Source organism: Spinacia oleracea, chromosome 6, assembly GCF_020520425.1.
Source record: "Spinacia oleracea cultivar Varoflay chromosome 6, BTI_SOV_V1, whole genome shotgun sequence".
NCBI lineage: Eukaryota > Viridiplantae > Streptophyta > Magnoliopsida > Caryophyllales > Amaranthaceae > Spinacia > Spinacia oleracea.
Window position 1 is genome coordinate 18,442,905 of NC_079492.1, and position 60,948 is coordinate 18,503,852.

General features: G+C 39.9%; 3 protein-coding genes and 2 non-coding genes across 5 annotated transcripts; 2 read left to right on the forward strand and 3 right to left on the reverse strand.

Annotated features, from left to right (window-relative positions):
- Nucleotides 1-14,301: 14,301 nt before the first annotated feature.
- Nucleotides 14,302-24,561, reverse strand: LOC130462977 (uncharacterized). The gene is made up of 7 exons (XM_056831982.1): nucleotides 24,529-24,561; nucleotides 22,697-22,711; nucleotides 22,368-22,382; nucleotides 22,261-22,275; nucleotides 21,886-21,938; nucleotides 15,330-15,720; nucleotides 14,302-14,382 (listed from the first exon to the last, which is right to left on the reverse strand). The coding sequence occupies exons 1-7, from the start codon at nucleotides 24,559-24,561 to the stop codon at nucleotides 14,302-14,304; spliced, it is 603 nt and encodes a 200-aa protein (XP_056687960.1).
- A 5,267-nt stretch (nucleotides 24,562-29,828) lies between these two features.
- Nucleotides 29,829-31,238, reverse strand: LOC130462978 (uncharacterized). Its single transcript, XM_056831983.1, has one exon. The coding sequence runs from the start codon at nucleotides 31,236-31,238 to the stop codon at nucleotides 29,829-29,831; it is 1,410 nt and encodes a 469-aa protein (XP_056687961.1).
- On the forward strand, nucleotides 30,600-30,708 carry LOC130464665 (small nucleolar RNA R71). Its single transcript, XR_008925029.1, has one exon. It is a non-coding gene; the product is annotated as a small nucleolar RNA R71 (small nucleolar RNA).
- A 13,682-nt stretch (nucleotides 31,239-44,920) lies between the features above and the next one.
- On the reverse strand, nucleotides 44,921-45,027 carry LOC130464455 (small nucleolar RNA R71). The gene has a single exon (XR_008924868.1). It is a non-coding gene; the product is annotated as a small nucleolar RNA R71 (small nucleolar RNA).
- Nucleotides 45,028-45,671: 644 nt separating this feature from the next.
- On the forward strand, nucleotides 45,672-50,967 carry LOC130462979 (uncharacterized). Its single transcript, XM_056831984.1, has 3 exons — nucleotides 45,672-46,071; nucleotides 46,179-46,462; nucleotides 50,827-50,967. Exons 1-3 carry the CDS (start codon nucleotides 45,672-45,674, stop codon nucleotides 50,965-50,967), a joined length of 825 nt encoding a protein of 274 aa, XP_056687962.1.
- Nucleotides 50,968-60,948: the final 9,981 nt, after the last annotated feature.

Consider the following 60,948-nt stretch of genomic DNA (forward strand, 5'->3'; position numbering starts at 1 on the left):
AACCAACAGCTACAAGAGCTTTGAACGGCTAATTAAGAGCCATTTAAGAGCCTTTAAAACTGGCAGTTACAAGCTCTAAAGCCTCCTAATTCAGTCGCTAAATTGGAGGTTACAAAGGCTTAAAACTCTCCTTACAATCAGCAATAATCAAAGCTAAGTAATGACTGAATTTAAATTGGGAATTTAAACAAATATCCCTTTATTAAACCGACTTTAACCAAAGAAATTAAAATAATAAGTGCGTACAATCTGTTTAAACAAGCGGACCAATGTGATTAAACGGACCAGTTTGATTAACGTACCACCTTGATAATAAGGACCATATAACGAGCTCACTCAATCCAAGTCACCATGCACACAAAATGAGCCATTGAACCCAAATCAGTTTTGGTTCCAATTGCTAGCATAAGACTATCACTTTCATCCATAACCGTATCATCCCCTCCCCCTTTAAAAGGAATTGACCTCAATTCAGCAAGGCCATCATCATCAAGATAAGGTGAAAGATCACCTACATTGAAAGTAGCATGGACACCATAGTCTCCCGGAAGCTCAATCTTGTAAGCATTATCATTCACACGTGCAACCACCTTGTAAGGACCTTCAACCCTAGGCATAAGCTTGTTCTTGCGTTTGCTTGGAAAACGGTCTTTCCTTAAATGAACCCAAACCAAATCACCTTCTTCAAACAACCTCGGTTTGCGATTCTTATTTGATTTCTGTTTATAAGAGGCATTAATAGCTTCAATTCGCTCACGAACTTGTTGGTGCAGTTTCATCATAGACTTTAACTTAGCATCGGCATCCTTGTGAACCAACTCATCTTTTGGTAATGGAATTAAATCCAAGGGCAAGTATGGATTAATCCCATATACTACCTCAAATGGAGAATGACCAGTAGCATAAGTAGGAAACCGATTATAAGCAAATTCAGCGTGAGCAAGCTTGACATCCCAATCCTTTTGCATTTTACTTACCAACCCTCTCAATAGCGTTCCCAAGGTTCGATTTGTCACCTCTGTTTGCCCATCAGTTTGAGGGTGATGTGAAGTGCTAAACAACAACTTGGTTCCCACCTTTCTCCACAATGTATTCCAAAAGTAACTCAAGAACTTGGAATCTCGATCAGAAACAATAGTCTTTGGAATTCCATGCAAACGAACAATCTCCTTATAATACAAACAGCCACATTACAAGCATCATCCGTTTTGTGACAAGCAACGAAGTGAGCCATTTTTGAAAATCTATCCACCACGACCATAATAGCATCCTTACCTCTTTGAGTACGAGGCAAAGCCACTATAAAATCCATGGATACATCTTCCCAAGGGCGAACTGGAACCGGCAAGGGTGAGTATAAACCGGATTTGAAAGAACTCTTGGCCATATGACAAGTCACACATTTATTCACAATGTTCGTTACATCACCTAACATTTTAGGCCAAAAGAAATGTTCTCTCAAGATTTCCAAGGTCTTGGCTATACCAAAGTGACCAGCCAATCCTCCACCATGAGCCTCACGCACTAGTAACTCACGAATTGAATGCTTAGGAATACAAAGGCGATTACCTTTGAAAAGAAACCCATCTTGCAACATGTACTCCCCATAAGCACCAACTGCACATTTCTCGAATGCAACTCCAAAATCACCATCATCATGATAATAATCTTTTAAGGTCTCAAACCCCAACAAACGAACATCAAGTGTAGCAAGCAAAGTGTACCTTCGTGATAATGCATCAGCCACCACATTGCTTTTACCATCTTTGTATTTCGAAGAAAAATGAAAGGATTGCAAGAACTCAACCCATTTAGCATGCCTTGGGCTCAATTTTTGTTGCCCATTAATATACTTCAAAGATTCATGATCAGAATGCAAAACAAAGTGGCTAGAACGCAAATAATGACTCCAATGATCCAAAGCTCTAACAATGGCATAGAACTCTTTATCATAAGTGCAATAATTCAAACGAGCACCCCCTAACTTTTCCGAAAAATAAGCTATGGGACGCTTACCTTGGATCAAAACAGCACCAATCCCCACTCCACTAGCATCACACTCGACCTCAAAAGGTTGAGAGAAATCTGGCAGCGCCAAAATAGGAGCAGCACACAAACGCTCTTTAATCACATCAAACGCCTTTTGAGCGTCCTCTCCCCATACAAAAGCACCTTTCTTCAAGCAACTAGTGATAGGACTAGTAATAGTACTGAAATGACGAATGAAACGTCTATAAAATGAAGCAAGACCATGAAATGAACGCACCTCACTTATAGTTTTAGGATTAGGCCACGATTTGATAGCCTCGATCTTGGACTGATCCACGGACACTCCATCTTTCGAAACCACATAGCCCAAGAATACAACATTGTCAACAAGGAATGAACACTTCTCTAGCTTCCCATAGAGTCTTTGAGCTCTAAGTGTTTCAAAAACATCCCTCAAATGAATCAGATGCTCCTCTTCGTTCCTACTATACACCAAGATGTCATCAAGATATACCATAACGAATCTGCCCAAAAATGATTTAAGCACTTCGTTCATTAGCCTCATAAACGTACTAGGAGCATTAGTGAGACCAAATGGCATGACGGTCCACTCATACAAACCATGTTTTGTCTTGAAAGCCGTTTTCCACTCATCTCCTTCACGCATCCGAATCTGATGATAACCACTTCGTAAATCAATTTTTGAGAACAACTTCGAACCATGGAGCTCATCTAACATATCATCAAGTCTCGGAATTGGAAAACGATACTTGATGGTAATGTTATTCACAGACCTACTATCAACACACATTCGCCATGTTCCATCTTTCTTAGGCACCAGCAACACCGGAACAACACATGGACTCAAGCTTTCTCTAACATAGCCTCGATTCACAAGTTCATCAATTTGCTTTTGTAATTCCTTTGTTTCCTCCGGATTGCAACGATAGGCAGCCTTATTAGGCAAAGAAGTTCCTGGAATAAGATCAATTTGATGTTCAATACCACGAATAGGGGGCAAACCTGGTGGTAATTCATCCGAAAATACATCCTTGAACTCAAACAGCAATTCGGCAATGGGACTGCCTTCTTTCCAATTTTGGCCTTCAATTGGACTCTCCTTAGCCACGAGCAAATACACCGACTCTCCGTGATCAAGAGCTTGCTCAATTTCTCGTTCACTAGCCAACATGGTGAGATTCGGCTTTTTCTTTTGTTTCACACTCATGGATCGAACTGCTTGAGATGACATAGGCTTTAGCACAATTTTCTTGCCTTTGTCTCTCAATTCATACTCATTGCTTCTCCCTTTATGAATCACGTCCCTATCAAACTGCCAAGGACGACCCAACAAAATATGACAAGCATCCATAGGAATAACATCACAAAGAACTTCATCCACATACGAACCCATAGTCAAACCAACCCTTACTTGCTTCGACACTTTTACACTATTACCATCATCAAGCCAATTGAGTGCGTATGGCCTAGGATGGGCAGTAGTGATTAAGCCTAATTTTGACACCATTTCACTAGAAGCAGCATTGGTACAACTCCCCCCCATCAACAATTACACTACACCACTTATCTTTCACTAGACATTTAGTATGAAACAACTGATCTCGTTGGTCTAGATCAGTAGGTGAAATTTGAGTTTGTAGCGCTCTAAGAACCAGATTTGTGTCATAAATTGGAGCCTCATACCCTTCCTCTTCCTCCTCATCACCACTCTCATCAAACACAAATAGGTCCCCCAACCTCTTTTCCTCTTCAAACAACTCCTCACGACATTCAACAGCTTCTCTCAAGGTCACTACTCGTTTATTTGGACACGCATTTTGATAATGCCCAAACCCTTGACACTTAAAACAACGCACCTTGGACAGACTTGTTTCTTTGGTTGGGTTAGATAGTTTAGGGGCAGCCGTAGAATTACTTGAACCTACGGTACTAGGTGATGTGTTTGGTTTCAAGCTAGATTCGGATTTAGCCCAAGACTTGGCTTTACCATCCATACTAGACCCTCCCCCGTATTTTGCCTTCCCTTGATTTTCCAATTTTAAACAAAGTCCACAAAGAGTGTCAAAATCAGAATATGGATAAAGGTCTACGGTATTGGCAATATTATAATTTAGACCCCTTAAAAATCTGGACAGTTTTTGTTCCTCAATTTCCTCAATTTCTCCCATTAAGGACAACTTTTCAAACTCATCAATATATTCAGCCACACTCATTTTTCCTTGCCTCAATTCGGCAATTTTACGATAAGTTGTTATTCTATGAGTTGTTGGCACATACCTTTTACGTAGCTTACGTTTCAAAGACTCCCAAGAGGTAATTTTCTCCTTCCCTTCAAGTTTCTCTTGGATTTCAGTCCCTCGAACCACAATGAAGCCCCTCGTCCTGGCTTCAATATGGCATATTTGCAACGCTTCTCATCATCAATGTCCTTGAAATCGAACATTCTCTCTATTTTGCGCTCCCACTCCAAATAGGCTTACGGATCTGTTCCACCAACAAATTCAGGAAGTTCGGTGACTTTGAATTCATCCATAGCCCGTAGATCACGCCTAGGAGGCCTACGATACCCCCATCTCTAACGTTCTTCAAGGCTTCTTGGAGATGTTGTAGAAAGTCAGGATCATCAAAATCCATATTTCAGTTTGTAAGAATTACGAACAGCAGCTCTTTTTTTTTTTTTTTTTTGTGGGCGGATCACACGAACAGCAGCTCTGATACCACTAATGATACGAGTTTAAAAACTCGTTGTATAAACAAGGATAGTTGATTAACAAGCTAGACCTTTAACTCGTTGATCGTGAATGCAAGACAAGACCTATTGACTCACAATCAGTTCTTTGAATAGGAAACGCGTCGAAAACAAAGAAAAAGGCTGAATTATAAACTATAATTCGAAATGTAACAAACAAGTGTTTTAATCATCCAGTTGGTTGTTTATTCCAATCAAGAAGCTGACTATAAATAGCCAAAAACCAACAGCTACAAGAGCTTTAAACGGCTAATTAAGAGCCATTTAAGAGCCTTTAAAACTGGCAGTTACAAGCTCTAAAGCCTCCTAATTCAGTCACTAAATTGGAGGTTACAAAGGCTTAAAACTCTCCTTACAAACAGCAATAATCAAAGCTAAGTAATGACTGAATTTAAATTGGGGGTTTAAACAAATATCACTTTATTAAACCGACTTTAACCAAAGCAATTAAAATAATAAGTGCGTACAATCTGTTTAAACAAGCGGACCAATGTGATTAAACGGACCAGTTTGATTAACGTACCACCTTGATAATAAGGACCATATAACGAGCTCACTCAATCCAAGTCACCATGCACACAAAATGAGCCATTGAACCCAAATCAGTTTTGGTTCCAATTGCTAGCATAAGACTATCACTTTCATCCATAACCGTATCAGGTTCCTCTTATTCTAGGAAGGCCTTTCCTTTCTACGGCGGGAGTTGTTATTGATGTGAAAGATGGGCGGTTGACTTTGAATGTTGGAGATGAGAAAATCACTTTTACTCTTCAACAAGCAATGAACTCACCTGATGAATGAAGTCCACCGCATTGACACCTTGAAAGAGGACTTGAAGGAATTTAGAGAAATGATTGAAGTGAAAAGACCCATTGCAAGCTATCATAATGGGAAGAGATTTTGAGGAAAGTGAGGAAGTAAAGGGGTACAAGATGCTCCTTGATGAAGCACCGGTCCACCGTGGAAAGTTCGAAATGCTACAAGTGGATGAAAAAGTGGAGAGGACTACGCCTCCTCATAAGGTCGAACTCAAACCCCTTCCCCCTTCCCTTAAATATGTTTTTCTTGATGACAATGAGAACTATCCCGTTATTGTTAATGCTAAGCTTGATAACACTTCTCTTGAAAAACTTTTGACTATCTTGAGAAAATTCCGAAGTGTTATTGGTTATACAATTGATGACATTAAGGGGATAAGTCCCTCATTGTGCATGCATAAGATTTTGCTTGATGATGATCATGCCTCCTCTATTGAACCACAACGAAGATTAAATCCAAACATGAAAGAAGTGGTGAAAAATGAGGTTGTCAAACTACTTAAAGCGGGTATTATCTATCCTATCTCCGATAGTAAATGGGTAAGCCCGGTTCAAGTAGTTCCCAAAAAGGGAGTAATGACTATAGAAAATTGAATAAATCCACCCGGAAAGGTGAGGCCATTTCTACAAGGTCGGTCACCGGGTGGAGAATGTGCATTGATTATAGAAAATTGAATAAATCCACCCGGAAAGATCACTTTCCCCTCCCTTTTATTGATCAATTATTGGAAAGATTGGCAAGCCATAGTCACTATTGTTTCTTGGATGGATTTTCGGGATTTTTCCAAATTCCTATCCAACCCGAGGATCAAGAGAAGACTACTTTTACATGTCCATTTGGCACCTATGCTTATCGAAGGATGCCTTTTGGATTATGTAATGCACCTTCGACTTTTCAAAGGTGTATGATGTCAATCTTTTCCGATATGCTTCAGTCTTCTATTGAGGTTTTCATGGATGATTTCTCAGTTTGTGGTTCATCTTTTGATATTTGTCTTGCTAACCTTGTTAAAGTTTTAAAAAGATGTCAAGAGGTGAACCTTGTCTTGAATTGGGAAAAATGTCATTTTATGGTAGAAGAAGGTATTGTGCTTGGTCATGTGATTTCTAATAGGGGCATTGAGGTTGATCGTGCCAAAGTTGAGGTAATTGAGAGCCTCCCACCCCCAACAAATGTGAAAGGGGTGAGGAGCTTTCTTGGACACGCGGGATTTTACCGCCGGTTCATAAAGGATTTCTCCAAAATCTCTAAGCCGCTCGCTCAACTTTTGGTAAAAGATGCCTCCTTTGTGTTTACTAATGATTGTTTGCTAGCATTTGAAAGGTTGAAAGAAGCGTTGATTTCGGCACCAATTATCCAACCCCCAAATTGGGAGCTCCCTTTTGAGCTCATGTGTGATGCATCGGATTTTTCCGTTGGTTCGGTTCTTGGTCAAAGGAAGGATGGCAAGCTCCATGCCATATATTATACTAGCAAGACATTAGATGAAGCCCAAAGGAACTATGCCACTACGGAGAAAGAGCTACTTGCCGTTGTTCATGCTATGGAGAAGTTTAGATCTTACTTGGTAGGCTCAAAGGTGATCATCTTCACCGATCACTCGGCCTTGAAATATTTGCTTGCCAAGAAAGATGCTAAACCAAGGTTGATAAGGTATCCTTCTATTGCAAGAGTTTGATATTGAAATCCGTGACAAGAAGGGTGCGGAAAATGTTGTAGCCGATCATCTCTCACGGTTGACCTTGAATGAAGATGTGATTGATTCAATCCCAATTGATGATTCATTCCCCGATGATCAAATTTTTGCTATTCTTGATACTCTGGCCCCTTGGTTTACGGATATTGCAAACTACTTGTCTTGCAACATTCTCCCTCCGGATCTCACTTATCAACAAAAGAGAAGTTTTCTTCATGATGTTCGTCAATACTTTTGGGATGATCCTTTGTTATTCAAGCAAGGAGTTGATGGGCTATTTCGAAGATGTGTTCCCGGCAATGAGATTGAAAGTGTTATCAACATGTGCCATTCCTCACCTTCTGGAGGGCATATGAGTGCTAACAAGACAATGGCAAAAGTGTTGCAATGTGGATTCTTTTGGCCCACAATGTTCAAGGATGTGTGGGGTGTAGTCAAGGCTTGTGACCGGTGTCAAAGAACCGGCAATATCTCAAGGAGGAATGAAATGCCTCTAAACAACATTCTTGAATTGGAAATTTTTGATGTGTGGGGAGTAGATTTCATGGGGCCGTTTCCTTCATCTTTTGGAAACAAGTATATATTTTTTGCCGTTGATTATGTGTCTAAGTGGGTAGAAGCAATTGCATCTCCTACAAATGATGCAAAGGTGGTGGTGAAATTGTTCATGAAAGTCATATTTCCGAGATTTGGAGTGCCACGTGCCATTATAAGTGATGGAGGATCCCATTTTGCAAAGCGATCTTTCCAAGCTTTACTTGAGAAATATGGTGTGAAGCACAAGGTATCATTGGCATACCACCCCCAAACAAGTGGGCAAGCTGAAATCTCCAATAGACAAGTGAAGTTGATCTTGGAGAAAACGGTTGATAGGTCACGAAAGGATTGGTCTAGTCGGCTAGATGATGCATTGTGGGCCTATAGAACCGCTTTCAAGACCCCAATTGGTACCACTCCTTACAAGCTTGTGTATGGTAAGGCATGTCATTTACCGGTGGAACTTGAGCACCGAGCACATTGGGCAATCAAGCTCTTGAATTTTGATTTGCAAGCCGCGGGAGAGAAGAGGATGCTTGATCTCCATGCCTTGGAGGAGTTGAGAAGAGATGCATATGAGAATGCAAGGACCTACAAGGAGAAAACAAAGGCTTGGCATGGCAAGCATATCATCAAGAAAGAATTCAAGGTAGGAGATAAGGTATTACTCTACAATTCTCGTTTGAGACTTTTTCCGGGTAAGTTAAAGTCTAGATGGAGTGGTCCTTTTGTTGTGAGAAGAGTTTTTCCATATGGTGCGGTTGAGATTGGAAATGAAGGAACCGTATCATTCAAAGTGAATGGGCAAAGATTGAAAACATATTTTGATGGTTTGGTAATTGAACAAGCAAGTGTTGTACATTTAGTTTGATGTTCTTCCGAACATGAGTTAGTCTTGGTGCTTGTTTTTGGGTCGAGCTTACCGACGTTAAACAAAAGCACTTCTCGGGAGATAACCCGAGTATTTTGTAGTTGGGGAAAAGAACTCGGCCAAAAGAGAACAATCCTCGGGCAAGAAAGTTTATCCCGGGCGAGGAAAATGTGCCCCGGGCGAGGCAAATTGAGTAGTTGAAAGTCAGAATGTTCCAGAATGTTTTCCCCGGCCCGCGGAAAATTGCGTCCCGCCCGCGGAGGCTCGTCCCGCCCGGGAAAATGTGTCCCGCCCGCGACGATCCCCGAAAGCCAAAGTTCAGAAAAGTTCCAGGAACTTTTCCTCGCCCGCGGAAAAATTTATCCCGCCCGCAGAGGCCTGTCCCGCGACGGATCCGTCCCGCCCGCGACGAAATCAGGTACGAAAAAAAAAAAATTTAAAAAAAAAAATCTGAAAAAAAAACAGGAAGCAGCCCCCCTCCCCCCCTTCTTTTCCTTTTCTCTTTCCTCATCCCACCTAACCCTCAAACCCTCTTCTCTCTCATATTCAACCTCCTTCCATCCCCATTAACACACTCATCTTCAAACTTCATTACACCATACTAAAAAACACACATTCTTTTCCCAATTCTTTTATCTACATCTCTCAATTTCTCATTTTCTTTCTTCATTTTACAAAAAAAAGAAATAAAAAAAAGAGAAAAATCAGAAATTCGAAATCAAATTAAAAAAATGGATGGGTTAAAAAAATAACTAGAAGAAAGGAGGAGCAAGAAGGTGCTCTACTTGGAATTTTGGAGTAACACTCACCAAGGAGGAGGTATAATTCTTACTCCCTTTTCTTTTTAATGTTTCCTCAACCTTTTTACTTGTTAATTTTTCTTGAGTTAATAGAATTGTTGATATTTTGTATGTTAATTTTTATTTATTAATTCTCTTATTTTCGTAGCTTTTAATTAAAAAAAATTAATATTTTTTTATCCGAAAATACAAAAAAATCAGAAATTTTAATAAAAATATTTAATTGTTACATTGTGGTTTTGTGTTGAAATTTTGTGATTATTGTAGTTAGTGTAAATATAAGTGTGTTGTGTGAAATTGTGTTTGATTTTTGTATAGTGTTGTTAGTTGTTAGTTGTTGGCAACCCTCCCCCCATTGTGCTTGAATATTATTGTTGAATTATTTGTAACAGGTACATTGGATTGAATTGGGGGTTTGAAGGAAAGGGAGTGTGTTGTGGTGTTTAGTGAAGTTGGAGTTTGTGCTTGTTTTCATTGTTTAACCTTGTGTCACCCTTGTTTTGTGTCAAACCTTTCCCCAATTTAAAATGGATGCATTAAAAAAGGGAATGATGAGACTTAGAGGGGGGGCAAGTAAAAAACGAAAAACCAATCCTTCTTCTTCCACACAACAAACACCCGACCGCGAAAATGAGCAAACAATTGAACCACAACTAAACCTCCCAAGTGCTGACAAGAAAGCCTACTTTGAATTAAGCACTCGAAAAATGTTCCCCACTCTATTCTATGATCAAAACGCTTGTCAAGATCTTGGGATTGATGTAGGAGTTAGGAAAATCCTAGAGACCTTAGGTTGGTTGGAGTTCCTCAAAATCGCACAACCAACCTATGAGAGAACCACATTAGAATTCCTATCCACCCTACAATGGACCAAGATCTCCAATGATGAAGAGTACCCCGAGTATGAGATTAAGTTTAGACTTTTCAATAAGCAAACATGCTTAACTTTGACTAGACTAAACGAAATCCTCAAATGATCCAAACTCAACACTGTTTTTGATATTCATAACGATATCTACCCTGGGCATAATCAGTTGAGTTGGTGGAAAGACATTACGGGGCTACCATCTTTAGATTGGAAGAGTGCAAGTGCTAATAAAGTGAAGAGTCCACCTCTTAGAACGGCCTCTAGATTGATAAATATGGCCATTTTTCCTAAAGAAGACATGAGCAAACTCACTCAACACGAGTTAAAAGTCCTTTTCTCCGCCACTTGTTTTGAAAATCCACCTGAGGACGGATTAGTAAACCCGGGTTACCATTTCATTAAAAGATGTCTGTATATTAGGAATAATGAGAGGTTCAAGGGTGAGATCAAATGTGGGGGGCTTATCACACACATAGCTAGAGAGTTGGGTCACGGGAGATACCTAGATGTGATTGAACCAATTCCGGGGGAGTGGACTTTCACTATTAAGGAGATGAAGAAGGCAGGCTTCATTTCCGAGTTAGCTAAGCAGAGAGGACGTAAACAGTATAGTTGGTTAGTATCCAAGCAACACCTTTGTGTCCTCCCCCACCCGGACATCACCCAGACTGTAGGGGCCGCCACCACTTGGGAGGTACCCTTTATACCCTTGAACCCCGGTGACCAACCCATTAGCTTTGAGCAACCAACCAGAAGGCGTGCTAGTGTCTCCTCCATTCCTACATCTGAGAGACCCTCTTCTTCTTCTACCTCTACTGATGATTACTTGTCCAGAACTTTAGAGAGGTTAGAGATTTTACAGATGAGGAACCTAGAGGAGAATGAGTACCAAAGTTATGTAGCCCAACGGTTGTTCACTCAGCAGGTCGAGAGTGGAAATATAGCCCCATACCTTAACTACCCAAACCGACCAGTTCAAGAAGGTCCAGTGCCCGGATGGCATCATGGTCAGCCCACCTACCCTTATTGGCAAGGCCCCGAGAGTCTGATTCCTAGGTCGGAGCAAGTCTCCTACCCACCATATGACTATAGACAACCGAGGGGGGGGGGGAGTAATCCATTGGGTGATCCGGCGTTTAGAGCAGCGAATCCCCTTTCCCTCACTTACTGAGGAGCAACAGATGATGCATTGGGGCCACTACAGGTGGCCCGAAAAGTACGAGGATGGAGGATAAGGTTCACTACCTATCCCTTGGAGTACTTATGAGGGTTGGCAACCTCCTGCTTCATCTTCCCAGGACCATACACAGCAGTGACTCCGAGGACGGAGTCCATCTTAGCTTGGGGGGAGTTTGTGTGTCTTAGGCCATCATTGGACTTCTTGTTTGGTGTAGGGTAGTTAATGATCCTTTCTTCTTGTTGAGTGACTTTGTGCGATGATTGCTTTTTGTGTTGCATGGTTGTTGTTTGAGTGTTTGCTTGTTTGATGGTGGTTGATGGAGTTTGTGTTTGTGCTTGTGATGCGTTTGTTGGTCGGTTGGTTCATTTTTGTTGTGCTAGGATGTTCATGTTCTGTGTTTTTTTATCTTGATCGTTGTTTTGTTCCACTAACATTACTAACGATTTTGTGAGTGTCCCTTTTTCCTTCTTTCTTTTTATTTTTCTTCCCCCACTTTTCCCTTAAATCCAAATCCCTTAAATCCAAACACATTTATTTTACTTTTGTGCAATTGCACATTTTCCTCAAATTTTCTTGATTATTTTATTTTATTTTATTTTATTTTATTTTATGCAATTGCATGTTTCTCTTAGTTCCCCCCCCCCTAAAAAAATATTTTAAAAAATTAGGTGTACATATTCCATTTTTTTTCTTTTTTTTTTCTTTCCACTAGTTCAGCTTCTAGGGTCCGCCTCCGATGATGAAATTTAATCACATGTGTGCTTTTAAAGAAAATTCTTTTGAAAATTCGTGTATGAAAACCCACATCGTGTTAACTTGGAATTAATGGTTTGTGGTTTGTTTGGTCTCCCTCGACTCACCTTGTACTAGTAGCTTGTGTGCCCGTGAGATTTTCTTGAGCCTATTGTGACCGTTACGTAAAATACGGTTTTGTTTTTCATGAGTGCTTAGGATTTTCTCCTCATTGTGATTGAATTCTTGAGTTTGCTTTGGTTCCTATTTGAGACTTGTGATCCTTGATACGGGGAAACGATTGATTCCTTTAGTTCTAGAGCCCAATTTTTAGGAAAATTATTTTTCACTTTACTTTCTCCCCTAGGATTACCAATGTTGAGCCTTGTTCGTTTTTTGTTAGCTATTATGACATCTTAAGCTCGGTTTGAGTTGACATTCTAGGTATGATTTGATTTGAAGCATATATAGAGAATGTAGTGAAATAAGAAAATTTCGGGTTCTACACATGTATAAGTGTACGGAGTATCTTAGCTTTCTAGTTCCTTCTCTTTATTTATTCACAAAAAAAAAAAATACAAAAAAAAAAGAAGAATAAAAAAAAAGAAGAATCAAAAAAAAAAAAGAGAAAAAGGAATAGAAAATCGAAAAAAATTACGAATTTTGTTATTTAGTTTCGAATAAAAAGGTGTTGCTTATGTTGTTGGCTTGGGTTGTAATCTCATTGATAGTGGATGTTGTTGGTATATATGCATTTTTTATTTTTGAGCTCCAATTCCCCAAATGACATCTTCCTTGCCCTTAGAACCTTAGCCTTCCCTATTTCAAGGATTTCATGATCCCCGTATCGTTTCACTTATGAGAGGAGAAAGGCAATAAGCAAATTCGTGGAAGGAAAATCACTTGAGTCGACATGCTTTTTCTAGATTGAGTGTTGTTAATTGATTTCGCAACCCTTAAACACTTGAGCGACTTTCTTGTTTTTACTTTGCACAACTAAAGTGAGAAGCTACTTGTACATAATCGAGTCAAGCTTGGGGGAGAATTGTGGTAAGATTGGTTGTTTAGTTCCATGTGTTGCATTTGTGGTGGTTTTGTAAAACTTATGATTTAATGATTTTCGAAATGATCTCAATGTTTGTTTTTGTAAAGTTATGGCACTTGTGATTCATGAGGAGGAGACTTTCCAACTCCTTTGAGGTTCGTGTGTATTGCTTGGGGACAAGCAATTGGCAAGCTTGGGGGAGTTTGATAAGTGGGTTTTTAACCCACTAAGGATGGTGTTTTTAGGTGGACTTTAGTGTTAGTTTAGTGGATTTTTATCTCTTTTTCCTTACTTTTTCCAATTTTCTTACTTTTCTTAGTTTCACTAGTTTTTATAGTTTTTAGGCATTTTTCTTCTTTGTTTTTCTTTGTGTCCCTTGTTTCCTTTCCCTTTGTGTAGGTATTTGGTAATCCACGAGCATTTTGATGAGCCAAAGAGCCAAGAAAAGAGCCGGAGAAACCGGAAAAGCCAAGGAGTCGAACTTGTGCACAACTGCCATACTAAAACGAGAATAACTTTTTGTCTACTTAATATTTTCTTGTGATTCCAGTTGGATATGAAAGATTATTCCAAGAGCTTTCCAACGAGTGGTCACACGACTTATTTGGACGAGTAACCAAGAAGTTATGGCCATTTGAAGCAGGCTATGTTCGATTTTCCGCGAGAAGACTCATCCCGCCCGCGACGAGGACCATCCCGCCCGGGACAAGCCATCCCGCCCGAGACGAATTTTACCCCGGGCGGGATTTTGCTACTGGAACTCTTTGTTATTTTTGCTCAGCTCTCTCGTCCCGTCCGGGACAAGCCATCCCGCCCGGGACGACGTGGTCTGCGATTTTTTTATTTTGACGGATTCCCCAATCTTAAGGGGATTATTATCGTTTTTGGCTTAGAACTTGATATACACTCTCTCATATTTTCAGATTCTCTCTCTAGAAAAACACTTAGTTGGCTTAATTTTCTTGCTTAGTTAGATTAATCTTCCAATTCAAGATCAAGAATCAAGATTGTAATTCACATTTTCAGCAATTTCCTCCATTGAAGCTTCATTGTAAACTCTAAACTTCTCTACTTTCTATTTCAATTAATCAAGTAGTGGTATTATTCAATTCTTGTTCTTACTTATTGATTTCCATTAATCATTATCAACTTATTATCATGTATTACTCGATTATTGTTGTTGTTGGTTTGATTTCCATGGATTGTGAGTAGTAAATTTCTAGGGTTCGGGTGAACCCCTCTTTTGAGTCATGAGCAAGTGATTTATGCATGTGGGATTTTAGTGATTGTGGGATGTTTATTAGTTGATTGAAAGGGTTTTATTGCTAGTCTTCATGTTTGATCATCATTTAGACTTATTTCTAGTCTCCTCAACCAAGGATCGAAAGATGAAATTGAGTGGTAGGCTCCCTTTTGATTGCTAGACTAAAAGACCATGAAAATAGGGCTTCCAAGTCTATGGGATTATATTGTCATCATAACTTACGTTTTATTGCTTGAATTCATGTTTTGCACCATGAAAATAGGTTGTAGCTCATGATCAAGTTATCCTTTCTAGCTCGATAGAGTAGTTAGGTGCCTTAGATGACTATCCACTAATTTATTCCCTAACATTGCTTCTAATCCTCATGCTTTTGAACCGTTCATGATTAAATTGAGTGGTGTTGCCCGTACCTTAGTCTCTCTTAATTGAATTTTCATCCTTTAATTATCTTAGTTTGTCCTAATTAGTATAGAACTCTTAAAAAATCAAAGCACCCCCGACCTGACTTAGCTTTTATATTCGATAGCATTTGGTGGTTGATTCATAGCCTCTCTTGGGTTCGACCCTTTCTTACCCTTTCTACTTAGTTAGGAAGACCGAGTTAGGTTATTATTTGATATGCTGGCGACGCTCTATCATCTTACGATCTGGTAAGGACCTTCCCATGTCGGAGCCAACTTGCCGTGTCGGGGATCCTTTTTATTTGGAAAGACTTTGCGCAGAACCCAATCTCCTTGCTGAAATACTCGAACTCTCACATTCTTGTTGTAGCTACTCGGGATTGCTTGTTGGTATGATGCCATTCTGACCAATGCCGCTTCTCTGAGTTCATCAACGGTAACGATATCGTGGGCCAAGACTGAATCGTTCATTCCTGGTGCCATGAAACTGCTTCTTGCCGTGGGGAGCTCGACTTCGGGAGGGATGACTGCCTCACAACCAAAGACTAGGGAGAAAGGTGTATGATTAGTCGCCGTCTTGGGTGTCGTCCTGTCAGGCCAAAGGATCATAGGTAATTCGTCTGCCCATCTTCCCTTGGCGTCGTCAAGGCGCTTGTTGAGGTTGTTGATGATGATTTTGTTGCTTGACTCGGCTTGGCCATTTGCTTGAGGGTATCTCGGTGTTGAGGTGTGCAGGGTGATATCGTACCTGCTGCAGAATTCTTTGTCTTGTTGCTGATAAACTGAGAACCATTGTCGCAGACGATCTCGGAAGGGATACCGAACCGACTAAGGACATTTCGCTTTATGAATGAGATGACCTCAGTATCTCAAACTCGTTTGAATGCTTCCGCTTCGATCCACTTGGAGAAGTAATCAGTCATTGCCAACATGAAGACGCGCTGCCCTGATGCTTGTGGTAAGGGTCCCACTATGTCCATCCCCCACTTCATGAAGGGCCAAGGGGATAAGATGCGGTGGAGTACTTCACAAGGTTGGTGAGAGATGGATGCGAACCGTTGGCAAGAGTCGCATTTCCTGGCGAAGGCAATTGCGTCTTTCTTCATGGTGGGCCAATAATATCCCATGGTGAGAGTCTTGCGGGCTAAGCTTCTTCCTCCGGCGTGGTTTCCACATTTGCCATCATGTATGTTGCATGGTGTCGACTCGACCTCGTCGTGATCTAAGCATCTTAGGTATGGTCCTGCAACTGATTTTCTGAACAGTATCCCATGGATCAAGATGAATCTGGAAGCTTTCATGCGGAAGGATTTTTCTTGGGTGACTCCAGGTGGGATGGTATGGTGTTTGAGCCAGTGTATGTAGGGGTCGCGCCATGAAGGCACTTGAGTTGGTGAAGTTTGTTCGGTGATGGGTAGGTTATCTTTGGTGATGGCTGGGTACATTAAGTGGACTACGGGGATGGAAGTGAGCTTGGGTTTGATATTTGAACCAAGGTTGGCTAAGGCGTCAGCCTGGGTGTACTGATCTCTTGGTATCTGTTGTAGGGTGCATGAGTCGAACTTGTTGACGAGCCTTCTTGCTATTTCCAAGTAAGCCTGCATCTCCGAGTCCTTTGCTGCATACGAGTCGTTAATCTGACTGATAATCAATAATAAATCACAACGTACCTCGAGTCGACGGATACTCATGTCGAGTGCTAGGGATAATCCCAGGATCAAGGCTTCGTATTCTGCCTCGTTGTTGGTAGCCTTGAACTCGCAACAGACAGACTGTACTATGGTGTCCCCTTGTGGCGATTTTAGCAAAATGCCTAGACCTGTCCCCCGTATGTTGGAGGATCCGTCAGTATGCAGAGTCCATGTCGATGAGAGTCCACCATCGGTTAGTATGTTGATTTCTTGGTCGACTTCGTATTGGAGGCTTGGGCTGAAATCAGCCACAAAATCTGCTAGAGCTTGCGACTTGATGGTTGTGCGAGGTTCGTACCTGATATCGTGACAACCTAATTGTATTGCCCATTTGGACACCCTGCCAGATAACTCGGGTTTCCTCATGATTGACTTCATGGCATAGTTAGTTCTAACAGTTATAGGGTGACATTCGAAGTAATGGCGTAATTTAATGGAAGCAACAACTAATACAAGGAAAAGTTTTTCAAGATGGGAGTACCTCATTTCGGCGCTAAGGAGAGACTTACTGATGTAGTAAACAGGTAACTGTCTGCCGTCTTCTTCTCGTACTAGTACTGCACTGATGGTCGACTCCGTGACTACAAGGTTGATACGTGTTGTTTACCGCATTAAATTAAAAACCTATCTTAGACCTTCAAAAATATTCACATGTAGTAAAAGGGTAAGAACGGGTCGATCCCACAGAGAGAATATTAGAGTTCCTAAACTCATTGTTTAACTAAAACCATTTTCAGTCACATAATTAAGTTGGACTACACATTTATTTACACGTACTATTTACATAGATTTGGGGGCTTGAAGATAATACTAACCAATAGAACTAAGTGACTGAGTAACTAATCTACTATTTACAAGTGATGACACAACTAACTGTTTCAATCCCATGACCCTTGCTCGATTTAGTTTATTAATCGTAACCATGATTGATCTTGACGATTGAACCAATTTTAACTATTAGACTAACTGTAGAACCTTATATAACAAAGGCTCCATGTACTCCCTTATTCATAATCGATATGAACTAAGCCAAATTGATTCTAAACCAGCCAAACTCACACAAATCTGATCGCAACGTGTATAAATTAGACTTGGTAGTATTAAGAACTAGGAGACATCATTAGTCCTAATTATTCTAACAAATTAAATGGTTAGACTAATTACTAAACTTACTCTCTAATTTAAATTAAACCATGATTGCAGATTTAATGTAAATTAGGGGTCACTTTACTATATAATCTAAACTAAGCTACAAAATATAGCTAACAATAATTAGCACCATACATACACTAGTAATACGTATAGTAGTAGTTTAGGCAATGATTCAAAAGCAACTTCAAATAATAATTAACTGGCAAAATCACTCAAGGAGATAATAGTATCCAAAATCAATTCATAATATTGAAAATAAAAATCTAATAATTAACAAAGTGAATGAGCAGGTCATGAAGATATTAAAAACGTATGAATTTGACAAACTGAGAGGAAGAACTCATTAATTTTGTGCGCAAGAACACCAAACGAACCCGGCTTCGACCCCGTACTCCTCCGTTATTCTTGTTCGGCCTTGGATTGAGGCAAAGCTCCACTCCAATGGTTGTCTTCTCTTCCCAATTGCCCAACTCAAACGTAATTAACAATCTTCAACTGGTGATTTTCTAACTATTGTGTGTGTCCTCCCTCCTTTTTGGGGTTGAGATGCAAATTTATATATGACAAACCCTAATTTTTTGACCGGAGAGATCGGAACTAGAAGATTGGTACCTTGAGTTTGTTGTTGTTGAGCCAAGAACTACGGAGGGATTCCTGCTAGGTATGAAGAATGAGTCTTCCATCATCACATGTATTAACTGATATTACTTTAGTGGGCTTTCTTCTCTTTGTTGCAATAGTGGGCTTCTTTGGGTGGAGATTTAGTGGATTAGAAGTCTTTCATTATTCTACTACTAGTATTTTATGCACGCGATGCGTGCTGAAGTTTACAAATATTAGGCACTAAAAATCATTCGCAAAGTCCATATTTTGCGATATTGAGGTCATACAATATTCGTAGCCTTGCATGACGAAAAATCGAATCTTATGACCAATTGAATCCCTTCGGAACATGGTGTTTGAGTTTGACTTTCAGGAGTAGCTATAACATCTGATTGGTATTCACATGCATAACTGAGATTCTTTTGGCATTTTGACGATCTTTTTGATCTGGAGTGAGCGATTTTCTCTGTTGTCTCTTTTTATCCCTCCATATCGACCTTTGATCTTGCATACATTGATCTCCGTCTCGTCCATTATAAAACCATAAAACTACCTATTAATTTGGTTATCATAAGTTGTTTATATTGTATTTTTGTTGCAATAAATATAGAGATAAATTAAATATTTTATTTTGATGCATTTTTTTTTGCTAAACGATTGTTTAAATTTAAATTTAAAATAAAATAAATATTATATTTTGTTTCCTTTTGCTTTTCTTTTCTATTTAAACGAAAGTTTAAATTTAAATTAAAATAAATATTTTATTTTGATGATTTTCATTTTTCTTTTCTACTAAAACGAAAGCCTATTTCACGTAAACATAACTTGTCAATTTTTATTTGTTTTCGTATTAATATTATAAAAACTTTAGATGATAAAATTTTCTTGCTTTTGTTAATAAACTCTCATTTTCGTTTTAGTAAAGTTAAGAAAAGAAGCCCATTTAATTCTCAAAGCCCACTCCTTTATATACTTAACAGTTAACCGACTTAACCCTTTCCAATTCGGTTCATTCCGCCGCTCCTTTCATTCATTATTCCTATTTCATTTTGTTTCTCCTCCTCTCTCTCTCCTCATATTTCTGTTTTCCTTCCTCTCTCTCCTAAAAAATGGCGATCCACCTCAAAAATCCCGAGAATATTGCGATCAAAATGGCGATCCTTTCAAGATCCGATCAACATATTGCGAAAATACTCAGAAAATGAAATATAAGGTTAAAATCTCGCCTTTCCCTCTCCCCTCTTCTCTAACTCAGAATAAGATTTGTTCCAAAAATGCTAACTTAACTAATTTCAACTCAGAATAAGGGTTTTGTGTAATATAAGCCCAAATTTTCTCGTATAGTTTAGCGATTAATTGTTGCTTGAATTCTGATTTTAGGTTGTGTTCGTTTGCTTAATTGTTTGCTTGACTAATTTTTTTTGCATTTTTGGTTTGCATGTCGTATCATTGTGGAGAGGAAGGTGGTAAGTCGCTAGTGAGGCGCGCAAGGCGCTGGGCGAATTGGTGGTGAGGCGCGCAAGGCGCTGAGCGAGGTGGTGGTGAGGTTCTGTTTAATGTAAGTTTGTTTTAATTTGGTGAGATTAAGTGTTGGGGTCCCACCTCAGTTTTAATTTGTATTATGTGTTTTTCAATTATTAGTATGTTTCTTGAATTTAACGTGGTTTTAATTTGGTGAGATTTGTATGTTTGTCAATTATTTGTATGGCCTAATATTTGTATGTTTTGATTGGAACCAACATTGTCCGTTTGTCTAATTTTGGAAAACTTAAGTACATAATATTGTCTAACTTTGGAAAACTTAGGCCAATGTTTGTCAATTATTTGTATGGTCAGCCATGCATCTATTCATGGTTTATTATTTGTTATTTGAGTTGTTGTGATGAAATCTAAGCGTTTGGATAGGAACTGTAATCTTTATTGAAGTTGCGTGACAATTATGATCAATTTTGACTAAATATTTGTGATCAAATTTGACTAAATAATTATTGAAATTGTTTGACAATTATGATCAAATTGCTAGATTTGGACTGAATTTCATTTACGAATTAAAAAATTGCACTATTTGATGAATTGCGAGTTTTCTGAGTATTGATTGTGGAACAGTGGTGATTTTGTTCTAATTTAATGTTAGAGAGATGCATAAAGTCTCAAGAGATCTTTGACATGTTTTAATTTGGTGAGGTTAAGTGTTGGGGTCTTTGACATGCTTTAAACTTATCAATGCGAAATTATGATTTATTTGAATTTTATTTTGAAGGGAATTGATTTAAATCTCTATTAATGTGAGGAATTTGTGGGTTTTGTTCGTTCGTTTGTTAGGTTTCTTACAAAACACATTTTAAGTACTTAGGATGGTCCTTTATGTTAACTCTATGGTGATTATGTATTTTCTGTGTTAGTGATTTCATAAGTTAACCAAATGTTTGGATTTAATTGACTGCAATTACGGTTAGATTTGAATAAAGAAGATTTTGGGTTTTTTGGGATTTATGTGGGTCTTAATGTGAATTTTTTTTTTCAGTTGATTTGTTTCCTTTGACTCTGATTAGTGCCAGATAATTCTTTTTTCATTTTTTGATATCTCACAACGCCAAATCAGTTTTGAAAATGATATTTCCTTATTTTTTGATAGCTCACAATGCCGAGTCAATGGATTCTGTGACGCTGCAGCAAGGGATGCTCGCTACGCAGCGGAATGAACTCGATAAAACTCAGGCGCTGCAGAAGGGTTTGGTTATTCGGATGATGCAAGCTGTTTGTAATGTCATTCAGAATTGGACGTTAGTATTTCATCTTTATCTTTTTTGTTCTTGATTTACAATTGATGTCGATTACTGCCTGAATTCTGATGTTTTTTGTTTAATTTAGTTTTGGAAGATATTATGGTTGGTTAGGGTTTAAGACATGTTTTAATGGACTTAATATTATAGTTTGAGTGCATGGGGTTATATTCTAATTTTAATTTCAATTTTATTGATGTTCAACAGGTTTATATGTGATATTATGGGGTTTTGTTTATGAACTAAAGTGATGTCTGGATTGGGGTTTTGTTTATGCAGGGGATTAATGTTTATTGATTAAATATCTGATTTTGCTGTTTTCATGAGACTATTGGGTTTTATTGGATCAAATGTGATTGTATTGTTGTTATGGGTTGATTTATTGATTTAGTTCGAATGAAATTTAATGATTTTCTTTTTGTTCTATGTAATTAAAAGCATGATCTAAATTATGTAATTGTTAATTAAAATCAGTAAACGCATGTATACCTTAAATATTTTTTTTAAATTTTATAGAACACATGTTTAACCAAGTTACTTGATAATTAAAACTGAGAAGGGTATTTTAAAATCAAATAAAAACTTAATCAATTAAAAGCATGAAAAGTAATCTGTAATAATTAAATATATTAAAAAAAAGCATGCATATTACTATTTTGTTGAAGAGATTGATTGGCCACATACCTTATGCTGTTGTTTTTAGTATGCCTTGATGAACTTAAAACCGAAATTATAACCTGCAAAACCATAATTTATTTTAGATGTTTGATTTACATAATTTAACATAAAAAATGCAAACCCATCTGGCAAGAGTACTATAAATTATTTAACCAAAAAAATGCAAAACAATCCAGATTTAACTTTGGAAAGCAAAGATCAGAAAGATGAGGGGTTTAGTTTTCCTTCCAGATTTTAAAGATTGCGAATTTACCGTATGTCGTTGGTCGTTGTACCTCGTTATGAACTTCAAACCCCAATTAAAATCTGTATTAAAACAAATGTAAGCCAATTATATTTAAAATCATAATTCTAATAACAGAAATTAATGTTATCACATACCTTTGTTGTTGAAATCTGCAATTAAAAATTTAAAAAATTATGTGATTATTTAACCAAATGCATAAATTGAAATAATAAAATAATTTAAAAGCAAGAATATTACCTACCTTATATGTTGAAATCTGCAAAATAAATAAACGCAACAATATTAGAAAAGAACATTTGTTTTATGCATGAATTCACAAATTTAATTTTGTTTTTAATTTTTATATAGTCTTGTATACATAAAAAATATATTATTATCCGTACAATATTCCTTGTATTTTTTATGCATACACATATTTGAATATGTCCATACAATTAAATTAGAAGTTCACGAATTTGTTAAAAAAGTGATTGTTTAATTTCTGTTTCTTTATGGTTATGTATTAAAATTTATGCATACCAAATGCATAATTGAAATATAAAATGATTTAAAAGCAAGAATATTACCTACCTTATATGTAGGAATCTGCAAAATAAATAAACGCAACAATATTAGAAAAGAACATTTGTTTTATGCATAAATTCACAAATTTAATTTTGTTTTTATTTTTTATATAGTCTTGTATACATAAAAAATATATTGTTATGCGTACATATTCCTTGTATTTTTATGCATACACAGATTTGAACATGTCCATACAATTAAATTTGAAATTCACGAATTTGTTAAAAAAGTGATTGTTTAATTTCTGTTTCTTTATGGTTATGTATTAAAATCTATGAATTATTATTATAAAAAATTGTTTAATTTCTGTTTATATTTTTTTTTGCAAGGTTTCATACGAATAGTGTGCTTACGTGTGGGAGCGACTTCAAGAAGGAAGAACGGTGATGTGGTTCTTTTGAGAACGGCAGTAGATTTGCAATGGAGAGGTTTTTTGAATGTTTTTGGTTTCTGCAGTTACATTGAAAATTTTTATTCGTTTAGCTGTATTGTTCATTTTTTGATTTGTAATAATTTTCGTTTTCGTTTCATTTGGCAACTGTAGTAATTGTAATATTTTCTTTTCCTTATTTTCATTTATTTCCTGATTTAATCCATCAATCAACACCAAATTTGGTAATTGACATAATGAGGATTGTATTATGTGGTAATGGGCCCGTAATCTTGATTCTGGGCGTTACATTCTTTCATTCAAAGTAGGTCTGTAGTGAAATTAAACTATAGAACTAATGGGGGTATTTTTGTCTTTTAACTTGGGGACACGAAAAGCATAGTTATCAAAAAGACCTCAGCTGTTCCTTTATAGAATAGAGATGTACGTGACTTTCATTTAATGATGGACTATTTCAATGCTTCCCAATTCTTGTACTGTTAATATCTCGTGTGCAACCAAACTCCGGCTTCTCAAGAATTTAGTACCTGTAACATAACCGGTTGCTATTTAGGTTAATTTAACAATAAAATATAAAATTGAGAGAAATATGTTTATAATTATTAAAAGTAACTAAAGACCAAAAATAATAGATTAAGGACGGCTATATAACTAAAATAAGGAAATAAATATATGTTAAATAATGCACTTATCAAATTCCCACACACTTAGCTTTTGGTCGTCCTCGATCAAAATAAATAAAACTAAGATGTACTATGTGAATAAATAAATAAATAAAATCAAGTTATTTTGGACAATCCAAACCAATGAGAGAAGTGAATATTTTCATAAAATTCAAAATAAATTTTATATCACTACCAACAAGCATGGATCATTGAACAATACGAAACAAGAATTTAGCACCCTAGTTGACCAACCAATCTTACCGCTTCCTTTCCCCTAAGTTTGAATCTTCCCTCATAGATGCACAACCATATTAGCTCATGCCTCACTTAATTTGACGACCCTCGTCAGGACTTAGACAAAATCTTACCCTCCACCGTTAAAGGAACAAAGTGTACTTAGGAGATCAAACAAGACTTATATACAGTTTTAACGGGGCTAGGGTTAAGGGTAGGGAAATACTTTGGAATGTGGTGTTAAATAGAGCCAAGCTAATGGAGCAAATAAAAAATAAAGCATGACCTTTAATGCTGTAAGGTCTCAACAATATGCTATAATAATCTGCCCACCATCATTTCTAACAACAGATAACATCATACTACAATTCTGAACTTTACCGTTACTTGACAACCTCTTTATTTTTTCATCTTTGATCATTTCATTTCTTTTGTCACCCTATTCCTCAGAGTACAAATGACTACTATTTTCTGTTGTTCTTATCTTTCTTTTTTCTTCCTTTTTTTTTTTTTTTTTAATAATATCCAAATCACCTTCAAACAAGCACCTTTGAAATACAATCTGAATAACAATGCTCCATTTAACTAAGCTCGGGTATAGGCCATAGGTTTGTAATGTAAGGTTGTAACCAAAAATAGGATATTAAGGCTCAACATGGCTAAGCAAATGGAATTTTTGTGAATATTTTTGTGAATATATATAAATGACAAAAGGCCTAAATACTCTGGAAGCTCTAATTATGAAAGAAATAAAATGCCTTAATCATTTCTCTCCTGTACACTTTGGTCATCGATCTCGTGAAGCTAAAATGCAAGTCCCAATTTGGACGATCAATAAGGAGGGAAGTAAAAGTGAGTCTTACGAGGTTCGTGGCCCTCCATTTCGGGCCTCATCGCAAAAAGGGAAAGCGAAACTATGCAGCACAAACCATGTCAAAGAGGGATTTATGCTATCTTTAGATATCATTCACATTGATCCAATGCAAGCTAGTTTGTGACAAAACCACCTTTTTTTTTCACTTGTCAGTCATTTGGTTTGGATGTCAAAAGAACTAACTTTTATTTCCCTATCTCGCAAGCACAACTGAGTTTGGTTAATTATGAAAGAGACTTCTGGAAAAAATTTGGCAGCATTTCCTTTAAAAATGACCATTTCTAACTCCCCCAGACTTAAACCTTTGCCCCCAATGAAGAGAAAAAACGAAAATTGTAGAGAGGAACGAAGGGACTTAGCTGGTTAAGTCACTGATGTTGAGGATTAGTTGATCAATATGCCGTGGTTCAGAATCTGCTGCTGCTGATGATGTCAGTTCACTGATGTAGTGAGATATAAGCTTATTTTCTGACTTCATCAGCTTATGTATCTTCTCTCATTGGAATAGCATGGGTGGTGGGCACTCTAGTATCCATTAATGTGATTGTGAAGGTTGCTGATGACTCAATTAAGTGGTTCAGAAATGGTGCAGTTGAATGTATTTCTGCCTAGCTCGTTTCTGGCCGAGTCATGATAATGCATTTGGTAAGCTATTTGATAGCTAGCTCTGCCACAAAACTGAGTTTCCACTACTGCACATAAACTAAATAAATCAATGAAGAATGACTAACCCTGTGACAACAAAAAAATAAAATAAAGAATTGAACTACAATTCTAAGATTTGTAAGTTATCCATGCTTCCTTGAGAGATACTTTATCCTAGGTTAGTTATGTGAAGGGAAGGGGAACAGAAAATGCAGGGGATGGAAAATAACCCGTGGAGTGAACTAAAATAAAATGAATTTGCAGAAAATGAAAGCAGTAAAGAGAAATAAATTTCAAAAAGAAAACAAAATAAGAAAACAATCGTGGGTTGCCTCCTAGTAGCGCTTTTAGTTTAAGTCGTTGGCTCGACGTTCTCATTTCTTTGTCAGATTTCCTCAAACGTGACATCTTCGATCATCTGCACATAAGCTGGATCATAGAATGGTTCAATCTGTGACCATTAACTTTGAAAGTTTTATCAGTACCAAAGTCCTTTATTTCCACTGCACCATGAGGAAACACATTAGTAACAACAAAGGGACCAAGCCATCTAGTTTGCAACTTTCCAGGAAATAATTTAAGTCGAGCATTGAATAAAAGAACTTTCTGACCAACTTGAAAAGACTTCCTAGCTATCATTTTATCATGGAATGCTTTAGTTTTCTCTTTGTAGTTTTTAGCATTTTCATAAGATTCAAGCCTTAATTCCTCTAACTCAAGGAGTTGTAACTTCCTTGCTTTTCCAGCAGAATCATAGTCTAAGTTACATTGCTTCGCCCAGAAGGATTTATGCTCAATTTCCACAGGTAGGTGACAAGATTTCCCAAAAACAAGTCTGAAAGGTGACATTCCCAGAGGTGTTTTATAAGCAGTCCTATATGCCCATAGAGCATCACCTAAACAGATACTCCAGTCTTTCCTATTCGGATTGATCATTTTTTCTAGAATAGACTTTATTTCTCTATTAGACACTTCAACATGACCACTAATTTGAGGGTGGTATGCAGTAGCTACTCGATGAGTCACATGGTACTTTTCAAGAAGGGAACCAAAGGTTTTATTGCAAAAATGTGTTCCTCTATCACTAATAATAGCCTTAGGCATGCCAAATCTATTAAAAATATGACTTTTAACGAATTTAACCACTGTTTTGGCATCATCAGTTATCACCGCTTTTGCCTCTACCCATTTAGAAACATAGTCAACAGCAAGGATAATGTAGACATTACCAAAAGAAGACGGGAAAGGACCCATAAAATCTATACCCCATACATCAAATATCTCACAAATCAGAATACCAGATTGAGGCATCTGATTTCTTTTAGACAGATTACCTGTCTTTTGGCAACGTTCACATGACTTGCAAAACAAATAAGCATCTTTACAAATTGTAGGCCAATATAAACCACATTCAAGAACCTTATGAGCATTCCTTTGAGGACCAAAATGCCCTCCACTTTCAAGATTATGACAAAAATGAAGAATAGAAGCATATTCAGGTTTATCTATACATCTCCTAATTATTAAGTCAGAACAAGATTTCCATAAATATGGTTCATCCCAGAAGTAGTATTTAGAATCATATTTGATCTTTTCCTTTTGAGCTCTAGACAATGTAGGAGGAAATGTTCTAGTAACTAAGTAATTCACCATATCAGCATACCAAGGAGTATCAATATGACATAAAGAAAGCAATTGTTCATCAGGAAAGAACTCGGTCATTAAGGGCCAATCATCTCTAGGAACAATCCTACTTAAGTGGTCAGCAACCAGATTCTCTACACCCTTTTTATCCCTAATTTCAAGGTCAAATTCTTGCAACAAAAGCATCCACCTAAGCAATCTAGGTTTTGACTCTTTCTTTTTCAACAAATATTTAAGAGCTGCGTGATCAGAATATATAATCACATGGGTGCCAAGCAAATAAGATCTACACTTTTCCAAAGCAAAAACAACATCATACATTTCTTTTTCAATCACAGTGTAATTGCATTGGGCAGAATCAAGAGATTTGGAAGCATAATGGATCACATAAGACTCTTTATCTTTCTTTTGACCTAAAACAGCACCTATTGTTTTATCACTAGCATCACACATGATTTCGAAAGGCAATGACCAATCAGGTGGTCTAATAATAGGAGAAGAGGTCAGTTTATCTTTCAGATCATCAAAAGCTTTCTTGCATTTATCATTAAAGTCAAAAACAACATCCTTACCAAGTAAAACACATAAAGGAGATGCAATTTTAGAGAAATTTTTAATAAAACATCTGAAAAAGCCAGCATGCCCTAAAAATGACCTAATTTCACGAACACAGGTAGGATAAGGTAATGAACTAATGACATTAATTTTAGCTTTTTCGACCTCTAAACCTTTAGCACTTACAATATGTCCAAGTACTACACCTTGTTCAACCATGAAATGACACTTTTCGAAATTCAACACAAGGTTAGTTTCAACACATCTTTTCAGAACTCGAGACAGACTATGAAGGCATCTATCAAATGAATCACCAAAAACAGTAAAATCATCCATAAACACTTCCATATCTTTTTCAATTAAATCAGAAAAAATACTCATCATGCATCTTTGAAAAGTTTCAGGGGCATTGCAAAATCCAAAAGGCATTCTCCTAAATGCAAATGTACCAAAAGGACAAGTAAAAGTGGTCTTATCCTGATCTCCAGGAGCTATTGGAACTTGAGTATAACCAGAATAACCATCAAGAAAACAGAAAAATGACTGACCAGCAAGTTTTTCTAACATTTGATCAATAAAAGGCAAAGGAAAATGATCTTTCCTAGTAGCTTGATTAAGCTTCCTATAGTCTATGCATACTCTCCATCCATTAGGAACTCTAGTGGGGATAAGCTCGCCTTTATTATTCTCAACTACTGTTATTCCACTTTTCTTAGGGACCACATGAATAGGACTTACCCATTGAGAATTATAAATAGGATAGATCACATCCGCATTTATCCATTTAATAATTTCCTTTTGAACAACTTCCCTCATTGAAGGGTTTAACCTTCGTTGAGTTTCTCTAGTGGGTTTAGCATTCTGTTCAAGAAATATTCTATGCATGCATAAGGTGGGACTAATGCCTTTTATGTCTGCTAAAGTCCATCCTATTGCCTCTTTATAATTTTTAAGCACATTCAACAACTTTGCTTCTTGAAATTCATTTAATGAGCTTGAAATAATCACAGGCAATGTCTCATTAGCACCCAAATAAACATATTTCAGATTAGAGGGCAAGGGTTTTAACTCTAAAATAGGTGCTTGAACAATAGAAGGAATCAATTTAGGCACAGATAAAGGCAAAGAAAAATCAGACTTTTCATTCACATCAACCACATCAGACGCGGCTACAACAGAAGAATAAGAAATTTCACGCATATAATCAGGAACATCATTTTCAAACAGTTTGTCACACCACTTATCAAATACATCATGAGCCATCCAATCAAAAGCATCAAAAGTATCTATGGAACTAACATTATTGATATCACTTGGGTATCTCATAGCATCAAAAATATTAAACTTAATAATTTCTCCATCACATTCCATAGTTAGATTACCCTCATGAACATCAATTTTAGTCTTAGAAGTTTTCAGGAATGGTCTACCTAACAAAAGTGGAACACTATCACTTCTATCACCCATATCTAGAACATAAAAGTCAGCAGGAAAAACCAATTCATTCACTTGCACAAGTACATCTTCTAAGACTCCTATTGGAAATGCGTTAGATCTATCAGCTAACTGAATAACAATATCAGTTTTAGACAAAGAACCCACATTTAAAGTATCATAAACAGATTTCGGCATAACATTAATGGAGGCTCCTAAATCTAACATACACCTTTCAAACTTAGAATCACCAATCTTGCAAGGAATACAAAACATGCCAGGATCCTTACACTTAGGGGGAAGCTTCTTTTGGATAATAGCTGAAATATTTTCCCCCATACTTACCTTTTCAGAAGGACGAAAATGCCTTTTGTTAGTACAAAGTTCCTTAAGAAACTTTGCATAACGAGGTACCTGTTTAATAGCATCAAGAAGGGGAATATTGACTTCAATTTTCCTAAAAGTTTCTAGAATTTCATTGTCAACTCTCTTTCTTAGCTTTAGAAAATCGAGAAGGGAAAGGAGGCAAATTTTTAAAACGAGAAACAACAGAATCAGATTCAGTTTTACTCTCCCCTTCATTTTCTTTTTCACTCTCCTTCACAGTACCCTCACTTTCCACTCTTTCCCTTGATCCAACTTTAGGATTGACTTCTATCTCTTTTTCAACTTCACGACTTTTCATTTTAGGTTCAGTTAACACTTTACCACTCCTAGCGTGACAGCTTTAACATGACCATTGGGATTAGGGATTGTTTGTGATGGAAGTTTACCTGAAAGTTGAGTTTCAAGATTACTTAGAGAAGTGCAAATCTGACCTATTTGAGTGTCTATATGATGAAGGCGCGTGTCAGTTTTCTTTTGATACTCAACACCCTGGTTATGGACTTGCCCTATTTGATTTGTTAGTTGCTTAACTAAATCTTCTAGTGAAGGACCAGATTGGGATGGTGGATTTGGTTGACCGTATTGCCTTGGTTGATCAGATTGTGGAAGTTGTGGTCTATTTCCATACCTTAGATTAGGGTGGTCTTTCCAACCTTCATTATAAGTCTGTGAGTAAGGATCATATTTCCTTTGGCCAGAATAACCACCTATAGCATTCACATCTTCAGATTGCAAGTCAGGACATTTATCAGTAGGATGAGACTCATTATAGCAAATTCCACAAACTCTAGCTTTAGACTCATTACTAGCAACAATTTTAGACACAAGAGTAGTTAAAGTAGCAATTTGTTGAGCATTTTCTTGTAATTGATTCTGAATACCACTTAAATCAACTCCATTTACTCTTTTAACATCATTTCTAGTACCATGTTGTTGGGTGTTTTGAGCCATATTAGAAATTAAAGCCCTAGCTTGGGTTGGTGTTTTATCCACTAATGCCCCCCCACTCGAAGCATCTATCATACCCCTATCAGTAGGCAATAGGCCTTCATAAAAGTATTGAATTAATAGTTGGTCACTAATCTGATGTTGGGGACAGGATGAACATAATCTCTTAAAACGTTCCCAATACTCATACAAGGACTCATTATCATGCTGCCTAATGCCACATATCTCCATCCTGATGGATCCAATTAGACTTGCTGGAAAGTATTTTCCTAGAAAAGTTGATGCCATAACATTCCAAGTCTTAATTGATCCAGCAGGAAGATCATACAACCAATCTTTAGCTACATCTTGCAAAGAAAAAGGAAAAGCATGCAATCTAATATGATCCTGTTCAACTCCTTCAAGATTCATAGAAGAACAAACAACCTTAAACTCTTTTAAATGTCGATGAGGATTCTCACCTGACTTCCCATAATATTTGGGAAGAAGATTAAGGAAACCTGAATTCAGCTTTAGGGGTTTGTCCAACTCTGTAAACACAATGCAGAGAGGATCATCTCCCGTATTTGGGGCTGCCATCTCCTTAAAAGTTCGTTCACCCATTTTCGCTCCTTTTAGACTGTCTTTTGTTGGTTTAACTTCCTCTGGTTTCACCTCTTCTGGTTGATCTATTTGAAACGCGTAGATGAATCGCTCTTGACTTATGATGTTCACAGAATCGATATACTTCCTGATTCGCTTGAGTTTAGGAATAGGTGAGCCACCGCTCATTCACCTGAAAAGTAAAAAATTAAAAAGTTAGTTACTATTCTCAAGATTTAAGTGAATGCATAAAAAAAAAAGAAAATGGACATTCTAAAAGTCTTATTTGCTGTTATAATTTAATCTTTCAGAATATGGGGTACAAAAGTTGAGAAGGTTTGGACTCAAAACATCTTGACAGATTAAACATCTTCAGTTTGATTGATTAGGTAGCGTGTTCTAAGATTTGCAACATATTAACAAACTGCCATGGACAATCTTAAAATTTCGGATCACTTAAATGAGAATAGAATATATAATGATAGTTAGGTGCTCATCTAAATACATGACTTCAACATTAAATGAATCTGGAAGAATGAAAATATAAGCAGCATGTTTAATTCCTAACCCAATATTTAAACTCTGTTCAGAAATGAATTTTTGAATGACATGATTTCTCAAAATGAACATCCGATTTGATTTCCCAAACAATGATTTGTTTAAAGAATAACTACAAGGATCATGAATTCATTTCAAGCAAAACTAACACCTGAAAACACTATACATTTCTAATGAACAATATGCTTTTATTATAACAGCTACTGCAAATGCATTCAGTAGCCACTGTAAAATAGAATTCAGTAGAACGCATTCAGAAAACAGAAACTCATCACATGCATGCCCCTAGTTACATTTAAAATTCAATCACCTAGACATAGTTGTGCATAGTCTTAGTAATTGCTCTTTGAACCAGAATTTATATATTACAAATATCCTCATTAACACCTCACTGAGAGTGACAATAAAGGGTGATTATGAGGTTTAATCAAATAGCATCCCAGAGACTAATCAGAATACTTTCAGCAACTTTTAAACCAGATTTTCAGACATCCTTAAAGTTCACACAGAATCAAGCAATAATTCAATGAACTCTAGTTAGACTACTCCATGTAATTTGGGCTCTGACTTTATGATAGAACAATATATAGACGAATTCCAGATAATAGACTTAAGTGATTACTTAAAATGACAATTTCAGCAAGGTAAGATTAAGTTCAGGTTACATTAATTTCACCAGATTAACCCTTTTCACTTAATAAAAAAAAATTATCAAGTTATTAAATTCTCATTCCACTCCAAGAAAACGATTTGATAGCTTGATTACACACCCTAATATAAACTAGCATAGGGTATAACAGGTAATAGCAAGCAGCGGCATTGTAATTCAGAAATCTACAACTATTAAAACACCATGAAAACAATGATCTAGTAGGGGTAATACACATGTAATCTATCAAATTTTTTATTATTATTTTCCTTTGAACTCAAGCTTTCCATTGCTTTGCACTCTAGTATATGCGTCTAACAGTTGAACTTCAATAGTCAAATGCATAAGATAGTATATAAATGCAGAAATTTCAGATTTGGCAGAACATAACATATTATTTACAGAGCTACTTTACTAATAGGGAATTCACTAAACAATTTTAGGAACGGAACCAATGAAATCTACTACTTAGAATTGTAAAAAAATGTCCCTACCACCTTGAGTAAGCCAAATAACAATCAACAAGAAAGAAAGAAATAGCTAAGCACATAGTGTTGTGGGAGTTTTTCCTTGGATGATGACGAGGAGGTATCAGGTTCCACGTAGCGCTGAGTCCAGTCCACGTCGGCGGCGCACCTACAAAACAAGAATATTCCCGTAGGAATATTCCCTCCGATGCTTAAGTAAGACACGAGTTTTAAGGAGGATGTAATTAATAAACAGAAAGCATTAAAGTAAGTAGTAGAATGTTTCTTGGTCTAGGATTGTGTGTCCATTTCTTGGGAAATGGGAATACTTATAGTCCCCCCTTTTTGGGGGAAACCCTAAGGTGAGCTCATATGATTGGTTGGTTTGCCAGATGGTGACATGTGTCACCATCATCAAATTCTGTATGGGCCTTGGGCCTTAAAGGGGTTAGTGTAATTAAGCCAGTCACTCAGGAGCACATGGTGACTTCTAAGTGGCAGCCAAATAGGCGGCCAGCCAGTTAGGGAGTGCCACATGTCTAGCGGCAATTGGGCCACGTAAGCAAGGGTATTTTTACCCACATCATTTGCCCCTCAAGAAGGGTATTAAGGTAAGAGGGTTAGCTTGATGCCCTTCCTTGACCCCTGATCTCCTGATTGGGCGTTTTGAACCGAGCAGGATGCGCCACTTGGCGACCTTTCCCAATCTGCCCTCCCTATATATATGTGAAGGAGTGTAAAATTTTCATTTTTCACTTTTCAAAATTCACCTATGTGCTTCCCTAGAGAGAGATTTTACCGAGATTCTTGGCGCTTTCTTCGATTCGGCCCATTCTCTTAAGACGAAGGAGAGACCGGACGAGCCTTTCGTCTTCTTTTCATGACGCTCACCTGTGACGCCATCATCTCCGTTATTTTTGAGGTAAGGTCCTGATTTCAATAAGTTATTTTTTTGTATTTTTTGTATTCGTCAATGTTGGTGTCGTCTATTTTTCTTTTCGGAACAATGGCTTATGGTTCTCGAGCCGTTAAGGTTGGAGCTCCTGGATATGGTGGTCTGATCTGCGCCGCACCAATATCCCTCATTGTTTCCTTTTAAGCCTGTCGTTAAGTTCGGCCTCCCATTGTGTCTTTATGCAGGACACGATGGCGAGGACGAAAAAGACGGCAAATATTGTTGACTTGCGGCTTAGAGGTCAGCAGATGGACCCTTCTTTCTCAGGGGGGAGATCCATCAAAGTGCCGGCGGGGGAAACAAGCCGGACTTCCCCAGGTGAGACTAGTAGTGCTCGTCAAGGGGGTACTTACTTTGACGAGTTCTGGATGGAAGAGATGGAAGCTGGTCCATCAGAACAGCCTGCCGCCTCGTTCGATGAGTCGGAGCCAGACGAGAGCGGCGGCGAGGCTGGGGGTGAAGAAGCTGAAGAGGTAGCTGGACCGCCTCAGGTTGTTGTTGGGGGCGTCCAGGGTGAGAATGCTCAAATCGATGCAGGTTATATTGGGGCTGACCCGAAGTGGCTTAAATGGCTGGATAGGCATAAAGAAAATTATGCCGCTGGTATGAATACCGGTCCGGGCTACGAAATGAGATTTCCTGAAAGTGAGGCATCTACTATTTTTGACGTAGGCCCAGGCGAGTTCCCTGTGTATGTTGGAGCTTTTAAGAGTGGATTACGCTTCCCCGTCCATCCTTTTGTGGAGGAGGTATTGGATGGGTTCTGCATTGGTATCTGCCAACTGACCCCCAACTCTTAGACGAACGTACTTGGGTACGTTGCCAAGTGTGAGCTGTTAGGCCTGAAGCCATCTTTCAATGCCTTTCTTAGGCTGGTGCGCTTTCAGAAAGTGAAGGGAGCTGAAGGTTGGTTCCAGTTGGCTAACAAAGGGGAGTATGCCACCACCTTTGACAAGCCGTCAAAACACCATCTCTGGAGAATGAGGTGGGTGGTGATGTGGACCGCCGATGAGGAGGCGGAGCTAAAGTTTAGCCGTTGGCAGCTAAGTCCTCGCTTTGCAGGAGGGAACGAGGAGTTCCGGCCCTTACGGCGCAGGAATGGGATAAAATCACAGTCCATTTCCAGGTTGAGGCCGTGACGGCCCAAGCCAAGAACTTAAACATTCCCCTATCCTGGCTTCCGTCGTGTTCTCAGCTCAGGGACTCTGTGTTCCTGGCAGCGGCTGGTCTAGACCATGGGTTGGACCAAGGTATCTTGGCCTTACTGTCTTTTTGTATTGGATGTTACTTGCTTTCTAACTTCTATAAAATCGCCTTTTGCAGCCGTTGCCATGTCCAAGCTTCCGCCGCAAGAGAAGGGGGTCATTAACACCAAGGAGTGGTTAACCCAGATGGTTGACCAGAAGCTGAGAGGACTCGGCGGGGGTGCCCCGGCGAAAGTAAATTATCTTACCTTCACTGATGTTGGTCTTATTGGTTCGTCATTTTCTTTATGGTGCTTGTGTCTATTTTTGCAGAAGGGTGAGAAGGGTCCGGCTGGCTCAAAGCGCAAGGCCGACGAGGGGGATGCTTCCGCAACGGGGAAGCGTCCTAAAGTCAAGACGGGGATCCGGCGTCCCAAGAAGGAGGACGTGCCGGAGAAGTCTACGGATTCTCCGGTCGAGGTCGTCCCCATGGTTGTGACTCCTCTTCGACAGCACCCCCCTCCAGAAGGCTCAGCCAAACGGGGGGATGCTAGGGGAGGAGCTGGTCCCAGCAGGAGGGCTGTGTCTCCTACGCCGGTTGAGATCCTCGATGGCGAGGATGATCACCCAACGGCTCAGGCAGCCCAAGCCCCAGAAGCGCCTCGTCCTCCTCCGCGAGGTGGTGACGATCCAGGTATGCTCAGTATCCTTCTAGGCTTAGTTGTTTTCTGGGTTAAGGACTGGTGTAATACTCTTGCCTTTCTTTCGTACAGCTTTTGGCCGGCAGGCAGCTTTGGACGAGGAGGTCCGCAATATTCCTCCGTCTCGGCATTTCTCATCCCGAGATAAGGCTAAGATCATATCTTCAGTGATTAAGGTCGTGCCGAAGGAATATGTGGACCAATTCCCTCCGGCGGCGGATGCCCAGTTTGGGGCTATGCAGGCGGTTCTTTTGGATGTAAGCGTCTTACTTTCTTCTTCATCCTTTTACTTAGCAATTTTATTCTTTCTTACTTGTATTTTTCTCGCAGCTGCTTATTAAGGCCGAGGGCTTTAAGCGCTGGCGAGCTGACGTCACCAGTTAGCTTCAGCGGCAGGTGCATAAGGCTACCAATGCTGGTGACTGTGCCATGGCGACGGTAGAGATGGTTCGGCTGGAGATGCAGGAGACCATTGAAGCTCAGAGTAAGGAGCTGGCCGTCCTTAGGAGTGACAAGAAGCAGTGCTTGGTCAAGATTAATAAACAAGTTCTAGCTATTGAGACCCTGAATGCCGAAGCCCTTTCTACCCAGTCGTTCCTCCAGGAGGTCGAGGCCAAGGTAAAGGAAGCTGCGAGCTTGCGTCAGAAAGTGGCCAGTCTTGAAGAGATGGTCTCGGCTTCTCAGGCCGAGGTTTCTCAGGTCAAGGCCGAGGCCAAGTTGGCCGTGGAGGAGGTGAGAGAGAGAACTCGCCGAGCCTGGGACGCCTGCATGGAGGACTTCTCATTCCCCTGGTTTGAGCGGCAAATTCAAAAGCAGGGTGCCATTATTGAGGCCGAGAGACAAGTTCTTCCTCCTCCCGTTTTTGAGGATTCCGACGCCGAAAGTGAGGAGGTGAACTCACCGGCTCAGGAGGAGGAGGCTTCAGCTCAGCCAACCTCAAAGCCTGCTGTCGACGGTCCAGATGGTGTGGGCACGTCGACTTCCGCTCATTCTGCCGCAGCTCGTCCTGCTGGGTCCTAACTCCACTCCCCCTTATCAAAATCAATCAGTTTTTATGGCGCCTAGAGCGTCTGTAATGAATAATTTTTATTTCTGTTTTAACGCCTAGGGCATTTGTCTGGATAATTTTTAATTTTCTGTTTGAATTTGGCGCCGTTTTGAGCGCAAACCAGTGGTGATTCGTCACCTTTTTATATTATCTTTTTCAGTTTTGAGACTTTTAAACGCCTTCTCTGTTATTGATGTCTTGTATGATTAGCCGTCCATTTTATGCCCCAAAGCAGGTGTTTGCAAGTCTCTAGATCAGACTCCCATGCCCAAGTTTATTTTAGTTGATTGATTGACGCAACTCAATCAATCAGTATGATTGCCGCTGAACTTGGGTATGGGGATTATTGTGCGGTTCCGCCGTTTTGTTTCGGCCTGTAGGAGTAATCCCACTTGCCTTAGAAAATACATTTAAGAAAACGACAAATTGTGAGGGATTTGCCCCTGTCACAAATTGGGCGCGGCATGTTTGATGCCGTTGCATTTGACTTATGTGGGGGTTTGCCCCCGTCGTCAATGTGGAGCGGCGTGTTTGTTGCCGCGGCATATATGGAATGAACCTATTTTCCTTAGAAAGTTTTCACGTTTTTTGAAAAAACGACATATTGGGAGAGGTTTGCCCCCGTCGCAAATTGGGCGCGACATGTTTGATGCCGCAGCATTTGACTTATGTGGGGGTTTGCCCACGTCGGCAATGTGAAACGGCATGTTTATTGCCGCGGCATATAGGGAATGAACCTATTTGCCTTAGAAAATTTTCACGTTTTTTGAAAAAACGACAAATTGGGAGAGGTTTGCCCCCGTCGCAAATTGGGCGCGGCATGTTTGATGCCGCAACATTTGACTTCTGTGGGGGTTTGCCCCCGTCGCAAATTGGGCGCGGCATGTTTGATGCCGCAGCATTTGACTTATGTGGGGGTTTGCCCCCGTCGTCAATGTGAAACGGCACGTTTGTTGCCGCGGCATATAGGGAATGAACCTATTTGCCTTAGAAAGTTTTCACGTTTTTCGAAAAAACGACAAATTGGGAGAGGTTTGCCCCCATCGCAAATTGGGCGCGGCATGTTTGATGCCGTTGCATTTGACTTATGTGGGGGTTTGCCCCCGTCGTCAATCTGAAACGGCACGTTTGTTGTCACGGCATATAGGGAATGAACCTATTTGCCTTAGAAAGTATTCATGTTTTTTGATAAAACGACAAATTGTGAGGGGTTTGCCCCCGTCGCAAATTGGGCGCGGCATGTTTGATGCCGCAGCATTTGACTTATGTGGGGGTTGCCCCCGTCGTCAATGTGGAGTGGCGTGTTGGTTGCCGCGGCATATAGGGAATGAACCTATTTGCCTTACAAAATTTAGACGCTCGTGTTTTCGGGAACGGTTTTTACAATTTAATAGGTGATCGGCCTATGTTGATGCTAATCTGGGCCACTTCTTAGGCTTCAAACAATTAGGCTTGTAAATGTTGTGCTAATCTGAGGCCACTTCTTAGGCCCCTTATTCGATTAGGCTTTTTGCATGCATATGTTAGATAAGTTAGTAGAGAGTAATAAATAGGACGAAACGAGAGTAGTATTATTTATACTTTGTAAGGCAAATTTAGCCGGTTACAAGAGAGACTACTACTCCATTAGGACCATTAGCGGCCGTTGTCTAGACCACAGATTCTTTCATAAAAGATAGTCAGAATAAACCCTGGAAAAAGTATTTTTTGAGATTGTTTGCATTCCAGGTGCGTAAAATAGGCCGTCCCTGCATGTCCTGAATGCGATAGGTTCCATCTCTGACTTCGTCATAGATCTCATAGGGTCCCTCCCAAGTGGGCGTCAGTTTACCCTGTTCATTGGCTCGTCCCACAGACTCCATCTTTCGGAGAACAAAGTCGCCTACCTTGAGCACTCTTTTAGAGACTTTCTTGTTGTATTCCCTCGCCATCCTTATCTTGTACAACTGTTGCCTCAATGCTGCATTTCCTCTCACTTCAGGTAAAAAGTCAAGGGCCAGCTTCATCATTTCCCAGTTGGCATTCTCGTCATATAGCATGACTCTTAGTGTAGGTTCACACATTTCTATGGGCAACACGGCCTCCGCACCATAGGCTAACAGGAATGGGGTTTCGCCGGTTGAGTTTTTGGCCGTGGTGCGGATGGACCACAAGACGTTTGGCAGCTCATCAGCCCATAGACCCTTGGCCTCATCTAGTTTCTTCTTTATCCCCTCGGAGATGATGTTGTTAAATGCTTCGACTTGGCCATTGGCTTGAGGTCGTCCTACTGAGGCAAAACAGCTGTGTATGCCATGATCTGCTAACCACTCCTTCACTTTAGGCGTCTCAAACTGAGGCCCATTATCGAAGACGATAGCTTGTGGTATTCCAAAGCGAGTCATGATATTTTTCCAAATAAACGCCCTCACATCACTTGTCTTTATGTTCTTGAGAGCTTCTGCTTCAACCCACTTTGTTGTGGGGTTTTTCCGGTGAGATACCTTGGAGGTTTTCCGGTAACATTTAAGGATTTAACAAGATTGTATTTTTATAGAGAGAGAAAGTAGAGAGAAGGCAGAGCAGCAATTGCTCTTGAATGTATTGATTGTGACCCCTTTTTCTAGGGAAGTGGGACTATTTATAGTACTAGGTTTTTGTGGGAATGACCTAATATTCCCTTTACATGATTGGCTGGGGAATGGGAGGAGGACATGTGTCCTTTCTCCTTACAATTCTTTGGCCCCTTTTGGCAATAGTGGGCTATTTGGGCCTATTGTGCTTAGTCATTCACTTGGGATACATACTAATTAAGCCCCTTTCCGGGTATAGGTATTATACATATATTTATACACATTTAAATACATACATTGTAGATACCCACAACAGAACCTACCGAATCCAAGACATGCAGGGCCGACCTATTTTGCGCACTTGGAATGCCGACAATCTCAAGAAGTATTTCTTCTAAATATGTGCTAAGCTTTGTCTTACGTACCACGATCCATTGCCCAAGGGGCGGCCTCTAATGGTCACAGTAGGGTAGTAATTACTTTTGTAACCGGCTAAATTCGCCTTGCAAAGTTATAAATAATACTACTCTATTTGTCTCGTAATATTTATTGCTCGCACAATGAACATAAAAATGTGCACACCAATGCATAACCAAAGCGTAATTGTATGACGGCCTGAGAAGTGGCCCAGATTAGCAAAAACTCTCAGCAAGACTAATTGTTTGAAGCCTAAGAAGTGGCCCAGATTAGCACCAAGTTGTAGGCTGATCACCTATCCAACTCCCTTCCCAGTATAACAAGCCGCTGGCCAACCAGTACGGCATAGTAAGTGCCAGCGGCACAAATAAACTTAAATCATAAGTTATTTGTTCAAAAGCTCAGCGGCATGAACAACTTTGAAACATAGGTTGTTTGCTCAAAAGCTCAGCGGCACAAATAACCTTAAATCATAGGTTATTTGTTCAAAAGCTCAGCGGCATGAACAACTTTGAAACATAGGTTGTTTGCTCAAAAGTGCAGCGGCACGAACATTTGGCCGTCCAGTCCATTTGACGAGCATGTCTAGCGGCAATCATACCCATTGATTGACTTGCGTCAATCAATGTCGGTATAAACACGCTCGCCAAAGAAAGAGACGACCACAGTAGTACCTAGCGCATGCTCAGTTGCCTGCGGCACCAATAACTGGGACAAAGGTTGTTTGCTCAAAAGTGCGGCGGCACGAACATTTGGCCGTCCAGTCCATTTGACGAGCATGTCTAGCGGCAATCATACCTATTGATTGACTTGCGTCAATCAATATCGGTATAGACACGCTCGCCAAAGAAAGAGACGACCACAGTAGTGCCTAGCGCATGCTCAGTTGCCTGCGGCACCAACGTGCTTAGTGTATACTCAGTTGCACCTTGGCTACCATACCTATTGATTAAGCCTATTGATTAAGGAATAATCAAATTACGAAGAGCAAATAAATGCGAGATAAAAGAAGCAACAAAAATAACTTATTTACTTATAAAACAACGCCCGTAGAAAGGCGTGTAAAAGTAGCCCAGAATTCAAAAGCAAAAAGAAAGAAATTGTTGTGTGCTCAGCAGGCACAATGGTACAGACGCCAGCAGCGCCGAAACTTAACAAAATAATTGTTTTTTGCCCTTAGGCATGGGAACACTTGAATAAAATTTTGAAGAACTTGGAAGGAAGCAAATCAGGGAGCAGCCGCATCGTCCTCATCATCAGAGGGTACAAACTCAGGGGGCGGCTGACCGAGACGCTCAGCAGCCAACACAGCGGCACTATGTTCCAATCGCCGCTGGAACCACGCAAGATCATACTCTGGCATGTGGCTCTCCCAGGCGTGCTTAACAGCGTCCTTGGCCGCCTGCTCCCCCTGATCATAGGATTCCAGAAGACGCTCACGCAAGGTGCGAACTTGCGACCTGGCCGTCTCCAGCTCCCCCCGAAGATGCTCGGCTTCCTCAGCCGCCTCTTTGACCTGAGGGTACTCCCGCAACTGGTCCTGAAGCGTCCGTATTTCCGCCGCCGCTGTCTTGGCCTCCTCGACCATTGTCACCATGTCTTTGTCCTGCGCCAAGATCTTCTTAAGCAGCTCGGCCTTGTCAGACCTCAATGAAGCTACCTCCTTTGCTTGAAGGTCTATGGTCGTCTGCATCTGCAGGCGGACCTCTTCAATGGATTTGAACGCATAGTCGCCATGGTGGGTGGACTCAGCCACCTGAGCTTTGAGCTCCTCAGCAGTGCGGGTCTTCCAACTCTTGCAGAATTCCATGCGGCAGAACAACTGCAAAAGGAGTTACATGTTAGTAAATGACTTGAAAAGAAAAAACAAGTACAAGAAAAGGAAAACAAGTACAAGCAAGTTGGAAATAGACTCACGTCGAGAAGAGTGGCCTGGATCGCACCAAACTGGGCGCCAGTCTTGCGGCCAGGAAGAGAGGCAACATACTCTGCGGGGACGGCCTTAAAAACCTTACGGCATATAGCCACCCTATCCTTTGACGAATAGTGGGGAGTAGCGGGTACGTTCTCGTCCTCTGCAGCAGCTGCATCCTTCCCTTTGTCTTTGGCTATAGGAAAAACAACGGCCTTAGGATGACGCGGAGAGTAAGAAGAACTGCCAGAGGAGGCTCGATACGTCTGAACGACGTTTGAATAATACTTACCGCCCGATGACCTAGCTCGGCGGGCCACCTCCGCAGGTATCTGGGAACGGACGTCGGCCGGAATTCCAGAAAGAGGGTCCTCCAGCTCGTCAGGATGCCCACCAGACTTCGATTTGGACACCAAGTCCACAACCAGAGACGGCTTGTCCACGCCAATCTCATCGTCATCGGGGCAACCCCCCTCAGCAACCTTCGACTCGCCCTTCTTCACAAGACGGCGGGGTATAGGTTTGGGCTTTTTGAAGGTACTCGGAGTCTCCGAGCCAGCTGGAACGGCTCTCTTCTTCAGCTGTGACAAAGTCGTCCCCTTCTTCTTCCCTGACGCCTTAGCCGCGTCCTTAGCTTGCTAAAAAGAACGTAAAGGACAGTCAGATATTGGGCCTCGTCATCAATCACAAGTCACTCACTGAATAGTGGCTCGTCATTAAAAGGACGCCCGTCTCAAAAATGACGAGGCGTACCTTATCAATCACAAGTCACTCACTGAATAGTGGCTCGTCATTAAAAGGACGCCCGTCTCAAAAGTGACGAGGCGTACCTTATCAATCACAAGTCACTCACTGAATAGTGGCTCGTCATTAAAAGGACGCCCGTCTCAAAAATGACGAGGCGTACCTTATCAATCACAAGTCACTCACTGAATAGTGGCTCGTCATTAAAAGGACGCCCGTCTCAAAAGTGACGAGGCGTACCTTATCAATCACAAGTCACTCACTGAATAGTGGCTCGTCATTAAAAAGGACGCCCGTCTCAAAAATGACGATGCGTACCTTATCAATCACATGTCACTCACAAGATAGTGGCTCGTCATTTAAAAGGACGCCCGTCTCAAAAGTGACGAGGCGTACCTTATCAATCACAAATCACCCACTGAATAGTGGCTCGTCATTAAAAAGGACGCCCGTCTCAAAAATGACGAGGCGTACCTTATCAATCACAAGTCACTCACTGGATAGTGGCTCGTCATTAAAAAGGACGCCCGTCTCAAAATTGACGAGGCGTTCCCTATCAATCACGGGTCACCAAAGGGACGCCCGTCTTAAAAAGTGACGAGGCGCACCTTGGCAACCTCAGGAAAAACACTAACTTAGGGGCCCGTCATTAAAAAGTGACGAGGCCTACCTTAGCAAACACGGGTCACATGTCAGGATAACGGCTCGTCACTAAAAAGACGCCCACTGTAGACACTGGACGGGAAAAGCTTAACTTGCAAAGACAGCAACCTAAGAGAATACTCACCTTCTCCTCCAACTCGGCCTTGGCCTTCTGCATCTTGGCCTCATAGATGTCGGCCATCCAATCGGTCATGTCGCCCTTCCCGATATCCCGGTCATCTAGAACAAGTTGAACTTGGTGAAGAACAAGTTGAACTTGGTGAAGAACAAGTTGAACTTGGTGAAGAACAAGTTGAATTTGGTGAAGAACAGGTTGAGTTTGGTGAAGAACAGGTTGAGTTTTGCGGTGGCCGGAAATCGCCTGCTGGTGGTGGGAGTTCGCCGGGAATCGCCTGTGTACAGCTCTGTGAAAATGAAATGTAATAAATGAATTTTACCCCCCTCTATATATAGGGAGGGGCAAAATGGAGAAAGGTGACACATGTCACCACCTCAACACCTGTCCCAGAGACGAAGATGCAAATCAAAGGTCAAGAAGCGATATCCGGCAAATGTTGTGGGCAAAATTACCACGCCTTCGTGTACCAATGAGGATGCGACACGTGGCACGTATTACGCCCCCTAAGCAGAAACCATACGAAGACTACTCCACAGCATGGGTACCAGTCTACGTATCTACAATGTATATGTATTTGTATTTAAGAGTGTATAAATGTATGTAGTGTACCTATACCTGAAAAGGGGCCTAAGTAGTAGGTATCCCAAGTAGCATGAATAAGCAATAGGCCCAAGCAGCCCACTATTGCCAAAAGGGGCCAGAGAATTGTAAGGAGAAAGGACACATGTCCTCCTCCCATACCCTAGCCAATCATGTAAAAGGAATATTAGGTCATTCCCACAAAAACCTAGTACTATAAATAGTCCCACTTCCCTAGAAAAAGGGGTCACAATCAATACATTCAAGAGCAATTGCTGCTCTGCCTTCTCTCTACTTTCTCTCTCTATAAAAATACAATCTTGTGAAATCCTTAACAGTTACCGGAAAACCTCCAAGGTATCTCACCGGAAAAACCCCACAACACCTTAGTCTCTCTTAATTGAATTTTCATCCTTTAATTATCTTAATTTGTCCTAATTAGTGTAGAACTCTTAACAAATCAAAGCACCCTCGACTTGACTTAGCTTTTATATTCGATAGCAGTTGGTGGTTGATTCATAGCCTCTCTTGGGTTCGACCCTTTCTTACCCTTTCTACTTAGTTAGGAAGACCGAGTTAGGTTATTATTTGATAGGTTGGCGACGCTCTATCAAGTTTTTGGCGCCGTTGCCGGGGAGGCAATAGTCACATTGAATTGCTATTCGTTGAATGAGTCTAAGTCTTTTGTATCATAATTTTTCTTATTTATTTTTGCAAATATTTTGTTATACTTTGTGATTGTCAATGCTAACGATCTCTTTAGCTTTGTTTGATTGTGCATGACACGAAAGAGCAAGCAATCACCTCTTATTCCTGTTGATCTTGAATTGGACAGAACTTTAAGGATCGTTAGGAGGCAACTACGAGGTGTTTCTCAACCTCAAATTATTTACACCGATTCAGAATCAAAAGAAGACATCATGGAAGATGATGGTCCTCCACGACCGCCTCCTCCGGAGCCACGCCTACTCCGAGATTATGGGCATCCGGAAAGTTTTGAGCTTCGTAGTGGAATTTTGCTACCCACTACGACGGTCAATAACTTTGAATTGTCACCCTCATTAATCCGGATGATAAAGCTTGATCAATTTGGAGGGGCACCAACCGAATGTCCTTTTACACATTTGGACAACTTCTATGAGATTGTGCTACTATTAAGCAAAATGGTGTTACCGATGAGTTTGTCAAGATGCATATGTTCCATTTTTCTCTTCGTGATAAGGCAAAGTATTGGTTGAGAACGGTTCTGGAAGGTTCTTTGACTACTTGGAATGAGGTCACAAAGGATTTTCTTGATAAATATTGTGCACCCGAGAAGACCGCCGAATTGAGGCGGAAGATCACAAATTTCACTCAAGAAGAGAATGAGACTTTGAGTGAGGCATGGGAGCGATTCAAGGAGTATGTTAGATCATGCCCTCACCATGGTTTCAACCAATGGCTTGTTGTTCAAAGCTTCTATGATGGCCTACATCCTACATCGAGATCTCACCTAGATGCAGGTGCCGGTGGTCAACTTAAGAAGCTTCCGGTGGATCAAGTGGAGAAGATGATTGATGAAATAGCAAAACTCCATGCATGGGGTAGTGATAGAAGAGCTACTCCGAAGAAAAGTGTTGGTGGGAAGCATGAGGTTGACACCATTGATTTCTTGAACTCAAAATTTGACATGCTAGCAAAGAGGCTTGAAAATTCTAACATGGGTTCTACATGTGCTCCGGTCCAAGTAATGTCTTGTGAGATTTGTGGAGGTGTTGATCATCTATCTTCTTATTGTAACTCACCATGGAGCAAGCGGCGGCCATAAATCCAAGATTTGATCCTTATTCTCAAACATACAATTCGGGGTGGAGACACCACCCAAATTTCTCATACAAGGACAATCAAGGGATTCAACCACCTCCTCCTCCTCAACAACAACAAGCTCCTCAACGCCCAACACCCATTCCACCATATAGGCCACCGGGTTTCAATCAAGGTGCTTACAACCAAGGTGGGTACAATCAAGGAGCTTCATCTCAACCTAAGCCTCAATTCAATCAAGCTCCTCCTCAAAGTCAAATCTTGAGTCCATCATGGAGACTTTCATTGCTCATCAAACCAAGACAAATGTGGATATCGACAAGCGCCAAAGTGAGGTAACTTCTTCGGTCCAACAACTCCAAGCCCACAACAAGATCATAGAGACTCAATTGGGTCAAATTGCACAACATGTGGGAAGTTCTTCTTCAAGTTCCGGTCCTCAACTTCCGAGCCAAACTGTTTTGAACCCAAAAGAGCACATAAAAGCAATCACTTTGAGATCGGGAAAAGGCTATGAAGGTCCGGTCATGAGAGAAGAGGTAGCCACAAAGAGAGATGAGGGATGTGGAGAAGAAGAGAAAGTTGAGAGTGAAAGAGTGCAAAGTGAGAAAAGTGAGCAAACACAATGTGAGAAGAGTGACTCAAAGAGTGAAGAGGTTGTGATTAAGGAGAGTGAAAAAGCTCCCATGAAGCCCTACAAGCCACCCATCCCTTTTCCTCATAGGGTGGTTGAGAAGAAGTTGAATGAGAAATATTTTAAGTGTCTTGATGTCATGAAGGGGTTACAAGTGAACATTCACTTCTTACCAACAAGGCAAAGCTTGAAGAAGCAACCGTTTCTCTTCCTATGGAAGTGAGTGCTATCATTCAAAACAAGCTTCTAGAAAAGCATAGTGATCTGGGTAGCTTCTCAATACCGGTGAAGATTGGTGATCTAGAGCCAAAGAATGCCCTTTGTGATCTTGGGGCAAGTGTTAGCCTTATGCCTCTCTCTATGGCTCAAAGGCTAAATGTTGGGGGAATGAAGCCTACACGGATGTCACTTCAACTAGCCGACCGTTCGGTTAGAACACCCTGGGAGTTTTGGAAGATGTCCCGGTCCAAGTTGGAAGAGTTTTTGTGCCTTGTGATTTTGTCATTATGGAGATGGAAGAAGACTGCAAGGTTCTGATACGAGTTTAAAAACTCGTTGTATAAACAAGGATAGTTGATTAACAAGCTAGACCTTTAACTCGTTGATCGTGAATGCAAGACAAGACCTATTGACTCACAATAAGTTCTTTGAATAGGAAACGCGTCGAAAACAAAGAAAAAGGCTGAATTATAAACTATAATTCGAAATGTAACAAACAAGTGTTTTAATCATCCAGTTGGTTGTTTATTCCAATCAAGAAGCTGACTATAAATAGCCAAAAACCAACAGCTACAAGAGCTTTGAACGGCTAATTAAGAGCCATTTAAGAGCCTTTAAAACTGGCAGTTACAAGCTCTAAAGCCTCCTAATCCAGTCACTAAATTGGAGGTTACAAAGGCTTAAAACTCTCCTTACAATCAGCAATAATCAAAGCTAAGTAATGACTGAATTTAAATTGGGGATTTAAACAAATATCCCTTTATTAAACCGACTTTAACCAAAGAAATTAAAATAATAAGTGCGTACAATCTGTTTAAACAAGCGGACCAATGTGATTAAACGGACCAGTTTGATTAACGTACCACCTTGATAATAAGGACCATATAACGAGCTCACTCAATCCAAGTCACCATGCACACAAAATGAGCCATTGAACCCAAATCAGTTTTGGTTCCAATTGCTAGCATAAGACTATCACTTTCATCCATAACCCAAATCAGTTTTGGTTCCAATTGCTAGCATAAGACTATCACTTCCAATTGCTAGCATAACCCAAATCAGTTTTGGTTCCAACGCAAATAATGACTCCAATGATCCAAAGCTCTAACAATAATTCAAACGAGCACCCCCTAACTTTTCCGAAAAATAAGCTATGGGACGCTTACCTTGGATCAAAACAGCACCAATCCCCACTCCACTAGCATCACACTCGACCTCAAAAGGTTGAGAGAAATCTGGCAGCGCCAAAATAGGAGCAGCACACAAACGCTCTTTAATCACATCAAACGCCTTTTGAGCGTCCTCTCCCCATACAAAAGCACCTTTCTTCAAGCAACTAGTGATAGGACTAGTAATAGTACTGAAATGACGAATGAAACGTCTATAAAATGAAGCAAGACCATGAAATGAATGCACCTCACTTATAGTTTTAGGATTAGGCCACGATTTGATAGCCTCGATCTTGGACTGATCCACGGACACTCCATCTTTCGAAACCACATAGCCCAAGAATACAACATTGTCAACAAGAAATGAACACTTCTCTAGCTTCCCATAGAGTCTTTGAGCTCTAAGTGTTTCAAAAACATCCCTCAAATGAATCAGATGCTCCTCTTCGTTCCTACTATACACCAAGATGTCATCAAGATATACCACAACGAATCTGCCCAAAAATGATTTAAGCACTTCGTTCATTAGCCTCATAAACGTACTAGGAGCATTAGTGAGACCAAATGGCATGACGGTCCACTCATACAAACCATGTTTTGTCTTGAAAGCCGTTTTCCACTCATCTCCTTCACGCATCCGAATCTGATGATAACCACTTCACAAATCAATTTTTGAGAACAACTTCGAACCATGGAGCTCATCTAACATATCATCAAGTCTCGGAATTGGAAAACGATACTTGATGGTAATGTTATTCACAGCCCTACTATCAACACACATTCGCCATGTTCCATCTTTCTTAGGCACCAGCAACACCGGAACAGCACATGGACTCAAGCTTTCTCTAACATAGCCTCGATTCACAAGTTCATCAATTTGCTTTTGTAATTCCTTTGTTTCCTCCGGATTGCAACGATAGGCAGCCTTATTAGGCAAAGAAGTTCCTGGAATAAGATCAATTTGATGTTCAATACCACGAATAGGGGGCAAACCTGGTGGTAATTCATCCGAAAATACATCCTTGAACTCAAACAGCAATTCGGCAATGGGACTGCCTTCTTTCCAATTTTGGCCTTCAATTGGACTCTCCTTAGCCACGAGCAAATACACCGACTCTCCGTGATCAAGAGCTTGCTCAATTTCTCGTTCACTAGCCAACATGGTGAGATTCGGCTTTTTCTTTTGTTTCACACTCATGGATCGAACCGCTTGAGATGACATAGGCTTTAGCACAATTTTGTTGCCTTTGTCTCTCAATTCATACTCATTGCTTCTCCCTTTATGAATCACGTCCCTATCAAACTGCCAAGGACGACCCAACAAAATATGACAAGCATCCATAGGAATAACATCACAAAGAACTTCATCCACATACGAACCCATAGTCAAACCAACCCTTACTTGCTTCGACACTTTTACACTATTACCATCATCAAGCCAATGGAGTGCGTATGGCCTAGGATGGGCAGTAGTGATTAAGCCTAATTTTGACACCATTTCACTAGAAGCAGCATTGGTACAACTCCCCCCCCCCATCAACAATTACACTACACCACTTATCTTTCACTAGACATTTAGTATGAAACAACTGATCTCGTTGGTCTAGATCAGTAGGTGAAATTTGAGTTTGTAGCGCTCTAAGAACCAGATTTGTGTCATAAATTGGAGCCTCATACCCTTCCTCTTCCTCCTCATCACCACTCTCATCAAACACAAATAGGTCCCCCAACCTCTTTTCCTCTTCAAACAACTCCTCACGACATTCAACAGCTTCTCTCAAGGTCACTACTCGTTTATTTGGACACGCATTTTGATAATGCCCAAACCCTTGACACTTAAAACAACGCACCTTGGACAGACTTGTTTCTTTGGTTGGGTTAGATAGTTTAGGGGCAGCCGTAGAATTACTTGAACCTACGGTACTAGGTGATGTGTTTGGTTTCAAGCTAGATTCGGATTTAGCCCAAGACTTGGCTTTACCATCCATACTAGACCCTCCCCCGTATTTTGCCTTCCCTTGATTTTCCAATTTTAAACAAAGTCCACAAAGAGTGTCAAAATCAGAATATGGATAAAGGTCTACGGTATTGGCAATATTATAATTTAGACCCCTTAAAAATCTGGACAGTTTTTGTTCCTCAATTTCCTCAATTTCTCCCATTAAGGACAACTTTTCAAACTCATCAATATATTCAGCCACACTCATTTTTCCTTGCCTCAATTCGGCAATTTTACGATAAGTTGTTATTCTATGAGTTGTTGGCACATACCTTTTACGTAGCTTACGTTTCAAAGACTCCCAAGAGGTAATTTTCTCCTTCCCTTCAAGTTTCTCTTGGATTTCAGTCCCTCGAACCACAATGAAGCCCCTCGTCCTGGCTTCAATATGGCATATTTGCAACGCTTCTCATCATCAATGTCCTTGAAATCGAACATTCTCTCTATTTTGCGCTCCCACTCCAAATAGGCTTACGGATCTGTTCCACCAACAAATTCAGGAAGTTCGGTGACTTTGAATTCATCCATAGCCCGTAGATCACGCCTAGGAGGCCTACGATACCCCCATCTCTAACGTTCTTCAAGGCTTCTTGGAGATGTTGTAGAAAGTCAGGATCATCAAAATCCATATTTCAGTTTGTAAGAATTACGAACAGCAGCTCTATTTTTTTTTTTTTTTTTTGTGGGCGGATCACACGAACAGCAGCTCTGATACCACTAATGATACGAGTTTAAAAACTCGTTGTATAAACAAGGATAGTTGATTAACAAGCTAGACCTTTAACTCGTTGATCGTGAATGCAAGACAAGACCTATTGACTCACAATCAGTTCTTTGAATAGGAAACGCGTCGAAAACAAAGAAAAAGGCTGAATTATAAACTATAATTCGAAATGTAACAAACAAGTGTTTTAATCATCCAGTTGGTTGTTTATTCCAATCAAGAAGCTGACTATAAATAGCCAAAAACCAACAGCTACAAGAGCTTTAAACGGCTAATTAAGAGCCATTTAAGAGCCTTTAAAACTGGCAGTTACAAGCTCTAAAGCCTCCTAATTCAGTCACTAAATTGGAGGTTACAAAGGCTTAAAACTCTCCTTACAAACAGCAATAATCAAAGCTAAGTAATGACTGAATTTAAATTGGGGGTTTAAACAAATATCCCTTTATTAAACCGACTTTAACCAAAGCAATTAAAATAATAAGTGCGTACAATCTGTTTAAACAAGCGGACCAATGTGATTAAACGGACCAGTTTGATTAACGTACCACCTTGATAATAAGGACCATATAACGAGCTCACTCAATCCAAGTCACCATGCACACAAAATGAGCCATTGAACCCAAATCAGTTTTGGTTCCAATTGCTAGCATAAGACTATCACTTTCATCCATAACCGTATCAGGTTCCTCTTATTCTAGGAAGGCCTTTCCTTTCTACGGCGGGAGTTGTTATTGATGTGAAAGATGGGCGGTTGACTTTGAATGTTGGAGATGAGAAAATCACTTTTACTCTTCAACAAGCAATGAACTCACCTGATGAATGAAGTCCACCGCATTGACACCTTGAAAGAGGACTTGAAGGAATTTAGAGAAATGATTGAAGTGAAAGACCCATTGCAAGCTATCATAATGGGAAGAGATTTTGAGGAAAGTGAGGAAGTAAAGGGGTACAAGATGCTCCTTGATGAAGCACCGGTCCACCGTGGAAAGTTCGAAATGCTACAAGTGGATGAAAAAGTGGAGAGGACTACGCCTCCTCATAAGGTCGAACTCAAACCCCTTCCCCCTTCCCTTAAATATGTTTTTCTTGATGACAATGAGAACTATCCCGTTATTGTTAATGCTAAGCTTGATAACACTTCTCTTGAAAAACTTTTGACTATCTTGAGAAAATTCCGAAGTGTTATTGGTTATACAATTGATGACATTAAGGGGATAAGTCCCTCATTGTGCATGCATAAGATTTTGCTTGATGATGATCATGCCTCCTCTATTGAACCACAACGAAGATTAAATCCAAACATGAAAGAAGTGGTGAAAAATGAGGTTGTCAAACTACTTAAAGCGGGTATTATCTATCCTATCTCCGATAGTAAATGGGTAAGCCCGGTTCAAGTAGTTCCCAAAAAGGGAGTAATGACTATAGAAAATTGAATAAATCCACCCGGAAAGGTGAGGCCATTTCTACAAGGTCGGTCACCGGGTGGAGAATGTGCATTGATTATAGAAAATTGAATAAATCCACCCGGAAAGATCACTTTCCCCTCCCTTTTATTGATCAATTATTGGAAAGATTGGCAAGCCATAGTCACTATTGTTTCTTGGATGGATTTTCGGGATTTTTCCAAATTCCTATCCAACCCGAGGATCAAGAGAAGACTACTTTTACATGTCCATTTGGCACCTATGCTTATCGAAGGATGCCTTTTGGATTATGTAATGCACCTTCGACTTTTCAAAGGTGTATGATGTCAATCTTTTCCGATATGCTTCAGTCTTCTATTGAGGTTTTCATGGATGATTTCTCAGTTTGTGGTTCATCTTTTGATATTTGTCTTGCTAACCTTGTTAAAGTTTTAAAAAGATGTCAAGAGGTGAACCTTGTCTTGAATTGGGAAAAATGTCATTTTATGGTAGAAGAAGGTATTGTGCTTGGTCATGTGATTTCTAATAGGGGCATTGATGTTGATCGTGCCAAAGTTGAGGTAATTGAGCGCCTCCCACCCCCAACAAATGTGAAAGGGGTGAGGAGCTTTCTTGGACACGCGGGATTTTACCGCCGGTTCATAAAGGATTTCTCCAAAATCTCTAAGCCGCTCGCTCAACTTTTGGTAAAATATGCCTCCTTTGTGTTTACTAATGATTGTTTGCTAACATTTGAAAGGTTGAAAGAAGCGTTGATTTCGGCACCAATTATCCAACCCCCAAATTGGGAGCTCCCTTTTGAGCTCATGTGTGATGCATCGGATTTTTCCGTTGGTTCGGTTCTTGGTCAAAGGAAGGATGGCAAGCTCCATGCCATATATTATACTAGCAAGACATTAGATGAAGCCCAAAGGAACTATGCCACTACGGAGAAAGAGCTACTTGCCGTTGTTCATGCTATGGAGAAGTTTAGATCTTACTTGGTAGGCTCAAAGGTGATCATCTTCACCGATCACTCGGCCTTGAAATATTTGCTTGCCAAGAAAGATGCTAAACCAAGGTTGATAAGGTATCCTTCTATTGCAAGAGTTTGATATTGAAATCCGTGACAAGAAGGGTGCGGAAAATGTTGTAGCCGATCATCTCTCACGGTTGACCTTGAATGAAGATGTGATTGATTCAATCCCAATTGATGATTCATTCCCCGATGATCAAATTTTTGCTATTCTTGATACTCTGGCCCCTTGGTTTACGGATATTGCAAACTACTTGTCTTGCAACATTCTCCCTCCGGATCTCACTTATCAACAAAAGAGAAGTTTTCTTCATGATGTTCGTCAATACTTTTGGGATGATCCTTTGTTATTCAAGCAAGGAGTTGATGGGCTATTTCGAAGATGTGTTCCCGGCAATGAGATTGAAAGTGTTATCAACATGTGCCATTCCTCACCTTCTGGAGGGCATATGAGTGCTAACAAGACAATGGCAAAAGTGTTGCAATGTGGATTCTTTTGGCCCACAATGTTCAAGGATGTGTGGGGTGTAGTCAAGGCTTGTGACCGGTGTCAAAGAACCGGCAATATCTCAAGGAGGAATGAAATGCCTCTAAACAACATTCTTGAATTGGAAATTTTTGATGTGTGGGGAGTAGATTTCATGGGGCCGTTTCCTTCATCTTTTGGAAACAAGTATATATTTTTTGCCGTTGATTATGTGTCTAAGTGGGTAGAAGCAATTGCATCTCCTACAAATGATGCAAAGGTGGTGGTGAAATTGTTCATGAAAGTCATATTTCCGAGATTTAGAGTGCCACGTGCCATTATAAGTGATGGAGGATCCCATTTTGCAAAGCGATCTTTCCAAGCTTTACTTGAGAAATATGGTGTGAAGCACAAGGTATCATTGGCATACCACCCCCAAACAAGTGGGCAAGCTGAAATCTCCAATAGACAAGTGAAGTTGATCTTGGAGAAAACGGTTGATAGGTCACGAAAGGATTGGTCTAGTCGGCTAGATGATGCATTGTGGGCCTATAGAACCGCTTTCAAGACCCCAATTGGTACCACTCCTTACAAGCTTGTGTATGGTAAGGCATGTCATTTACCGGTGGAACTTGAGCACCGAGCACATTGGGCAATCAAGCTCTTGAATTTTGATTTGCAAGCCGCGGGAGAGAAGAGGATGCTTGATCTCCATGCCTTGGAGGAGTTGAGAAGAGATGCATATGAGAATGCAAGGACCTACAAGGAGAAAACAAAGGCTTGGCATGGCAAGCATATCATCAAGAAAGAATTCAAGGTAGGAGATAAGGTATTACTCTACAATTCTCGTTTGAGACTTTTTCCGGGTAAGTTAAAGTCTAGATGGAGTGGTCTTTTGTTGTGAGAAGAGTTTTTCCATATGGTGCGGTTGAGATTGGAAATGAAGGAACCGAATCATTCAAAGTGAATGGGCAAAGATTGAAAACATATTTTGATGGTTCGGTAATTGAACAAGCAAGTGTTGTACATTTAGTTTGATGTTCTTCCGAACATGAGTTAGTCTTGGTGCTTGTTTTTGGGTCGAGCTTACCGACGTTAAACAAAAGCACTTCTCGGGAGATAACCCGAGTATTTTGTAGTTGGGGAAAAGAACTCGGCCAAAAGAGAACAATCCTCGGGCAAGAAAGTTTATCCCGGGCGAGGAAAATGTGCCCCGGGCGAGGCAAATTGAGTAGTTGAAAGTCAGAATGTTCCAGAATGTTTTCCCCGCCCGCGGAAAATTGCGTCCCGCCCGCGGAGGCTCGTCCCGCCCGGGAAAATGTGTCCCGCCCGCGACGATCCCCGAAAGCCAAAGTTCAGAAAAGTTCCAGGAACTTTTCCTCGCCCGCGGAAAAATTTATCCCGCCCGCAGAGGCCTGTCCCGCGACGGATCCGTCCCGCCCGCGACGAAATCAGGTACGAAAAAAAAAATTTTAAAAAAAAAATCTGAAAAAAAAACAGGAAGCAGCCCCCCTCCCCCCCTTCTTTTCCTTTTCTCTTTCCTCATCCCACCTAACCCTCAAACCCTCTTCTCTCTCATATTCAACCTCCTTCCATCCCCATTAACACACTCATCTTCAAACTTCATTACACCATACTAAAAAACACACATTCTTTTCCCAATTCTTTTATCTACATCTCTCAATTTCTCATTTTCTTTCTTCATTTTACAAAAAAAAGAAATAAAAAAAAGAGAAAAATCAGAAATTCGAAATCAAATTAAAAAAATGGATGGGTTAAAAAAATAACTAGAAGAAAGGAGGAGCAAGAAGGTGCTCTACTTGGAATTTTGGAGTAACACTCACCAAGGAGGAGGTATAATTCTTACTCCCTTTTCTTTTTAATGTTTCCTCAACCTTTTTACTTATTAATTTTTCTTGAGTTAATAGAATTGTTGATATTTTGTATGTTAATTTTTATTTATTAATTCTCTTATTTTCGTAGCTTTTAATTAAAAAAAATTAATATTTTTTTATCCGAAAATACAAAAAAATCAGAAATTTTAATAAAAATATTTAATTGTTACATTGTGGTTTTGTGTTGAAATTTTGTGATTATTGTAGTTAGTGTAAATATAAGTGTGTTGTGTGAAATTGTGTTTGATTTTTGTATAGTGTTGTTAGTTGTTAGTTGTTGGCAACCCTCCCCCCATTGTGCTTGAATATTATTGTTGAATTATTTGTAACAGGTACATTGGATTGAATTGGGGGTTTGAAGGAAAGGGAGTGTGTTGTGGTGTTTAGTGAAGTTGGAGTTTGTGCTTGTTTTCATTGTTTAACCTTGTGTCACCCTTGTTTTGTGTCAAACCTTTCCCCAATTTAAAATGGATGCATTAAAAAAGGGAATGATGAGACTTAGAGGGGGGGCAAGTAAAAAACGAAAAACCAATCCTTCTTCTTCCACACAACAAACACCCGACCGCGAAAATGAGCAAACAATTGAACCACAACTAAACCTCCCAAGTGCTGACAAGAAAGCCTACTTTGAATTAAGCACTCGAAAAATGTTCCCCACTCTATTCTATGATCAAAACGCTTGTCAAGATCTTGGGATTGATGTAGGAGTTAGGAAAATCCTAGAGACCTTAGGTTGGTTGGAGTTCCTCAAAATCGCACAACCAACCTATGAGAGAACCACATTAGAATTCCTATCCACCCTACAATGGACCAAGATCTCCAATGATGAAGAGTACCCCGAGTATGAGATTAAGTTTAGACTTTTCAATAAGCAAACATGCTTAACTTTGACTAGACTAAACGAAATCCTCAAATGATCCAAACTCAACACTGTTTTTGATATTCATAACGACATCTACCCTGGGCATAATCAGTTGAGTTGGTGGAAAGACATTACGGGGCTACCATCTTTAGATTGGAAGAGTGCAAGTGCTAATAAAGTGAAGAGTCCACCTCTTAGAACGGCCTCTAGATTGATAAATATGGCCATTTTTCCTAAAGAAGACATGAGCAAACTCACTCAACACGAGTTAAAAGTCCTTTTCTCCGCCACTTGTTTTGAAAATCCACCTGAGGACGGATTAGTAAACCCGGGTTACCATTTCATTAAAAGATGTCTGTATATTAGGAATAATGAGAGGTTCAAGGGTGAGATCAGATGTGGGGGGCTTATCACACACATAGCTAGAGAGTTGGGTCACGGGAGATACCTAGATGTGATGGAACCAATTCCGGGGGAGTGGACTTTCACTATTAAGGAGATGAAGAAGGCAGGCTTCATTTCCGAGTTAGCTAAGCAGAGAGGACGTAAACGGTATAGTTGGTTAGTATCCAAGCAACACCTTTGTGTCCTCCCCCACCCGGACATCACCCAGACTGTAGGGGCCGCCACCACTTGGGAGGTACCCTTTATACCCTTGAACCCCGGTGACCAACCCATTAGCTTTGAGCAACCAACCAGAAGGCGTGCTAGTGTCTCCTCCATTCCTACATCTGAGAGACCCTCTTCTTCTTCTACCTCTACTGATGATTACTTGTCCAGAACTTTAGAGAGGTTAGAGCTTTTACAGATGAGGAACCTAGAGGAGAATGAGTACCAAAGTTATGTAGCCCAACGGTTGTTCACTCAGCAGGTCGAGAGTGGAAATATAGCCCCATACCTTAACTACCCAAACCGACCAGTTCAAGAAGGTCCAGTGCCCGGATGGCATCATGGTCAGCCCACCTACCCTTATTGGCAAGGCCCCGAGAGTCTGATTCCTAGGTCGGAGCAAGTCTCCTACCCACCATATGACTATAGACAACCGAGGGGGGGGAGTAATCCATTGGGTGATCCGGCGTTTAGACATGGAAACCTAGAGCAGCGAATCCCCTTTCCCTCACTTACTGAGGAGCAACAGATGATGCATTGGGGCCACTACAGGTGGCCCGAAAAGTACGAGGATGGAGGATAAGGTTCACTACCTATCCCTTGGAGTACTTATGAGGGTTGGCAACCTCCTGCTTCATCTTCCCAGGACCATACACAGCAGTGACTCCGAGGACGGAGTCCATCTTAGCTTGGGGGGAGTTTGTGTGTCTTAGGCCATCATTGGACTTCTTGTTTGGTGTAGGGTAGTTAATGATCCTTTCTTCTTGTTGAGTGACTTTGTGCGATGATTGCTTTTTGTGTTGCATGGTTGTTGTTTGAGTGTTTGCTTGTTTGATGGTGGTTGATGGAGTTTGTGTTTGTGCTTGTGATGCGTTTGTTGGTCGGTTGGTTCATTTTTGTTGTGCTAGGATGTTCATGTTCTGTGTTTTTTTATCTTGATCGTTGTTTTGTTCCACTAACATTACTAACGATTTTGTGAGTGTCCCTTTTTCCTTCTTTCTTTTTATTTTTCTTCCCCCACTTTTCCCTTAAATCCAAATCCCTTAAATCCAAACACATTTATTTTACTTTTGTGCAATTGCACATTTTCCTCAAATTTTCTTGATTATTTTATTTTATTTTATTTTATTTTATTTTATGCAATTGCATGTTTCTCTTAGTTCCCCCCCCCCCCCCTAAAAAAATATTTTAAAAAATTAGGTGTACATATTCCATTTTTTTTCTTTTTTTTTTCTTTCCACTAGTTCAGCTTCTAGGGTCCGCCTCCGATGATGAAATTTAATCACATGTGTGCTTTTAAAGAAAATTCTTTTGAAAATTCGTGTATGAAAACCCACATCGTGTTAACTTGGAATTAATGGTTTGTGGTTTGTTTGGTCTCCCTCGACTCACCTTGTACTAGTAGCTTGTGTGCCCGTGAGATTTTCTTGAGCCTATTGTGACCGTTACGTAAAATACGGTTTTGTTTTTCATGAGTGCTTAGGATTTTCTCCTCATTGTGATTGAATTCTTGAGTTTGCTTTGGTTCCTATTTGAGACTTGTGATCCTTGATACGGGGAAACGATTGATTCCTTTAGTTCTAGAGCCCAATTTTTAGGAAAATTATTTTTCACTTTACTTTCTCCCCTAGGATTACCAATGTTGAGCCTTGTTCGTTTTTTGTTAGCTATTATGACATCTTAAGCTCGGTTTGAGTTGACATTCTAGGTATGATTTGATTTGAAGCATATATAGAGAATGTAGTGAAATAAGAAAATTTCGGGTTCTACACATGTATAAGTGTACGGAGTATCTTAGCTTTCTAGTTCCTTCTCTTTATTTATTCACAAAAAAAAAAAATACAAAAAAAAAAAGAAGAATAAAAAAAAAGAAGAATCAAAAAAAAAAAGAGAAAAAGGAATAGAAAATCGAAAAAAATTACGAATTTTGTTATTTAGTTTCGAATAAAAAGGTGTTGCTTATGTTGTTGGCTTGGGTTGTAATCTCATTGATAGTGGATGTTGTTGGTATATATGCATTTTTTATTTTTGAGCTCCAATTCCCCAAATGACATCTTCCTTGCCCTTAGAACCTTAGCCTTCCCTATTTCAAGGATTTCATGATCCCCGTATCGTTTCACTTATGAGAGGAGAAAGGCAATAAGCAAATTCGTGGAAGGAAAATCACTTGAGTCGACATGCTTTTTCTAGATTGAGTGTTGTTAATTGATTTCGCAACCCTTAAACACTTGAGCGACTCTCTTGTTTTTACTTTGCACAACTAAAGTGAGAAGCTACTTGTACATAATCGAGTCAAGCTTGGGGGAGAATTGTGGTAAGATTGGTTGTTTAGTTCCATGTGTTGCATTTGTGGTGGTTTTGTAAAACTTATGATTTAATGATTTTCGAAATGATCTCAATGTTTGTTTTTGTAAAGTTATGGCACTTGTGATTCCTGAGGAGGACACTTTCCAACTCCTTTGATGTTCGTGTGTATTGCTTGGGGACAAGCAATTGGCAAGCTTGGGGGAGTTTGATAAGTGGGATTTTAACCCACTAAGGATGGTGTTTTAAGGTGGACTTTAGTGTTAGTTTACTGGATTTTTATCTCTTTTTCCTTACTTTTTCCAATTTTCTTACTTTTCTTAGTTTCACTAGTTTTTATAGTTTTTAGGCATTTTTCTTCTTTGTTTTTCTTTGTGTCCCTTGTTTCCTTTCCCTTTGTGTAGGTATTTGGTAATCCACGAGCATTTTGATGAGCCAAAGAGCCAAGAAAAGAGCCGGAGAAACCGGAAAAGCCAAGGAGTCGAACTTGTGCACAACTGCCATACTAAAACGAGAATAACTTTTTGTCTACTTAATATTTTCTTGTGATTCCAGTTGGATATGAAAGATTATTCCAAGAGCTTTCCAACGAGTGGTCACACGACTTATTTGGACGAGTAACCAAGAAGTTATGGCCATTTGAAGCAGACTATGTTCGATTTTCCGCGAGAAGACTCATCCCGCCCGCGACGAGGACCATCCCGCCCGGGACAAGCCATCCCGCCCGAGACGAATTTTACCCCGGGCGGGATTTTGCTACTGGAACTCTTTGTTATTTTTGCTCAGCTCTCTCGTCCCGTCCGGGACAAGCCATCCCGCCCGGGACGACGTGGTCTGCGATTTTTTTATTTTGACGGATTCCCCAATCTTAAGGGGATTATTATCGTTTTTGGCTTAGAACTTGATATACACTCTCTCATATTTTCAGATTCTCTCTCTAGAAAAACACTTAGTTGGCTTAATTTTCTTGCTTAGTTAGATTAATCTTCCAATTCAAGATCAAGAATCAAGATTGTAATTCACATTTTCAGCAATTTCCTCCATTGAAGCTTCATTGTAAACTCTAAACTTCTCTACTTTCTATTTCAATTAATCAAGTAGTGGTATTATTCAATTCTTGTTCTTACTTATTGATTTCCATTAATCATTATCAACTTATTATCATGTCTTACTCGATTATTGTTGTTGTTGGTTTGATTTCCATGGATTGTGAGTAGTAAATTTCTAGGGTTCGGGTGAACCCCTCTTTTGAGTCATGAACAAGTGATTTATGCATGTGGGATTTTAGTGATTGTGGGATGTTTATTAGTTGATTGAAAGGGTTTTATTGCTAGTCTTCATGTTTGATCATCATTTAGACTTATTTCTAGTCTCCTCAACCAAGGATCGAAAGATGAAATTGAGTGGTAGGCTCCCTTTTGATTGCTAGACTAAAAGACCATGAAAATAGGGCTTCCAAGTCTATGGGATTATATTGTCATCATAACTTACGTTTTATTGCTTGAATTCATGTTTTGCACCATGAAAATAGGTTGTAGCTCATGATCAAGTTATCCTTTCTAGCTCGATAGAGTAGTTAGGTGCCTTAGATGACTATCCACTAATTTATTCCCTAACATTGCTTCTAATCCTCATGCTTTTGAACCGTTCATGATTAAATTGAGTGGTGTTGCCCGTACCTTAGTCTCTCTTAATTGAATTTTCATCCTTTAATTATCTTAGTTTGTCCTAATTAGTATAGAACTCTTAAAAAATCAAAGCACCCCCGACCTGACTTAGCTTTTATATTCGATAGCATTTGGTGGTTGATTCATAGCCTCTCTTGGGTTCGACCCTTTCTTACCCTTTCTACTTAGTTAGGAAGACCGAGTTAGGTTATTATTTGATATGTTGGCGACGCTCTATCATCTTACGATCTGGTAAGGACCTTCCCATGTCGGAGCCAACTTGCCGTGTCGGGGATCCTTTTTATTTGGAAAGACTTTGCGCAGAACCCAATCTCCTTGCTGAAATACTCGAACTCTCACATTCTTGTTGTAGCTACTCGGGATTGCTTGTTGGTATGATGCCATTCTGACCAATGCCGCTTCTCTGAGTTCATCAACGGTAACGATATCGTGGGCCAAGACTGAATCGTTCATTCCTGGTGCCATGAAACTGCTTCTTGCCGTGGGGAGCTCGACTTCGGGAGGGATGACTGCCTCACAACCGAAGACTAGGGAGAAAGGT

Excerpts from the sequence above, each read along its gene's own strand:
- LOC130462977 (XM_056831982.1), bottom strand. The coding sequence starts at position 24,561 with ATGGAGCATTGTTATTCAGATTGTATTTCAAAG. Across the intron at positions 15,721-21,885 it reads ACTAAAAACAACAGCATAAG|GTACGATATCACCCTGCACA; the intron begins GTATGTGGCCAA and ends ATTCTGCAGCAG. Across the intron at positions 14,383-15,329 it reads CGAGTAGCTACAACAAGAAT|AAAGTAGAGAAGTTTAGAGT; the intron begins GTGAGAGTTCGA and ends TAATTGAAATAG.
- LOC130462979 (XM_056831984.1), top strand. The coding sequence starts at position 45,672 with ATGGAGACTTTCATTGCTCATCAAACCAAGACAAATGTGGATATCGAC. Across the intron at positions 46,072-46,178 it reads AGAGGTTGTGATTAAGGAGA|GGGTTACAAGTGAACATTCA; the intron begins GTGAAAAAGCTC and ends GATGTCATGAAG. Across the intron at positions 46,463-50,826 it reads TTCAACTAGCCGACCGTTCG|GTTCCTCTTATTCTAGGAAG; the intron begins GTTAGAACACCC and ends TAACCGTATCAG.
- LOC130462978 (XM_056831983.1), bottom strand. The coding sequence starts at position 31,238 with ATGAGCGGTGGCTCACCTATTCCTAAACTCAAGCGAATCAGGAAGTAT.